Genomic DNA, 71,741 nt, shown 5'->3' with positions numbered 1-71,741 from the left:
ATCTTTTTTTAATATATTGATTATATTGAACTGGGCGTAACCTCCATGATGTCTTGCTGCCGCTGAGTTCAGTCTGAATTTATCTAGAAAACCAACAAAAATACTAAATGTACATTTTAACAAACCTGATGCTGCTTTTAAAACATATTTATTTAATTGCTCTTCTTGCCAACACTTGTTTGAATGGCAATAAAGTAAAAAAATAAAATAAAGAAACATGATGGTGCAGTTTCTCAGACAGGGATTAAAACTAAAGACAAGATTCTGTGTAAATATCTATTGAGAAACAAAACTAAACTTAATCCCTGTTCGAGAAGTCGGCCATATTCTGTTAAACAGCCGCATGATAGCGTTGAACTCAGTTTGCATTCAGGCTCCATGGGAAGAAACAGACTATCAGCTATTTATTCATTGATTTAATTTCCCGCCCACTATATTAGGCGGAGGGAATTTGCCTGGAGGGAGTCTCGATCAACTAACACAGACAGATTTAAACAGCTGTCTGTGCAAATTATGTTCCTCTAAATGGATCTCTGAGGCAATGTGGACCGAAACGTTAAATAAACTGAAGCTGCTCTGAGGGATCCACGAATGACATATGTGAAAAATGCTTTATGTGTTTATTGGCTATAAAGTCAAACCACTTCCAACCTGTCATATTTTACAAATGACCCAAACTCAGTCCATGTTTGACCATAAAACTCTCCTTGATGACTTAGTGCATCCTCACAGAGCTTTAAACTCTGGATTACTGGGACTCTGCTTGGTTTTTCCACCTTTGTACGATTTGTTTGGGCACATTTGAACCACACAGAGACTCTACAGAGGAAGAGGAAGAGGTCCCACCTGCTTTTAGTGATATATATTTAGGTTTGCTCGGACTTTTTGCTACCATTTTAACCAGGTGGGGAGTTCTGGTCCTCTGAAATGAGGCCAACCAGGAAGTAACTTAGAGCTGCATTCTATCAAAAGGCCACCAGGGGGCGACCGTCTCTATACAAGTCAATGGAGAATTCACCAACTTCTCACTTGATTTCTAACCTCAGTAAACGTTTTCAAAATGTGTTTATGGTCTCAATCGCTAGTTTAAAGCCTTCTTCAATGCAGTATGATGTTCATTTGGGACATTTTGGCCTCCCTGATTTTATATGTGACGATAAAGCAGGGTATGCATTAGGGCGTGGCTACGTCCTGATTGACAGGTTGATTGACCAATGCCCTCGAGATCCAGCCCTCGTAACCATAGCAACCTCCCCGCTCCGCCTATGGCTCCGCCTCATGCCCATATAAGTAGAATCCGTGTTTTTATTTTTCCCAGCATGCACCTGAAATTTTCAAGATGGCGCTGCCTAGATCAGAAACTATTGGCTTCCGAGCAGCAGTCCACAAACCAATGGGTGACGTCACGGATGTTACGTCCATTTCTTTTATACAGACTATGATGTGAACCGACTCATCCACCGACTCAGACCAGAACAAACACACCAGAGGGTTGGAAACGCCCTCGGTCTCGTCACAGAATCATCATCATTTCCTTCCATTGCTATGTTTGTTTTGAGTCCTTCAGCATCACACCTGCATTACTGCGAGCCATAGTCTCTGTTTTATGTTTAGCATTTTATTAAAGCAGAGCCTGAAGGTGTCTGTGATCAGGTGGCAGGACAAGAAAAGACAGAATTCATCAGACTAACTAGTGACTCACAGGACAGCACCGTCCCAAACTCACCGTCTAATTAAAACCTTAGACAGGAACAGGTGAAAGCACTGTTTTTATTCATGTTTTTTAACGTACTAAAATAAGGCATCTACCCAATTATGTGTTTGACCCTGCTCCTCTGTTATTCCAAGCTTCATTTTAAAATTCCATTTATCACATTGGAGGCAGAGCCGGGTTTTGGCTGCTGGCTGTGTCACAAACCTTTTACCTCCTTGTCAGCTGGAATGAAGCCCGAGCTCTTCAGGCACGGCTCTTTTTGGTCTTTGGCTTTTTGTTTGGGCCCCAAAAAATGTTGACAGAAAACAAGGAACAAATTTAGCTCCCTCGTGGCGGGAACATCAACACACTGATTTGACCCATTTTGAGACTTTCACAATAATCAGCTTATACTTGAAAAGGGAAAATATGATCACATCAGCACTTCTACACATAATGCATGTGCATAAAAAGAGGAGCCTGAGTGATTATCATATAGAGTTACTGTATAAAATGAACATATGTATTTACTAAAGAAACCTAACGTACTGTAATATGTTAAAGTACTGTTTATTCTTTATACTGTGAGAGTAGCATATTCAACCAAATTCAAGTGTATGATGAATTTGTATATTGACATAATATAAACTTTATCTGTATTGTTTATTTTAGCACAATAAATATACTGCACCTGGTGGTTCACACAGTTCTCAGCATATGATTAAAACACTATAACTCATTATTTATAACCAAATATCAATACACAATAAAAAATATGCAAGAAATAAACTTTTTTAAATAGACTTCATTGCTCACTTTACCTCTGATTTACTTATTCATTGACTCATTATGCCTTTTATGCAGATGTTCTTTATTTTATTACATATTTATACATTTTTTACAACAATCACAGGGACCTGAGTATGGTATTGGGTATTTTGTTCTCTTTCATGTACTGTAGACTCTTTACATAGCTGGAACGATAATAAAAATCCTTGAATCCTAAATGCATCAGCACTTTACTTTAAAGAAGTCTGTGTGCTTAAAAAGGTATTAAATGTGTGTTTGCTTATAAATGTGAACACTGTGATCTATAGAGAACTGCTGAGTGTGTTTTATGGGAGTGACAATATAAACCTGATTCTAATAATGTGATAATTAATATATTATATGTACAGTAAATGGTTATTTTCATTAATTTTCATATCCTTATCCTGAAACTCTGTCCTTGTGTGTTCCAAGTTGGATTCAACAAACTCTTTTAGACTCTTTGTGACTCTCTGGTTTTCAGCTTGATGTTCATGATGAAGCTGAACATCATCATCATCATCATCATCATCATCATCATCGACGCCCCTAAAACGTCTCTGTAAAGCGAAATGCTCCGTGACTAACATGAGAGGCGTCATGTGACCGTCACACAGATGCAGATATTAGAGGACAGAACAGTAGCTGATGTTTCACTGTTACACAACATGATGCTGCACAGACACTGAGGCTGCTGTCAGAGATGAAATCATCCAATATAAAAATCCATAATGATGATTACAAGGTGAACAGAATATTAATTTTGCATTCATTTGGTTTTATTAATACATTTCATTTAGTGTCATGTTAAAATTCCCATTGATGTGTATTTATTCAGTTTTGTTGTGTATGTGTGTGTGTGTGTGTGTGTGTGTGTGTCAGTTTGAGATAATCTGTGTTTTTCTTTTCTTTCATAACAATTATTTCTTAATATTTAATATGTGTAGCCTTGTGTTGAAGTGGAGTGCTTTGGTGTTTTTTATTAAACAGTAGAGGGAGCAGCGGCAGACTGTGGTTCACCTCAGTGACTTTGGTAAGGACGTGCAAGCTCAGCAGAGGTAAACTACATCTCCCTGTCACATCTTTCATTTCGGGTTAATAATGTGTCAAAACCTCTCCAGAACTGCTCTTGTCTCTGCGCTAAAACCCTAAGGAGCCATTTGTGTTTATGAGACAAAGAGAAACAGTCATTGTTCTGTCCAGTAAACGCCAAGAGTAACAGCGATGGTGACAGCACTCATTAGTGAACATGCAAGGTGAAATTTGAGCTTGGGCCATATCATGTCGCCACTATTATATATTAATAAAGTAAGAATAAATATGTGTTATCTGAGTTTGACATACCACAGAAAAGTGTGTTGTTAACCACCCTGCCAAATAATGATTTAATGATTTAAAAAAAATTGCTAAATATATGAAATTAGGCTTCAAAGTTGTGTAAAAATCAGCCTCTTTCTCTGCTCCCAAACACTGTGGGCGTGGCCGCCGAGTCCGCTGAAGCCCCGCCCCCTACCAAGTGTCACCTGTCAATCAAAGTCACCACCTCTACCAGAAACATGGACGCCACGTCTGAGAGCTTTCTGCTGCTAATTCAGTGGCTAGCTCGGCAGCTAGCTTGGTGGCTAACTCAGCTAACTGGCTAACTGTAGACTGTAGTAGTAGTGCTAACTCAGCTAACTGGCTAACTGTAGACTGTAGTAGTAGTAGTGCTAACTCAGCTAACTGGCTAACTGTAGACTGTAGTAGTAGTAGTGCTAACTCAGCTAACTGGCTAACTGTAGACTGTAGTAGTAGTAGTGCTAACTCAGCTAACTGGCTAACTGTAGACTGTAGTAGTAGTAGTGTGTGCTGAATGTATTTATACCTCTACAGCAGCAGGGGCTGGTTTATGCTAATCACTAAATCCTGAACACAGAAATCTTGAAACACAGTTTGTGAAGCCTAGCTCCACAATTCAAATCTAAATGGTTGAAATGCTTTTTACACCTTTTTTAGAAATACATTTATGACCTATTTAATGTGTTTAGAAAAAAAATGTCTGAATTCACTTCACACACGGTCTTTAAGCTGATACTCCAGCTGGCTTTAAACAGCACTGATGTGAGTTATCAGTGATGTTTAAAGTGTTTGTATTCTGCACTATATTTACACACAGTTTAATTTCAAGCCTTAGTATCTGTGTGTTTATGATGCAAATTACAGCTAAATCTAAGTTGAACAGTAGTGAATAGAGATATGAATATTGGACACAGAGGAAAAATATGCTATTGATATTTTGTTACGTCTACTGTTTAGGGGAACACAGGGAGTAACATAGTGAGTTTGCATAACCATAATAAAAAACATCTTGAGCTGAAACATCTTCAAGTTTACTAATATCATATTTATTAACAGAAAATAAGTAAAAGAATGAAATTGGGGGGAAAAATGGAAGCCACTAAAACATCAGTCTCCAAGGGGCAAAATAATAAACACACTAACAAGAAAATAAAGGATCACTTTTACTACAGAATGAAACAGGAAACAATACGAGGCTCCCTGACCGCAGAACGGGAGAAAAAGAGAAGAAAATAAATTAGCAGAGAAAACCCCAAAAGGCTTCCTTAAAGGTTTTCTACAAGCTAATCTGAGCTGCAGCAATGTATCATCAAAAGACACAACGCTTCACTGGTAGCTGGTAGCTGGGAGCACTGGGAGCTACTGGGAGCTACTGGGAGTACTGGTTCTAGGGTTGATATACAGATCCACTGACGAGATGAAGTTCAGGTGTGATGATCCCAGCAGTCAGAGAGGAGCGAGGCAGACCTGAAGCATGGAAACTCTCTTCCAAATCATGTAAAATGAAGTGAAGCAAAGCTGTAATACATACTGAAAAACAGGAACAATTCAGACAGTGGACATTACATTTTGTTAATAAAAAAATTAATGGGTGCTGCATCCATATTCATTCACATTAACACATTATAATTCAATCTAAGTGTTTTCCTTTTGTTAGTCAGAGATGATCTATTCATGACTGGTACAACAGATCTGGTCTCATAAATCCCGTTCATACCTCAAAGAAGATTGAAGAGAACATGTTGGCATTTCATCAATCACTTATACGAGCCTCTTTTTCCCCCCCCAAATATTTTGTTGGCATAGACGCCTTTATTTATCAGTTGACCGACAGGAAACATGGGAGAGAGAGAGAGGGGGGAGGGGGGTGTGTGACATGCAGCAAAGGACCTCCAATTGAGATTCGAACCGGGGTCGGCTGCGTACATGGCACTCTAACCACTGGACCACCACCTGCACGCCTCCCCCCAAATATTTCTATTGAAAGAGAACATAAGATGATTCCAGTCACTGAATTATAATTATATGTTGTTCAATATATACATATATGCATACATACATACACGATACCTACACATACACATACATAGTATACATACATATGAAAAATTCAAATAGAAGAGCACTGTGATTAGCGTGTGGCAGGAAATAATTAAAGTATGATGAAATGAACAAACACCCCCCCCTTACCCAGACTCGACTCATCCTGATCAATACATAATATTGGTTTTGTACGAGCCTCTTGAGAATGAATCTGTTACTACGACTGGTTCTTGAGGTCCAGTGTCATTGTACATACATACAGTATGTAGTCCAAATAATAAAGCATGAATGTACATTTAATATTAATACGTACAGTATAGTTAGTATTCATGCACACATCATGGTGCTGTATAATTTATATGTATTATACACACTATATATATTGTAAGAAGCTGAATAAATGAGTGCAGGAACATAACAAATGCAGATGTTTCCATGCAGGTTGAAAGGGTTCCTGGATGTTTTGATGAATATGGAAATGATTCACAGCATTCACAGTCACCAGATCTTAACTGAGCCGAACCCATGTGGGAGATAAGCTGCGTTCCAGAAACCTCAGAAATTGGATGTTGGGAGTCGAAGTCGGAGCTGGAGTTTACGGCGCACCTGAGTTTGAAGTGTTCCAGTTCAAGAAGTCAGAAAAACAGTTCTAGCCATCATTAATCATTGATAGTAATACCAGTTGATAAAAAAGGCATTTTGCTGTATTCTTTTCATACAATCACCGTAGCAACATGCTCATAGATAGAAGTTGGACAGCTGTGTGTGTACGACTGATTTAATGAGACACAAATAAAACAAAACTGCTAGTAAACAGGAAATCTACAACTTTCACACTGTTGATGCACGAAGCAGCCATACCGGGTTTGAGGTGGAGACTGGTGAAGTACGGAAATCTGACTTCAGGGGTCATGCCAGTTGAAATGTCCGGCTGGGAACTATTGGAGAACAAATGGAGCACGCCATTAGTCAAAACTCTCCAATCAAAAGAATATTTAGTTAGTTCCACACACACCAAGGAACACCGAAGCGGCTCTGGAACAACACCTCACTGGGTTTTACTTTGATCCTTTGCCATTAAGGAGGCTGTTTTAATGGCTGAGAGGATTCTTGAGGCTATTCAGGATGTTCTACTTCTTTCTTTGGCAGGTTCTTTAGTCCTTTTGTAGGGTTATTGGTCACTGAGCAGGTTCTAGAGATCCCTTATGAGGTTGTAGGGGGTTCTTTAAAAGGTTCTACTGGTCCTTTAGGAGGTTTTAGTGGTTATAAGGACATTTAAGGGGTTTTAGTTGTCATTGAAGAGATTATAGGGGTAATTTATGAGGTTGTAGTTGCCATTAAAGACTGCCTACAGGTTGTTTAGGCTGTTTAGTGGTCATTGAAAAGGTTCTGGAAGCCAGTCAGGATGTTCTACTGGTCCTTTGGCTGGTTCTGTAGTCCTTCAGATGGTTTAATGATCGTTGAGAAGATTCAACAGGTCCTTTCAAGAGGATTTAGTCATTGAGGAGGTTCTACATTTCCTTTAAGAGCTACTTAATAAGGTGTTAGAGGTCTTTTAGGAGGTTGTAGCAGTCCTTGACGAGGTTCTTGAGTCCTTTAGGAGGTTCTAGTGGGTCTATAAGGAATTTTCCTGTTGATGGTTGAACACATATGGGAGAATTTAAAGCGACATGTTTTGAACTGTACTCTCCACCTCGTCATCAGAACTGCAAATGATGGAGCATGAGGGTGAAGGTGGGAGTGGGGGTGTATTTATTGTTTTTCTAGTAGTGTGTTGGCAAATGTGTTTTTATTTTTGTCTGTGTTTATGCAGCAATTCATTCAATCCAACATCATTCTCTCCTTTAAGAGACAAACGTGACCTGGACCCTTTACCTTGAGATGTTTTTTGGATGAATAATGTTCATTTCACTAGTATGAGAATCTCTGACAAAGGGTATTGAAGCTGGTCTGAAGGCCACAAAAGGAGGACAACACTTTATTAAATGGTGAAAGGAATTCACTTGTATAGCGCTTTTCTAGTCTTATCGACCTCAAAACACTTTACAAGCTGCCATGCGAGATGATGACCCACTCCACAATGTATCTATGCTCACCCATTCACACACACACACACACACACACACACACACACACACACACACACACACACACACACACACACATACACTGAGGCTGCAGCCATCAGTTTGGGGTTCAGTATCTTGCCCAAGGACACTTAGACGTACAGACTGGAGGAGCCAGAGATAGAACCAAGACCTTCTGATTGGTGGTCAACCTCTTGAGACACAGCTATATATAATAATGAAATTGCTTAGATGGTGGAGTTTCGAATATCTTTGAGCCACTGTGCACAATTAACTGAGCTTTGAACAACATAACTGACATCCACAATCATTGCCAACAAAGATTCTCTGCTGTCTAAAAACTCAAAGTACTTTCTGTTGCCCTCCACCTTCTGTTGTTGCTTTACAAAAGTATAATTCAACCCATTCTCCTCTGCCGTTCCCCCTGTTTCTTCACCATGTCAACTGCCTCCAATAGGAACAAATTCATACACATCACACACAATGCCTCCAAAATGATTGGCCTCCCCACCCCCAACCCCTCAGACCTCAACAGCAAAGCCATTAAACACAGTGCACGCACCGTAGCGCATGACCCGGGGAAGCCCCTCTACCCGTTCTTCACACTGCTTCCATCTGGTTGCAGATACAGATCCCTGGCCCGGAGACAGGCATGATATGACGCATCTGCATCATTAAACAAAGCATCCCGGTAACTGTCAATGTGAATATGGTATGTGTGAAAAATATGGAAGTATCCTCAATCCTGGATGTCTTGCATGTAGATAAGTCGAGGTTTTATATTATATTTAAGGATCTATGTAATTATGTGAGACTTTGTACTTTGTGGTATTTTCTATCATGCATCATCTATCATAACACTTTATTAGGTTTTTATTATATGTGACTTAATTCAGACCTATCATATATTATTTGAAAACCTCAGATATACAGCTCAGTCAGCCTCCGTCTTCACCAAGTCCCAAACAGCTATAAAGCCAATAAAGCTCAATGTGAAATAAAGTGGGTTTTATTTCCATAATGAAATATATAAAAACACTGGCTTTAACTTCAGAGTGGACCAAGGCCAAAACAACAAAGTCTAACCAGAAATAAACCATATTACCAGGAATCAGGAACAAAAGAAACCAAATGACAAACACTTACCTCCCTATCTAGAGCTCAGTATCAGTGCTTGATAAGATAAGATAAGATAAGAAGTGCTTTATTAATCCCTTAGAGGGGGAATTGAATGTTTCCTTCTCACAAAAACAGCCAACTTACAGCAAGGAAACAAACAGACTCAGGCAGTACAAGATAAGTGTTAGTAAGGAACCACATCAATATCAATCAAACAATCCACAACACTCAGCAGTAAACAACTATGTTCCAAGTATTATCTAAACGTCTCCCGTCAATCGATACCTGCAGTCGATCCTTTTTGCACCCAGAGCTGGAGAAGATGACTATTAGTATGGACTTGCTCACAGCCAATCTCCACAAATGTGTTCTTCTCTTTAATGCATCATGTGATTGGGCCAGTGCCACAGCAGGTACAACCCGTCTATGGTGGTGAAGTCGTGGTGAATTTGAGTTTAATGTGCTTAGCAGTTCAGCAGCCAAGATGCCTCCTAAACACTCTAAAGTGAGTCTACGCTACACGCCTGTTACACACGATGAAAGACAGACACCTACATGTGGAACAGGAAGCTGGTATCAGTTTCATTTTAAAGGTCCATTTATGCTCAACGTTAAATACAGATCCAGACGGAGCCTTGTGTTCGTGCTCTGCGTTCATTTCATCCGTATTTCTGCATGTTTCCATAAAGCTTACAAATACGGACCAAACGGAGCAGTACCACCGGAAACCATGGGGGGGCAGTGTTGCTGTCACTACTCTATATGTAGCTCTAGTGCAAGGGAGTCAAACATGTGGCCCGTGGGCCAGAACCGGCCTGCCAAGGGGTCCAATGCGGCCCACTTCCTTCCTTCCTTCCTTCCTTCTTCCTTCCTTCCTTTCTCTCTTTTCCTTCCTTCTTGTCTCCTCTTCCTTTCTCCCTTTTTCCCTTCCTTCCACTTCGGCTGGTTGGAAGAGGACCAAGATGAGGAAATGCCCCTCTGCACAGCACCAACATAGAAGACTTCTTGGTGTGTCGGCCAATCATCGACCAGTCTGGAAATCGATCCACCAATCTGCTAGCAGGTTTCATTTCTTGTCTGAAAGGTGCTATATAAATAAAGTTATCATTATTACTAATATTATGACAGGGCATCGACTGGGATCACTTCCTCCAACATGCTGCTCTGCTCCTCCAACATTTCCATGACTGTTTGTCATTGTCACATGATCCGTCTGATCCCTGAAGCTTTTATTGCCAGCTCAGTGTTTCGTGCTTCATCATCTGTGACAGTTTTCACACACTGCTGTGATTTACACGCTGTTGACAGTTGGTGTGTCATTGTTTACTGAGGGAGGGAACGGCTGTCTGCTCAAATCACACCAGCGTCTCTGCTGTCTGATTTATTATGATATTTCTTTCATAATCGACAAAAAAGCTGCAGGATGTAATCTGCTTTCTACAATTGACGGCTTCTGTTTTTAGAGAATGAAGTCAGCTCAGGTGAATCTGATATTATGTCTTATTTCTTATTTTATTGGATGTCTTGTTTTGGAGCTGCTGCCTTAGTGTCGGTGTTGCTGCTGAATTAACATAATATTATTATTTGAGGAGAAGTCTATCTAACTCTTACCCTAGACCCGAGCTTTTATTTGGTATGCATTTTTAATTTCTCCTAGACGTGTGGGATCAATAGGACCTAATAAATACATAAACTAAGTATTGTCTTTGAACAGCAAGTCGTTTTTGAAATAAATAATATGGAGAATGTTGATTTTACTGTATAACACAATTAATTCACCAGTGTTTTAAGTATTTATTTCCTTACATTTACACTTTCCCTTTGGACAAACTATAGTAAAGTCCCAATGTCCTCAAATGTCCTGATTAGCCTTGTCGTAGCTTGTTGCTATTGCTAAAATAAGTCTCATTTTTATAGCGAATTAAATGTCTGGACATTGGTTGTTGATTGATTTGACCAAGATGCCATCTGGTTTATACACTGATTAATGTAATGAGCTTTTTCACCACCAGATGGCACAAAAAAGTGTGTATGAACGAGGTCAACAGGTCGAGTTAACCCTCCTCTTGTCCTCAGGTCAAGGAAGGATAGAAGGAAGGAAAAGAGGAAGGAGAGAAGGAAGGAAGGAACTAAGGAGGGATCTGTCCTTCCTACCTTCCTTTTTTATTCCTTCCATCTGTCCTTCTTCCCTTTCTTCCTTCTGTTCTTCCTTCCTCCCTCCATATCTTCCATCTGTCCGTCCTTCCTTCTGTCCTTCCTACCTTCCTTTTTTCTTGTCTTTGTTCGTTCCTTCCTTCCTCCGTTTCTTCGATCTATCCTAACTTCTTTCCTTCCTTCTGTCTGTCCCAGAAAGGACAGAAAGAAAGGACAGATGGTAGGGAGAAAGGAAGGAAGGAAAGATGGAAGGAAGAAAGGAAGGAAGGAAAGACAGATGGAAGGAAGGAAGGAAGGAAGGAAGAGAAGACAGGAAAGAAAAACAGAAAGAAAGGAAAAGATGGAAGGAAGAAGGGAGGAAGAGACGACAGGAAGCAAAGCGGGCCGGATTGGACTCCTCGACGGGCCGGTTCTGGCCCGCGGGCCGCATGTTTGACACCCCTGTGTTAGACTGTGATTTTGCTCATTAAAGTAGAACTCGACTGCTGATTGACTGGCCAAGATACCTGCCAACTGTTTTATTTATATTTTTATCATTCACTGATAGTTTCATACTGAATTGTGCTTTTGTTAAAACTAAGTGGCATAAAAATGAGAACAAGTCAAAGTGAAGCAGAATGAAGTAGAAGGTCCAGAAAACCCAAACTGTCCCCATATGAGGACACAGAGTCGCAGAGAAGTGGGAATAAAAATCAACTCTGGACATTAATAATATCTTTTTAGCTTTTTATATCGACTCTCTGAACACATTATCTCCAAAAGGTATCAGTTTAAAAATGTAGAACCTCAGTTGTCAGTTTTTGTTTCCTCAGATTAACATTTTTACTATTTTAACTTTCTCTTTTTTGGCATTATAAAAAGCTTAAAATAAACTGACTACACTGTTCGTTTCATCTGGTGACCTGTAGTCAAAATAAGTTTGATATATGTTTAATATAAAAATCTGTTTTATTCTATGTATTTATTTCCTTTTCTGCTGTTTTCATAGTTGCTTCCTTTCCATTTGTTTTCTTTTCCTCTCTTCTGCTGTTATATTGTTGTTTTTCATGTTAATTCATACACTTAATGTACAATTTATGAGTGCAATTATTTTGTAAAGCAGAATATACTAAAAACTCAATAAAAATAAATAAATAAACAATATTACTCTTCTTATTAAATACTACAAAAGTTAGAATTTCCTCATTTGTTTCTGACCAGATGTCAAAGAGCCAACCGAACATTAGAATAAAGAAGATTACCTTTTGTAGATTATCATCATTTTGAAACATGTGTGGATATAATTTCATCTATTTTGACCTCAGTCAGGCCTTCACCACCTTCTTCACCTTTAATGATTGAAAGGATAAAGGATAAATAGAGGGTTAGGGCCCTCTATTTATCCTCCAGACCTTCTGCCTCGTCCTCCTCACCTGAGACTGTGACGTTATTGGTTGCTCCTGATCCAGTTTACTCAACTTTTATTTGCTCTTTTTATCCCGGCGATGTTGAAGGAAGTCAGCTCATTGTTCTCAGTGAACAGAAGAGTGAGACTTTACATTTTAATTATATGGTTAAAATGTTAGTTTTAGGTGAGATCTATTTATTTTTGTTTATTTGATTTGTCTTAAGATGACTGATATAATATTTCTCAGACACTGACTCAATAAAACAATTAAGTTTATTATTATACTGAAAACACCAGTGTGGTTCTATTTGTGTTTATTTATCCTTTAATTTGATTAATGTCAAATACTGGTAAAACCTGTGTACAAGTCTCAGTCTATTGGTGTGGGGGGGCGGGGGGGTTGTTGACAACTTCCTGAATATTTTTAAATACTGTAAATCACTGCAAATACATTTTAAGTTACTTTGAGCCTTCCAGTGATTGTCTCTGTGTCCCTGCTTCCACTGAGGAGATGTAACTAATATAATATGATATAATATAATGTGACGTGTGTTAGTGCCTGAAGCCGCACAGAAACACTAAATAAAAGAAACATTATGGGAGCAGAGATAAGTGTGCTGATGTAAGTTAAAAATCATTCCTGGCTCCGCTTATAATGTGTCTTCATATTAGAAACCACCCATAAGAAACCAGTCCAGCTGCATTTAAAATAAGCAGGTGGTCACATGTGTCCATCACGGTGTCATGTGACATCAGTATCACTGACTGAAATCACCTTCAGTCAAATGTCAGAGTTGAACTTTGACCTTTTAGCTCAGGTTTGTTTTGAATACGTGCCGAGGGGCAAACGGATTGACGGGTGTTGACCTTTCACCCTGAAATCATTTCCAATCAAAGCGATCTCTACTTACTCAAAATGAGATTCTTTTTAGAGTCAGATAGCAGCCTCCAGCCACAGATCAATGATTTATCAGGAAAATATATATATTAGATGCAGTGCTTCTGCCGGTAGAAGAGAAGTCAATGTCCAATGGATATCTTAACCCTTACATACTGTTCAGGGTCAGATTTGACCCATTTTTTACATTATACACATTTCTTTTAGCCAGACTTGGAAATAAAGTGCACACAAACAAAAAAATAATCAAAAATCACCATACAAACATGTATTCATCATAATCTATAAAATATTATCCTAGACCATAATATAGTGATTGTGAATGTTTTTTAATGAAACCGAAGGATGAATTAAACATTCGAGTTTGACATACCACACAAAAGTGTGTTGTTAACCACGCTGCCAAATTTTAATGATTAAAAGAAATCGCCAAATATATGTAATTAGGCTTCAAAGTTGTGTAAAAATCAGCCTCTTTCTCTGTGACCAGACGCTGTGGGCGTGGCCTCCGAGTCTGCTGAAGCCCCGCCCCCTACCAAGTGTCACCTGTCAATCAAAGTCACCACCTCTACCAGAAACATGGACGCTACGTCTGAGAGCTTTCTGGTGCTAGCTCGGCTACTAGCTCAGCGGCTAACTCGGTGGCTAGCTCGGCTACTAGCTCAGCAGCTAACTCGGTGGCTAGCTCGGCTGCTAACTCAGCTAACTGGCTAACTGTAGACTGTAGTAGTAGTAGTGTGTGCTGAATGTATTTCTACCTCTACAGCAGCAGGGGCGGGTTTATGCTAATCCTAGCTCCACAATTCAAATTTAAATGGTTGAAATGCTTTTTACACCTTTTTTAATAAATACATTTATGACCTATTTAATGTGTTTAGAAGAAAATGTCTGAATTGACTTTACATGGTCTGATGGGGTTAGGGTTCATTTATGAATGTACACTGGTGTAGAGACTAATCATGAGTCAGAATATGGACAGTATGTAAAGGCTTAAGACTTACTTACTCACACCTATCATGGATCCAAGGCTGTTGACCTCCTCTGTCTTTCTTTCTTATGCCTTGGTGTTTCCATCTAAAGTCCTGACTGGTGATGCTGGTATCAGGTTTCTGGAGTAAGTGGCCGATCCATCGCCATCTCCTCTGCCAGAGATCGTCTTTGTTGATGGTATCTGACCGGTGGACGTTCAGGAGCCGCCTCAGGCAGCGGTTGATGGATGTTTGTACTTTGATCGTTGTGGTCTTGGTTGTCCTCCACGCCTCTGATGTGTAGAGCAGTAGAGGTTTGAATGAATGAGGCCAATGAATCTCTTCATATTAGCAATTTCTAACCTTGAGAACACACACGGCGTCCAGTGTGATCTTCAAAACATCATGTTTTATTCATCAAAGGTTTCCATCTATCTGTTCTTCATCAGGGTGTCTGAGGCTGTTTCCTTATAATCAGTCATGTGACTTATATATCACCATAGATGATGAAAAACCCCAACATCCTTTCCTGAATAATCTTTCAAAACATTAGGTCAAATATTAGAAATGCTTTAATTGGTTTAATCTAGTGATGTTATCAGTAAAGCAGAGTACTCCACACAGTATCGAGCCTTTAAAGCAGGGGTGTCGACCTCATTTCCATTCAAGGGCCACAAACAGCCCAATTTGATCTCATGTGGGCCAAACCATTACAAAGATGGAAGGAAGGAAGGGAGGAAGGAAGGACAAAAGGATAGAAGGAAGGAAAAGAAGGAAGGCAGAAAGGAAGGAATGTGAGAATGAAAGATAAGGAGAAGGAAGAAAGGACAGGTGGAAGGAAGGAAAGAATAAAAGTGAGGAAGGAAGAAAGGGAGAAAGGAAAGTGGGCCGAAGTGGGCCCCTCGGCGGGCCGGTTCTGGCCCACGGGCCTCATATTTGACACCCCTGCTTTAAAGCAAAAGTATGGTGTTAAGATCTTTCAATACCTCGCTTCACCTCGTCAATGACCGACCCAAACAGGGCGTTGTTTCGTCACAGTGTGCTTCCCAATCTGCCACGATATCTAAAAACAGAGCTGTGACCCGTGTACTTATACTGCAGCACTTTACTAGTCCTCATCACCACTCAAAGCGCTTTTACACTACATGTCACATTCACACATTCACACACTGATGACAGGAGCTACCACACAGCATACCAACCTGCTCATCAGGAGGAAACCAACATTCATACACATTCATAAAGCAACAGGCGCAATTTGGGGTTAAGTATCTTTGCCTAAGGACACATCAATGTGGACTGGAGGTGCCAGGAATCAAACCACCGATCTTCTAATTGGTGGACAACCGCTCTACTCCTGATCCACAGCCGCCCCCAAGAACATTTATAATCCAACTGATTCATTTTAGACTCAGATTTAATTCACATCTGAATACCAAAAGTTGGAAACATGTTTTTTTGGTCATACATAACAAATGTAAAGTGAATATCTTTGAATTTTGGTCCGTTCATTATATAAAAGAAGGTTTATTTGAAGGTATTACCTTGAGATTGAACAGAACGATGAATCATTTGATGAAGAAAATAATCATTACATTAATGGAAATTGAAAATAATCGTTGTTTGCAGCTCAAAAAAGATTCCTCATGTTTTCTTCATTCATTTCTGTTTCTGTGTGGAGTGTTTTTTTCTCAGATGCCCTGATGAAGGAAAGATAACCAAAAGCTACGAGTACAAGTCATTTCTTCCTCTTTCTTTAAACCTTTAAACCTTTAGCTTTGGTTTCCTTGTCTGCTGATAACAATTTTCATTACGTGTCCTTTTTTTCTCTTTCAAGATTGCACACTGGAAGGAAAGAGGACAGTTATGTTCAGGGATAAAATCAGAAGATGCTTTTACTGTACAGGTGCATGTGTAGAAATGTTGTTTTCTGCCTGCTAATGCACTCCTGTGATTCTTATTCTGGTGGAATAGAAACCGATGGGAGCGGTGCAGAGTTGTTATTCTTTTCATACTATTCTGTCTCTCAGCGAACGCTCACAGAGGACTGCTTTGGTTAATTGCCTTGTGTTGCTAGTCCCAGTGTCTCCTCAGTACACAGAGCAGAGCACAGAGCAGCCTGTAATGTGTGGTTGTTATTATTGATTGTACGACCGGACCTGACCAAGGACAAGATACGTCACTCGAGGACAGACGTTTTCTATCCTCCCACAGACCTGCTTATTCATGACACCTGCCTGCTTTCACCCACTCACCCTCACACAGGAGGCAGGAGGCCACTGTCTGTTTCCTCTTTCCTACCAAAAGTTAATGTTAGTTTCTTTCTCACAATTGTCCTCTGACCATTTAGACTACGTTCAGACTGCAAGCCAAAATCCGATATTTAGCCAATCTAGATGGGAACCAAGCAAATCTCATTTGGACAGATGTGTCTGAGTCTGAACAGCTCCAAACACTCAAACGGTTTTGACTGTCTGTGACGTCTCTCCACGTCTCTACGCTACGTCACTCTATGAGACACCAGACCTGTGCTTATTCCAGTTGCTGTTGCTAGGTGATATCACTGGAGGACGTAAACATCAGTCCACGGGCAGAGGACCAAACCATATTCTTAATCTTTGGGGAGATGAGTCCGTTCAAGAGAAGCTGGAGGAGCAGTCTGAACAGAGCCAAATCCCATTTGGACACTTGCTAATAACAGTGTGGACAGTCAGGCCTAAAAATCAGATTTGAATCAGATTTGTCTGCAGTCTGAACGCAGCCTAAGAAGCTGCCGGGTTGATTGTGGCTCGTAATGATGAACCTACAGAGAATTATCGGCAACTCTGCAGTTGCTCCCCGGCTTTACAGAGTTTCACCTCATTGTTTAACTGTCCGGCTGCAACTTTACTGTTTTGAGGGTTGTTCCTACTGCGGGACCTTCAGGGTAATTTTACAGAGCTCTGACCGTTGGTGTGTCTCCACAGCAGGAACCGCCCTAAAGGATAATCTACCCTAACTTTTACAGGGGCAAAAGGCCTCGGGGTAGATATTCCATGTGGCCCTGAAAAACTCCTGGGTGGGGTGTGTGGTTGACTCGGTGCTGATTGGGTAAACTCAAAGCGGGATGTGACGTCAACAGAAAGCGTCAAAATGAGTGGAGCTTTTAAAACCCAGCAGAAGAAGAGTAGTAGATGGACAAGAAGCCGTGCGATAAGTGGTGGTTGCAAGCCCTGTCCAGTGGGTCTTATATAGGTCCTACTTTGCAGGACTTTGGTATTTTTTTTTGGGGGGGGGTTGCTGGTTTTGTCCAGTTTTGTGGTACTATGGCAACTTCTCCAAGGCGGAGAAAGAAAAACTGATCTGCGGAGAACCTGAAAAACTGTGTAACGGTGTACCGAGGACTGAAAAGACAAAGCTGCTCACTGCTAACACTAACTTTATTCAGGTTTCTGCTGTTTACTCAACTTAGCTGATGTATAAAAACTAGTCTTGGCCTTATTTCAGAAAGCATCGGCTTTACTCCCAGAGCCTCAAACTTCTGCAAAGTGCTGTGTGTGTGTTATGATATGCTGTGAATTGGACAGAATTATGTTGCAGTTCATAATCTGAAGGCTCTTTGTTGCCTTCACACTCCTGCTAGTGTGTGTACTGCCTGCTCTTTATGTGTGTGTACCTTATATGACTCTTTGTATTCATGCGATGTAATGCTCACCAGACTAATTGGTTATTCTCAGTGCAGTCAGGAGGAGACAGATACACAGAGAGGGTGATAAAGAGCTGCAGCCGCTTGATGAGACCAACACAGTCCACCAGGAAAACAACAAACACAGCGAGACACTGCAGGGTCCGACCTGGCTGATAACACAAACACACACACACACCCCCACACCATGGTCACTTTTGGGGACATTACATAGACTTACATTCATTTTCTTGCAGTCTACCTCAACCATCACCATTACCTGGCTAACCCTAACCTTAACCACTGACCCAAAAGTCAGCGTTTGTCCCCAATTAACTGGTGTCTGAAATGTGTCCCCAACAGTAGCTTATAAGAGACCACACACACACACACACACACACACACACACACACACACAAAGGAGCATGCCCAGTGGAGTTAGGAGTCACAAAGGAGCAGACAGAGTTTTATTGTTGATGCTTTTGCTGAAAGACATGTCAGAACTCCTTTACCTCTTCTTCCTCTAAGTACCTGTGCTCACATATACATATATACACACAGACACACACACACACACACACACACACATATACACATTCACAAGCACACACACACACGCTCTTCAACCCTGAGGCTATAATCAGGGAAATGTTCTAGCAAATTTGTTGTGCAATAGCAACCCCAAAGGAGGCTGAGTAATGATGCGCTGTAACACACACACACACACGGACACACACACACACACACACACACACACACACACACACAGGTCCTCATGCAAAAACATTTTCTTCTCCTGAACCTCGCTGACTTTTCTCTGTGACTCTCTGAAACTCTTTGTGCCTATGGCAGAGGTCCAAATAACCGGCAAGATAAACTCAAAGGTTAGGGAATCAAAACTGGTCACTCACAGGAAGACACTCTAGGACAGGGGTGGCAAACATGCGGCCCGTGGGCCAGAACCGGCCCACCGAGAGGTCCAATCTTCCTTCATTCCTTCCTTCCGATCTTCTTTTCCTTCCTCCTTCCTTCAATCCTTCCTTCCTTCCTTCCTTCCTTCCTTCCTTCCTTCCGATCTTTCTTTCCTTCCTTCCTTCCTTCCTTCCTTCCTTCCTTCCTTCCTTCCTTCCTTCCTTCTTGTCTTCTCTTCTCTTCCTTCCATCTGTCCTTCCTCCCTTTCTTCCTTCCATCTTACCTTCCTGTATTCTCTTCCTTCTCCTCCTTCTTTTCCTTCCGTCCTTCCTTCCTTCCTCCCTCCCTCCCTCCCTCCCTCCCTCCTTCCTTCCTTCCTTCCTTCCTTCCTTTTAATGATCCGGCCCACATGAGATCAAATTGGGCTGCAAGTGGCCCTTGAATGAAAATGAGTTTGACACCTCTGCTCTAGGAAATGAAACGCTGGAACTCAAAGGACAAGACAATTAGACACAGGTGAAACACATTAGGGCGGGAAAGCAATCACACAGGCGGGAAACTTGACAGGAAGACAGGGGTAAGACGAGGACTTCAAAATAAAACAGGAAGTGGCACATCAAGAACAGAAAATCAATTCAAACCCTAACAACAGTCTGAGGTACTAGTACTTTACTGTAGTACAGTTTGAGGTACTAGTACTTTACTGTAGTACAGTTTGAGGTATTTGTACCTTACTGTAGTACAGTTTGAGGTACTTGTACTTTACTGTAGTACAGTTAGAGGTACTAGTACTTTACTGTAGTACAGTTTGAGGTACTAGTACTTTACTGTAGTACAGTTTGAGGTATTTGTACCTTACTGTAGTACAGTTACAGGTACTAGTACTTTACTGTAGTACAGTTTGAGGTACTAGTACTTTACTGTAGTACAGTTACAGGTACTAGTACTTTACTGTAGTACAGTTTGAGGTACTTGTACCTTACTGTAGTACAATTTGAGGTACTAGTACTTTACTGTAGTACAGTTAGAGGTACTTGTACTTTACTGTAGTACAGTTTGAGGTACTTGTACCTTACTGTAATACAGTTAGAGGTACTAGTACTTTACTGTAGTACAGTTTGAGGTACTAGTACTTTACTGTAGCACAGTTTGAGGTTCCTTTTTTCTTTCTTTCTTTCTTTCTTTCTTTCTTTCTCTTTATTCTTTCCTTCCTCCTAACAGACCCTGACAGTGGCTGTTTCTCACACACACTGGTGAAATGTCTCACATGTAGTTGGATTCCTGCTTGGTCTTATTTATTTATAAAAATATAAGTTTAATGGGATGACGTCTCATTTGCAACCTATCTCACTTCAGAGGACATAGCCAATCAGATATCTTAAATATGTCAGGAATGTGTCGACAGTGTTTTTTGGGTCATCTGTAGTATATTATTGTAGGTTATGGAAAAATGATATATTTGCAGCTAGCCACTTCTCATGTTCCCAGAGAGTGAAAAGAAGAATCAGACACCAGCAGACACATTTATCAGTATCACAGGAGCCGAAACAATCAGAAAAATATGCAAATAAAGAGTGAATGCTTTGACGAAACACATCTCCATGACTAACGTGAGAGGTGTCACGTGACCATCGGAGATATTAGAGGGGAGAATATTGCAGCCTACAGTCGGTGATGTTTCACTGTCAGCTGTAACACAACATGATGCTGCACAGAGAAACACCCTGAAGCTGCTGTTTGCAACCATTACTGACATTAACATCATCACACCAGCAGACTGGCAGCCGGGACGACGACGATGATGATGATGATGATGATGATATGCTGTTTGTCTCAAAGAGGACCCGTCATATATTTTGTGATTATCCTGTTATTTATATCCTGTTCTGATGCTGGATGTTAAATGATGGTCAGAGCTCCAAAACTTGAGTCTTCTGATGAGTTTTTTTTTTTTAATGCTGACAGCTCGTTGCACATGCTCATAAACATTGCATTGCTAAAGTGGTTGCTAAGGTGGTTGCTAAGGTGTCTCATATCTCAGATGTGATTCAGCTCCAACATGTACGGATGTGATTTGAAAAGTTAAACATTTGGAGTAAAGAAAAGGAGAAAAAGAAGTGAAATCCTGCTGCTATAGTTAGTTTATGTAGAAGCTTCCTGCATAAAGGACCAGTAGAAGATAAATCATAGTTTTTAACCGGAAATCATGCAAAGATATTCTAGTAGAGGCCACAGAATATAAGTATAGAGATGAGAATGTAAAGAAAAGCTTTCTGCTAACAAGGCCAAACCATCCAGCTCTCTATCTAAGAGAAAATAGTTCAAATAAATTATACCAGAAAATGTCAGAATTACTCTCCACAGACTGAAACCATGACCATGACCAAGACACTTTTAAACTAACTAACATCACCGTGTTTTTAATAGTTTTTGAACAACAGCAGAGGAATTATGCATATGAGACTCTGATACACACACAATAGATCAGCTCATTGTTCCAAACATGAGGAAACATATAGACAATCACATAGTTTGCAGCGATATGTGAAGGTGTGGAAAACATAAATATGATATGATACAACTTTTACTGTCAGTTTACTAAAATTCATTTTGCGTCCTCAGGCTGTTCCATTACACACAGATTAAGCATGCAGTTACACATATGACACTTTTCATATATATACAAAACACATCAAACAGTCATGACAGTCATACATATTACATTATATCAGATCTCTGCTGATTGTAGTTTAGATTTAGGTTAAAGACTTCTGCTCACACAGCTTGAATCGCAGCCAGTGCAGCCTATCAGAGATCTGCTACATAAAGCACACAACAAAGGCCACACACACACACACACACACACACACACACACACACACACACGCACGCACACACACACACAGCCCTGGGATCTGATGAGAGGAGATCTCAGTCGTTGGGTTCAACACTATATTACTTTGCTGTCCTCCGGCCCAATTCCAATCGGACCCAGCTGCTGATAAAGTGGCTGCGATATCACCCGAAATCCCTCGATCCCATACACACACACACACACGCACACACACACACACGCGCACACACACACGCACACACACACATATATATAAATACACAGACTAGCCTTTTACTTCTAAATCACACAATGAAATAATTCCCCACTGGAGGATTTAAAGATGGCAGAGATAGTCGCTCGGATGGGTCGTCCCGCTGCCGCTGTCGTCTCTGGTGGAGGCAGCGTTGACGGCTGGAGGTTGGAGCGATGCTAAGAGGGATGAAGAAAGCTGGTGCAGGGAGATATAGGAGCGGAGGGTGGAGCAGAGGATGCTGGAGAGCTGCAGGGTGGGAGGATGTTGGAGCACATACATACAGTGTGCATGGTGGATGTATGGAAGAAGTGAGTGAGTTACACGCTCCCGCTGCATGTGTTAAGACGTTTGGGTCACGTGTGTCGAGTCCCAAAGGCCTTAAAAATGTTTCATGTCCTCTTCATATTTCTCCATGATAATCACATATAGTTAAAGTCAAACCGACTCAGGATCCACTGACTGAGTCTTGTGACACATTAGCTGTCAGGTCAACTTAACGCTACATTTATTTTATACAGTATTAACTTTATTTCTGGGGTTAATGTTACTGAGTCTGCTGCCTGCATCAGTTGCAATGATAAGCTGGTGTATCGGTATTAACATTATTCATTAACCGTCCTGTCGTCCTCCTGGGTCGAACTGACCCCGTCTCTCTTTTGACTGTTCCTTCCTTCCTTCCTTCTTTCCTTCCTCCCTCTTTCTTTAATTTTTCCTTCGTTCTTCCCCTCCTTCCATACTTCTTTCCTCACTTCCTTCCATCCTTCCTTGCTTGTTTCCTTTCTTCCTCGCTCCCTCTTTTCCTTCCTCCTTCCTTCCTTCCTCCCTCCCTCCTTACTCTTTTCCTTCCTTCCTTTCCTTCCTCGTTTCCTTCCTTCCTTCCGTCCTCCCTCCTTTCCTTCCTTCCTCCCTTCTCTCTTTCCTTCCTCCCTCCCTCCCTACTCCTTTCCTTCCTTACTTCCTTCCTTCCTTCTCTCCTTCTCTCCTTCCGTCCTTCTTTCTTGACCTGAGGACAACAGGAGGGTTAAAGTGACACAGATACATTATATCACCTATTGGCTGTGATGGTGATCCCACGTATATGATGTGTGTGTAAGTCAGAGCCACCTTTCACCCTACTGTCAGACTATTATCACTGTGAAGTGAATGGCAGTGGATAAAGTTTGGATTTTAGGAAGTGACAGAGATCAACAGAAACAAAACTATATACAACGTCAAATCAAATCTCATGTCTAGTTTGAACTCTGGGCTCCATTATCTGACCTGAGTCAGTAGATCTCAGAGCTCTACTGGGTTTATATTCTATTAACATGTCATTCATGTATTCTGGACCTAAACCATTCAGTGATTTGTAGACCAGTAGCAGAACTTTAACTGGGAGCCAGACAAGTAAAGTTTTAAAATATTTGGAATGCTAATTAGGACATCCAGTTTGTTTTTGATGCTTATTCGTGCATCGTTTACATGATTTCCCTATATTTAAAATCTATTCTATAGCTGACTGGGAGCCAGTGTAAAGACTTTAGAGCTGGAGTAATGTGCTCTGATCTCTTTGTTCTGGTTAAAACTCGAGCTGCAGCGTTCTGAATGAGCTGCAGCTGTTTGATGCTTTTTGTGGGTGTAAGTCAGAGCCACCTTTCATCCTACTGTCAGACTATTATCACTGCTAGTTTTTTGCAAAGTGAATGGCAGTGGATAAAGTTTGGATTTTAGGAAGTGACAGAGATCAACAGAAACAAAACCATATACAACGTCAAATCAAATCTCTCCAAAGCAAAGAGAAATTCCTATGAAAGTAATGTTAAAGTATATCATATGTTTAGTGGATGACTCCAGTGATTAGACAGTAGGATTAGAACAACAGTCAGCTTTTTACTGACAAAGTCACTCCTTGTATTGTTGTTTTTCCAATGAGCTCAACAGGAAACACTAAGAGGGAATCTGACGCTACAAAGACTGTAAATGTGTCAGATATCACTGATATAATAACTCACACTGATGAAGCTCAAAAGAAGCTGATCAGAGACTTTAGATGCACTTTTGCACAAAATAACTGAACACACTGGATTTTGGTCCCTCATCACTTTCCTCAAAAGCACATTTGAAGAAGATATTTTATTAGCCAGCATGTGTCACGGCAGTCTGTATGATTGGACACACAAGTTCAGACACAAACCAAGAACTCAGAGGTGGTGGTGATAAACCGGTTTATTGCCAAGAAACAGGTGGGAACAGATGCACAGGGCGATGGAGATGGACCAAAAACCGGTTGGTGGGGAATCCAGAGGAAGCAGGGACAGATATGCTGCGAGGGAGGCTGGCGGGCTGGTGGAGCAGAGAGAGGTTTCCAGGGAGACCACGACAGAGCAGGTGAGTTGATTGGTCCAGGAGCTGAAGACAGGGAAACAACAATCAATTAATGCTATGAAAACACTGAAGAAGAGACAAGAGACAAGAGACAAGAGACAAGAGACAAGAGACAAGAGACAAGAGACAAGAGACAAGGCACTATACCACTGTGGGTAAGCAGACGATCTGGCGACGAGTGGAGGACTGAACCAGGATTTATGGATGAGGTGAGTAGATGCAGACGAGGCTCCATTGATTTCAGGTGTGCAGGTAAGTGTTCCAGCTCCGCCCAGCTCCAGACCAACCTCCAATCAGAACACACACACACACACACAAGACAGACACACCCAACACCGAAAAGGAGGGGGAAACTGGGGGAAATGGAAAACACGCAGGAAATCCTGACAGCATGAAAAGGAGGAATGATTTCAGTGAAGGAAACCTCTTTCAGTCTTCATATAAGCACCTGACTGCTGACATGAAAAATTGTGAACCTATCCTTTAATGTTGAATTATCATCAGATCATCATTTGAACTAATGAGTTGATAAATGGGATTTCAGTGTCTGATCTTTGTGTGTGTATGTGCTGGTTTTCCCAGACTCAGGTTTAAATATCCCCAAATTAAAGTCAGAGACAAGCACTTTAACCTCATATTCATTCTTTTATTTCATATGTAGTTTGTTGCAGAGCAAAGTCAACACAGCAACAATGTGCATCCTTTCATATACACATGAATACTGTATGACTTGTTTATACACTATGCCAAACATTTGGGGGTAAATCAATTCTCATGTTTGAGTCTCACAGTGGATAAAGCAAAAATCCGTTAAAGGAAGTAAAATTCCTAGTATCATCGAATACAGTATGGCCAGCAGGTAAAACCAGATAGACCATGTCCCCCTTTTCCAGCTGAAGAACCAGTGAATTAGAAACATTTTCCCAGCCATTTGCATTGTGGTTATGAATGCTCAACACTTTCTTGTCATTTTGATGGAGAAAAACACGAGTGCTTACAACACCCCGGTTATCCAGTGTAGTGAATGAGAAGTAGTAGGCTCCTTTGACTGGGGCTGTGAAGACACCTGCAACAGAGGAGAAAATGAGTGAAGCTTTTTCCTGCTGTTGAACTACCTCTTCTCTGAGTTCAGTACGCTGTTGCTTCTCAATACTTTGGTCAGGCTGCTGTAAAGACGCTTTTCCACTACACAGTTCCAGCACGACTCGACTCGCCTCGACTCGGTTTTTTTTGCGTTTCCACTAGGGATAGTACCTGGTACCTGCTACTTTTTTACTACCTGCTCTGCTGAGGTTCCAAGCGAGCCGGGCCGATACTAAATGTGATGTCATCAGACTGCCGGCCTCTGATTGGTCAGAAGAGTCGTCGCTGGTAGAGTCATGAGCCGTCCCACACAAGAATCAAAGCCGGCATTTTTAAATACCGGCAACAGCGTTACAGCGATTCAGTTTCTCTTCTCTTGCTTTGTGTGAGACAGAAAGACACATACAGCAGCAAGTACACCATCACCTCCATGTCCTCCATTGTTTATGTGTTTGTGTCGCATATAAAATGAAGTCACGGCAGTTTCGCGGAGCCGTTTCTATGACGACCCCGCCCACGTTGAGTAGGTACCTTTTTGTAATGGAAAAGGTCGTTCCTGGAACCGTGCCGAGGCGAGGCTAGTTGTGCTGGAACTGTGTTGTGGAAAAGCGGCATAAGTGGGTTTGTCTAATCTGAAGGAATTGTTGTTCAGTGCTCTTGCTTTGTTAATATCACATTACTCAGTGACTGTATAGTCTGGCATCTAGACGAAACGAAGAAGAAGAAGAAGAAGAAGACAACGACAACAGCTCTGGCAAAAAAAAAGATAAAAATAGTACTTTTAATCAACAAATCTTTAACCCCCTGTAAATGCCATGCTAGTCAGCTAATGAACATTAGCCCCGCTAGTCTGCTAATAAACGTTAGCCCCGCTAGTCTGCTAATAAGCGTTAGCCCCGCTAGCCGGCTAAAAAACATTAGCCCCGCCTCCAGTTCGCTGACGTAATCGGTTCTTGCTTTAGACCAGCAAAGAGTTGGTGCTTGCTCTGGCTCCGTTCTGAGGCTCGGGGCTGGAGCTTTGGTGGTGGAAAAGCAAAGAAGCGGTGCTTAGCTGGGCTCTGAACTAGCTCCAGCTCCAACTCGGTGGAAAAGGGGTACATGAGAACCTTATCAGTCACCAAATGAAATGTAATTACATAACACAAAATTACACACATGACTCAATGCTGGCAAAGAACCAACAGCCTGGCTCAAACCCTCTGAGAGGACACAGAGAAACTCCATTAAAAGTGTTATGATGTACTGTAAAAGGTCAAATGGTTGAAATCTTAAAAGGGCCAATTCAAAGAGAAATGTCTCCTCCTCAGAAAGTGTGCAGCTGGAGCCATAGTGGAGAAAAAAGGTCATTACAAAAGATGGAGTGAAAGCTGTAACAATGAATACATATTAAAATGAGTTCATTACATTATAATAGTTCATTTGTGTGTGTAGCAGAAAGAGGTGAGTACCTGTAGTTTGACTGTAGCCCTGACCAAAGTTGGTGAAGACTTTACTGAACTTAAGTGTGATGTCAGTATTGAAGGGTCCAATCTGTCCGTCGTCAGTGAGACCAAGAGAGAACGCCACCTTTGGTTGGTCTGTGTGGATGTGAGAAGATTCACATAGAGGAAAAAAATAGCTCCACTTATAAACAGTTGATGAACTAATTGTATTGTGGCTTCATAGAAACTGATGTTACTCTGATCCTGTTGCATTATGACTTTGTGAACGGAGCATGGAGCTTGTGTGAGACGGCAGTACAAGCAGGCTGATTACTGGATGAAGTTACTCTTTAATAATGATAGAAACAGTTTACCTGCAATCTGTCTCTTGAGCTCCTCCACCTCGTTTTCACCGGCGTTCATTCTGGCCTCCAACACTGTCAACACATTTAACATTCATATTATTGTGAAGTATGTTTATGGTCAGCAGGTTTCAAGTTGTTAACAATATTATTTTATAAAATATAAATATCTACCTGCATTCTTGTATTCACTGATTGTCAGTCTGGCCTGTATGGCTGGAATAAAAGCAGTAAATTACTAAAAGTAATGTCTATGTGAACATTGCATGAATGTGTTGATCACTGTGGGAATGAACCTGTATTTTCCTGCTCCAGCTTCCTCAGCTCCACACTGTGTTCTTAATAATGATATAATCAGTTTACCTGCACTCTGTCTCTTGAGCTCCTCCACCTCGTTTTCACTGGCGTTCATTCTGGCCTCCAACACTGTCAACACATTTAACATTCATATTATTGTGAAGTATGTTTATGGTCAGCAGGTTTCAAGTTGTTAACATGATCACTATGGAGACTGACCTTTGTTCTTATCTTCCAATGATGTTACTCTGTCTAGAAGATCTGCAACAGAAGGCAAAATGAATAATCAGATTCCTAAAAAAAGAAAAGTGTTTACATGTTATTGATTGTCGTAGCTTACCTGTGTTCTCTCTCTGGAGCTCTTTGACCACATTTTCCAAAACTGTGAATACATTTAAAGTTTTTCAGTAAAAGCTTTGTTTTGAATCTTAGATATTAATATCAGTAAACATGTTAAAGAAGTTTGACAAGAAAAATAACCAGAAACATGAATTAATTTCATATTATTTTATAAAATATAAATATCTACCTGCATTCTTCCATTCACTGGCTGTCAGTCTGGTCTGTATGGCTGGAATAAAAGCAGTAAATGACTAAAAGTAATGTCTATGTGAACATTGCATGAATGTGTTGATCACTATGTAAATGAACCTGTATTCTCCTGCTCCAGATTCTCCATCTTGCTCTTGGTGTTCGTCAGCTCCACACTGTGTTGGATGGCCATGTCTCTCAGCTCCTTCAGCTCAGCCCAGATGTCAGGGGTGATGTTGGTCTGATCACTGGTTGATTTGACACCCAGGATCTCAGACTGAACCTCCGTCTGAGTGATGTCATTCCCTGTCAGCCCTCCACTCTCACCCTGAGCCCTCGTCCAGTACAGACAGAGCAGCAAAGCCAGAAAAGCTGCAGCACGCCTCATTGTGAAATATCACCTCTTTAGACAGCAAGATGCAGTCTGACACCACTCGTTCAGTTCCCGTCTTTATATCCATGTAAAACAGGTCACTGAACTGCTGTATGAGAATTAAACAGCTGTCTTTGATAACGAATGCAAAAATAACACCAAAGATCGTTCAACACTAAATGCAAACAAGAAGTTAGAACGATGTTCTTTCAAAACCATTGGCTGTGAAAATTTGTAGAGTGAACAGATGATAAAAGCAAAGTCAGTCATTTAGTTTTCATGTGTTTGTTTTTCCAGAGAGACTCTGCTGCTCTGTTTAAAGCTCCACAGAGTGTTACTGTAGGAGTTTGTGTTTAACTCTTACATACTGTTCATTTTCTGACTCATAATGAGTCCATACACCAATTCACATTCATAAATTCCCCGTCAGTCATTAATAAATGTTTGATCAAAACATTCACCATCACTATTTTATAGTCCAGAAGAACATTTTATAGAATATGAAGAAAACAAGAATTGTTTTTTTATATAAACACAAAAAAAATGTGTATCAGTTGAAGAAAAATGTAAAAAATGATTGATTTTAGTTCATACTGTGGGTGGCATTAGGAAAAGTCCAGCTAAAAAGACGTGTATAAGCTGTTTTTACAGCTCTTAAATGGAAAAATGGGGCAAATTTGAACAGTATGTAAGGGTTAACAAAAGTCCATACCATTGACATACCACAGACAAGTGTGTTGTTAACCACCCTGCCAAATTTCAATGATTAAAAAAGTCGCCACCGTTACCGTACTCTTCCGCTTATCCGGGGTCGGGACGCGGGGGTAGCAGCCTGAGCAGAGAAGCCCAGACTTCCCTCTCCCCAGCCACTTCGTCCAGCTCTTCCCGGGGGATCCCGAGGCGTTCCCAGGCCAGCCGAGAGACATAGTCTCTCCAGCGTGTCCTGGGTCTTCCCCGGGGTCTCCTACCGGTGGGACATGCCCTGAACACCTCACCAGGGAGGCGTCCAGGATTCATCCTGATTAGATGCCCGAGCCTCCTCATCTGGCTCCTCTCAACGTGGAGGAGCAGTGGGTCTACTCCGAGCTCCCTCCGGATAACTGAGCTTCTCACCCTATCTCTGAGGGAGAGCCCAGCCAGCCTACGGCGGAAGCTCATTTTGGCCGCTTGTACCCACTTGTGTGATCTTGTTCTTTGGGTCACTACCCAAAGCTCATGACCAGAGGTGAGGGTAGGAACCAAGATCGACTGGTAAATCCAGAGCTTTGCCTTTCGGCTCAGCTCTCTCTTCACCATGACGGATCCGTGCAGAGTCCGCATTACTGCAGACGCCGCACCGATCCGCCTGTCGATCTCCCGCTCCATCCTTCCCGCACTCTTGAACAAGACCCCGAGGTACTTAAACTCCTCCACTTGGGGCAGGATCTCATCCCCGACCCGGAGAGTGCACTCCACCCTTTTCTGGTTGAGGACCATGGACTCGGATTTGGAGGTGCTGATTCTCATCCCGGCCGCTTCACACTTGGCTGCGAACCAATCCAGTGAGAGTTGGAGGTCACGGTCCGATGAAGCCAACAGGACCACATCATCCGCAAAAAGCAGTGACCCAATCCTGAGGTCACCACACCGGACCCCCTCTACACCCTGGCTGCGCCTAGAAATCCTGTCCATAAAAATTATGAACAAGATCGGTGACAAAGAGCAGCCCTGGCGGAGTCCAACCCTCACCAGAAACAAGTCCAACTTATTACCGACAATGCGAATCATTATATCACCTATTGGCTGTGATGGTGATCCCACGTATATGATGTGTGTGTAAGGCAAGGCAGTTTTATTTATATAGCGGATTTCATACACAATGGCAACTCAATGTGCTTTACATAAAACAGAAACAATAAAACATACAATTAACCCCCCCCCCCGACACACACACACACACACACAATAGAAACAAAGTACAGAAAAATAGAAAGACATACATAAAATGCTAGAATTGAACATTAAATATAAGATTGCAGCATAAAATTATAAATTAGATTTAAAATCATTAAATGTAAATGTAAAGTGCGTTAAAAGATCTCAATTATAAGCACAGGAGAAGAGGAATGTTTTTAACCTGGATTTAAAAATGATTTCAGTTCTGCTGGTAGTTTGTTCCAATTGTGTGCAGCATAACAGCTAAAAGCTGCTTCACCAAAGGGTCCGCAGATATGGCCATTCTTTCACTCGACGCTGAAAAGGCATTGAGTGGCCATATCTGCTAGAAGTACTTAGACGTTTTGGATTTGGTGACTATTTTTGTAAATGGGTGGACATTCTGTTTTCTGATTCTACTGCAGAAATTTGCACTAATTACATAACCTCACATCCATTCGGATTGTTTCGTGGCACAAGACAGGGCTCTCCGCTTTCACCGCTGCTTTTTGTGTTAGCGTTGGAGCCATTGGCGATAACAATCCGAACTCATCCCATGATATGTGGTATCAACACGGGAGGCCTGGAACATCGAATTGCATTGTTTGCAGATGACGCTATAATATTTCTTTCGGATTTGAGAAAATCAATACCATCCCTTTTGGAGCTGTTGAGTGAATTTGGTGTCTTCTCTCGGTTTAAGGTCAACAAAGATAAATCTTCAATTATGATCTTAAATGAAAAAGAGAGAAAGAATCCTTTGATACCTCACCCTTTCATAAATGCAGTAGACTATTTTAATTATTTGGGTATCAAAATAACCCCAAAGATAGTTAACATTAGTTCAACAAATTATGAACCCATGTTAGCCTCAGTTTCAGAAAGCTTTACAAGATGGATGACCTAACCTCTCGCTCTACTGGGTAGGATTAATGTGATAAAAATGACAATTTTGCCTAAGTTTTTATATTTGTTCCAATCAATCCCTTTAGCTCTGCCACCCTCATTCTTTTCTAAAATCAGGAAGCTGATGTCAAATTTTATTTGGAGTAACAGGAAGCCGAGACTTAGATTATCTCTTTTATATTTGCCGTACGACAGGGGTGGATTACAATTGCCTAATTTCCAATGGTATTACTGGGCGGCCCAACTGAGGGCCACCATGTTCTGGTTTTCAGAGGAAATAGATTTGCCCTGGCTACATGTTGAGCTTTTGGCCTCGAGTGAATTGACCCTCAACCCTCGACCCTCAAGTTTTTTATACTCTTTTTTACCTTAAAAACCCTGTTGAAAAAAACAGTCAATCCCTTTGTGAAAAACACTATTGGGGTCTGGTATGAGGTACACAAATATCTAGATGACTTGCCAGTGTTATCTTGTTTTTCTCTGATCTGGGGCAATGACCTTTTTAGCCCTGCCAAAAATGATTTGGGATTTAAAAGTTGGCTAAAAAAGGGTGTAACTAAGCTTTTGGACCTTTATAAAGACAATACTTTGTCATCATTTGACGATCTAAAGGCAAAGTTCAATTTCCCAAACAAACACTTCTTTAAGTACTTGCAGCTTAGGAGTTTTATTTTGTCTCGCCTAAATCACTCAGTGCAACAACCTCAATTTTCCATACTAGAATCATTTTCTATGCAGAACTGTTTCGGTAAGGGGCGGGTTGCCCAAATATATAAAATGTTGGTAAATAACAATAAAAATAATTCGGAGAGAAGGAGACAGGACTGGATACAAGATTTAAACGAAGAAATATCACAGGAAGAATGGGGCACTATATGCTCCGAGGCCCAATCACAAACCATCAATACCCGATTGCGCCTGATCCAATACAAATGGATAATGAGATTATACACTACCCCTGTAAAATTGAACAGATTTAACCCTCAGATTCCAGATCTTTGTTTCAAGTGCAGTGAATACCAAGGTACCTTGTTCCATTGTTTATGGGAATGTTACGAAATTCAGAAATTTTGGAGACATACATTTGGGTGATACATTATATCTCACAGATTACCTCTACTTTGATCCCTCTGAACCCCAAATTGTGTGTTTTGGGTGTATATCCTGTTAATTGCATTTTGACTAGCAGGGAGTTTAAGATGGTAGATTTGGGTCTTCTTCAGGCCAGACGTTCAATTGCTATGTGCTGGAAGAATGTTAAAGGTCCTACCCTCTGCCTTTGGCTGAGAAATCTAACATCAACTCTGGCTCTGGAAAGACTCACCCATATTATCAGGAGGAAGACGTCTGCATTTAATGACATTTGGGAAAGATTTTTGAATTTTGTCAAACATGGAGATATTGATGATGCTTTGTAAATGAGAGTGTATATGTGAGGTGGAATGATGTGTTAGTTTGATACAATATGGGGATAAAAGTAAATGTCCAATGAGTTATGCTGCCTGTTTGTATGGGGAAGTTCATATGTTTTGTTGAGTGGATGTTGTCATATGTCTACATGGTTGTTATAATGATGTGTCTTAATGCAAAACTCTAATAAAGACATGTTTAAAAAAAAGAAAAGAAAAAAAAAGCTGCTTCACCATGTTTAGTTTGAACTCTGGGCTTCATTATCTGACCTGAGTCAGTAGATCTCAGAGCTCTGGGCTCAACTATCTGACCTGAGTCAGTAGATCTCAGAGCTCTACTGGGTTTATATTCTACTAACATGTCATTCATGTATTCTGGACCTAAACCATTCAGTGATTTGTAGACTAGTAGCAGAACTTTAAAATCTATTCTATAACTGACTGGGAGCCAGCCAAGTAAAGTTTTAAAATATTTGGAATGCTAATTAGGACATCCAGTTTGTTTTTGATGCTTATCCGTGCATCGTTTACATGATTTCATATATTTAAAATCTATTCTCTAGCTGACTGGGAGCCAGTGTAAAGACTTTAGAACTGGAGTAATGTGCTCTGATCTCTTTGTTCTGGTTCAAACACGAGCTGCAGCGTTCTGAATGAGCTGCAGCTGTTTAATGCTTTTTGTGGGTGTAAGTCAGAGCCACCTTTCATCCTACTGTCAGACTATTATCACTGCTAGTTTTTTGCAAAGTGAATGGCAGTGGATAAAGTTTGGATTTTAGGAAGTGACAGAGAACAGAAACAAAACTATATACAACATCAAATCAAATCTCTCCAAAGCAAAGAGAAATTCCTATGAAAGTAATGTTAAAGTATATCATATGTTTAGTGGATGACTCCAGTGATTAGACAGTAGGATTAGAACAACAGTCAGCTTTTTACTGACAAAGTCACTCCTTGTATTGTTGTTTTTCCAATGAGCTCAACAGGAAACACTAAGAGGGAATCTGATGCTACAAAGACTGTAAATGTGTCAGATATCACTGATATGACTAACTCACACTGATGAAGCTCAATAGAAGCTGATCAGATACTTTAAATGCATTTTTGCCCAAAATAACTGTGAACACACTGGATTTTGGTCCCTCATCACTTTCATCAAAAGCACATTTGAAGAAGATATTTTATTAGCCAGCATGAAAAGGAGGAATGATTTCAGTGAAGGAAACCTCTTTCAGTCTTCATATAAGCACCTGACTGCTGACATGAACAATTGTGAACCTATCCTTTAATGCTGAATTATCATCAGATCATCATTTGAACTAATGAATTGATAAATGGGATTCCAGTGTCTGATCTTTTTGTGTGTGTGTGTGTGTGTGTTGGTTTTCCCAGACTCAGGTTTAAATATCCCCAAATTAAAGTCAGAGAGAAGAACTTTAACCTCATATTCATTCTTTTATTTCATATGTAATTTGTTGCAGAGCAAAGTCAATACAGCAACAATGTGCATCCTTTCATATACACATGAATACTGTAGGACTTGTTTATACACTATGCCAAACATTTGGGGGTAAATCAATTCTCATGTTTGAGTCTCACAGTGGAAAAAGCAGAAATCCATTAAAGGTAGTAATATCATCAGTATCATCGTATACAGTATGGGCAGCAAGTAAAACCAGGTAGACCATGTCCCCCTTTTCCAGCTGAAGAACCAGTGAATTAGAAACATTTTCCCAGCCATTTGCATTGTAATTAAAACTGGTCAACACTCTCTTGTCATTGTGATAGAGATAAACACAAGTGTTTACACTAGACCGCATATCCAGTGTATTGACTGAGAAGTAGTAGGTTCCTCTGACTGGGGCTGTGAAGAGACCTGCAACAGAGGAAAAAATGAGTGAAGCTTTTTCCTGCTGTTGAACTACCTCTTCTCTGAGCTCAGTACACTGTTGCTTCTCAATACTTTGGTCAGGCTGCTGTAAGTGGGTTTGTCTAATCTGAAGGAATAGTTGTTCAGTGCATTGTTAACATCACATTACTCAGAGACTGTATAGTCTGTAAAAGTTGAGAGCTCTCAGTTACACATTCAGTGAGTCAGTTTGCATCCCAAAGAGAAATGTCTCCTCCTCAGAAAGTGTGCAGCTGGAGCCATAGTGGCGAAAAAAAGTCATTACAAAAGATGGAGTGAAAGCTGTACAATGAATACATATTAAAATAAGTTCATTACGTCATAATAGTTCATTTGTGTGTGTAGCAGAAAGAGGTGAGTACCTGTAGTTGGACTGTAGGCCTGACCAAAGTTGGTGAAGACTTTACTGAACTTAAGTGTGATGTCAGTATCGAAGGGTCCAATTTGACCTTTGTCAGTGAGACCAAGTGAGAACGCCACCTTTGGTTGGTCTGTGTGGATGTGAGAAGATTCACATAGAGGAAAAAAATAGCTCCACTTATAAAAAGTTGATGAACAAATTGTATTGTGGCTTCATAGAAATTGATGTTACTCTGATCCTGTTGCATTATGACTGTTTGAACGGAGCATGGAGCTTGTGTGAGACGGCAGTACAAGCAGGCTGATTACTGGACGAAGTTACTCTTTAATAATGATAGAAGCAGTTTACCTGCAATCTGTCTCTTGAGCTCCTCCACCTCGTTTTCACTGGCGTTCATTCTGGTCATCATATCTGTGAACACATTCAACATTTTTATTTTAAAGGAGATAATCTACCTAACTTGTCTCGTACTCTTCCACTTATCCGGGGTCGGGTCGCGGGGGCAGCAGCCTAAGCAGAGAAGCCCAGACTTCCCTCTCCCCAGCCACTTCGTCTAGTTCTTCCCGGGGGATCCCGAGGCGTTCTCAGGCCAGCCGAGAGACATAGTCTCTCCAGCGTGTCCTGGGTCTTCCTCAGAGTCTCCTACCGGTGGGACGTGCCCTGAACACCTCATCAGGGAGGCGTCCGGGAGGCATCCTGATTAGATGCCTGAGCCTCCTCATCTGGCTCCTCTCGATGCGGAAGAGCAGCGTGTCTACTCCGAGCTCCTCCCGGATAACTGAGCTTCTCACCCTATCTCTAAGGGAGAGCCCAGCCAGCCTACGGAGGAAGCTCAATTCGGCCGCTTGTACCCGCAATTTTGTTCTTTCGGTCACTACCCAAAGCTCATGACCAGAGGTGAGGGTAGGAACCAAGATCGACTGGTAAATCGAGAGCTTCGCCTTTCGGCTCAGCTCTCTCTTCACCACGACGGATCTGTGCAGAGTCCGCATTACTGCAGACGCCGCACCGATCCGCCTGTCGATCTCACGCTCCATCCTTCCCTCACTCATGAAGAAGACCCCGAGGTACTTGAACTCCTCCACTTGGGGCAGGATCTTATCCCCGACCCGGAGAGTGCACTCCACCCTTTCCGGTTGAGGACCATGGCCTCAGATTTGGAACTGATTCTCATCCCGGCCACTTCACACTCGGTGGGGAACCGATCCAGTGAGAGTTGGAGGTCACGGTCCGATGAAGCCAACAGGACCACATCATCCGCAAAAAGATAACTTTGTACATAACTGTGTAGCTAATAAACTAGCAGCTGTGTACTTTGCAGCTTACTGTTGTTCTTAATAATGATATAATCAGTTTACCTGCACTCTGTCTCTTGAGCTCCTCCACCTCGTTTTCACTGGCGTTCATTCTGGCCTCCAACACTGTCAACACATTTAACATTCATATTATTGTGAAGTATGTTCATGGTCAGCAGGTTTCAAGTTGTTAACATGATCACTATGGAGACTGACCTTTGTTCTTATCTTCCAATGATGTTACTCGGTCTAGAAGATCTGCAACAGAAGGCAAAATGAATAATCAGATTCATAAAAAAAGAAAAGTGTTTACATGTTATTGATTGTCGTAGCTTACCTGTGTTCTCTCTCTGGAGCTCTTCGACCACATTTTCCAAAACTGTGAATACATTTAAAGTTTTTCAGTAAAAGCTTTATTTTGAATCTTATATATGAATATCAACATGGTAAAAAAGTTTGACAAGAAAAATAATCAGAAACATGAATTAATTTTATATTATTTTATAAAATATAAATATCTACCGGCATTCTTGCATTCACTGGCTGTCAGTCTGGTCTGTATGGCTGGAATAAAAGCAGTAAATGACTAAAAGTAATGTCTATGTGAACATTGCATGAATGTGTTGATCACTATGTGAATGAACCTGTATTCTCCTGCTCCAGCTTCTCCATCTTGCTCTTGCTGTTCATAAGCTCCACACTGTGTTGGATGGCCATGTCTCTCAGCTCCTTCAGCTCAGCCCAGATGTCAGGAGTGATGTTGGTCTGATCACTGGTTGATTTGACACCCAGGATCTCAGACTGAATCTCCGTCTGAGTGATATCATTCCCTGTCAGCCCTCCACTCTCACCCTGAGCCCTCGTCCAGTACAGACAGAGCAGCAAAGCCAGAAAAGCTGCAGCACGCCTCATTGTGAAATATCACCTCTTTAGACAGCAAGATGCAGTCTGACACCACTCGTTCAGTTCCCGTCTTTATATCCATGTAAAACAGGTCACTGAACTGCTGTATGAGAATTAAACAGCTGTCTTTGATAACGAATGCAAAAATAACACCAAAGATCGTTCAACACTAAAAGCAAACAAGAAGTTAGAACGATGTTCTTTCAAAACCATTGGCTGTGAAAGTTTGTAGAGTGAACAGATGATAAGAGCAAAGTCAGTCATTTAGTTTTCATGTGTTTGTTTTTCCAGAGAGACTCTGCTGCTCTGTTTAAAGCTCCACAGAGTGTTACTGTAGGAGTTTGTGTTTAACTCTTACATACTGTTCATTTTCTGACCCATAATGAGTCCATACACCAATTCATATTCATAAATTCCCCGTCAGTCATTAATAAATGTTTGATCAAAACATTCACCATCACTATTTTATAGTCCAGAAGAACATTTTATAGAATATGAAGAAAACAAGAATTGTTTTTTTTATATAAACACAGGTCCATTTTGTACATTTTCAAAAAAAAAGTGTATCAGTTGAAGAAAAATGTAAAAAATGATTCATTTTAGTTCATACTGTGGGTGGCATTAGGAACAGTCCAGCTAAAAAGACGTGTATGAGCTGTTTCTACAGCTCTTAAATGGAAAAATGGGGCAAATTTGAACAGTATGTAAGGGTAAACAAAAGTCCATACCATTGACATACCACAGAAAATTATGTTGTTAACCACCCTGCCAAATTTCAATGATTAAAAAAATGGCCACCGTTACCGTTACCGTACTCTACCTCTTATCCGGGGTCGGGTCGCAGGGGCAGCAGCCTGAGAAGGGAAGCCCAGACTTCCCTCTCCCCAGCTACTTTGTCCAGCTCTTCCCGGGGGATCCCGAGGCGTTCTCAGGCCAGCCGAGAGACATAGTCTCTCCAGCGTGTCCTGGGTCTCCCCCGGGGTCTTCTACTGGTGGGACGGGCCCTGAACACCTCACCTGGGAGGCCTCCGGGAGGCATCCTAATTAGATGCCCGAGCCACCTCATCTGGCTCCTCTCGATGCGGAGGAGCAGCGGGTCTACTCCGAGCTCCCTCCGGATAGCTGAGCTTCTCACCCTATCTCTAAGGGAGAGCCCAGCCAGCCTACGGAGGAAACTCATTTCGGCCGCTAGTACCCGCTTGTGTGATCTTGTTCTTTGGGTCACTACCCAAAGCTCATGACCATAGGTGAGGGTAGGAACCAAGATCGACTGGTAAATCCAGAGCTTTGCCTTTTGGCTCAGCTCTCTCTTCGCCACAACGGATCTGTGCAGAGTCCGCATTACTGCAGACGTCGCACCGATCCGCCTGTCGATCTCCCGCTCCATCCTTCCCTCACTCGTGAACAAGACCCTGAGGTACTTGAACTCCTCCACTTGGGGCAGGATCTCATCCCCGACCCGGAGAGTGCACTCCACCCTTTTCCGGTTGAGGACCATGGCCTCAGATTTAGAGGTGCTGATTCTCATCCCGGCCACTTCACACTCGGCTGCGAACCAATCCAGTGAGAGTTGGAGGTCAACAGGACCACATTATCTGCAAAAAGCAGTGACCCAATCCTGAGGTCACCAAACCAGACCCCCTCAACACCCTGGCTGCGCCTAGAAATCCTGTCCATAAAAATTATGAACACAATCGGTGACAAAGGGCAGCCCTGGCGGAGTCCAACCCTCACCGGAAACAAGTCCGACTTATTGCCGGCAATGCGAACCATTATATCACCTATTGGCTGTGATGGTGATCACACGTATATGATGTGTGTGTAAGGCAAGGCAGTTTTATTTATATAGCGGATTTCATACACAATGGCAACTCAATGTGCTTTACATAAAACAGAAACAATAAAACATACAATTAACCCCCCCCCCCGACACACACACACACACACAATAGAAACAAAGTACAGAAAAATAGAAAGACATACATAAAATGCTAGAATTGAACATTAAATATAAGATTGCAGCATAAAATTATAAATTAGATTTAAAATCATTAAATGTAAATGTAAAGTGCTTTAAAAGAGCTCAATTATAAGCACAGGAGAAGAGGAATGTTTTTAACCTGGATTTAAAAATGATTTCAGTTCTGCTGGTAGTTTGTTCCAATTGTGTGCAGCATAACAGCTAAAAGCTGCTTCACCAAAGGGTCCGCAGATATGGCCATTCTTTCACTCGACGCTGAAAAGGCATTGAGTGGCCATATCTGCTAGAAGTACTTAGACGTTTTGGATTTGGTGACTATTTTTGTAAATGGGTGGACATTCTGTTTTCTGATTCTACTGCAGAAATTTGCACTAATTACATAACCTCACATCCATTCGGATTGTCTCGTGGCACAAGACAGGGCTCTCCGCTTTCACCGCTGCTTTTTGTGTTAGCGTTGGAGCCATTGGCGATAGCAATCCGAACTCATCCCATGATATGTGGTATCAACACTGGAGGCCTGGAACATCGAATTGCATTGTTTGCAGATGACGCTATAATATTTCTTTCAGATTTGAGAAAATCAATACCATCCCTTTTGGAGCTGTTGAGTGAATTTGGTGTCTTCTCTGAGTTTAAGGTCAACAAAGATAAATCTTCAATTATGTTCTTAAATGAAAAAGAGAGAAAGAATCCTTTGATACCTCACCCTTTCATAAATGCAGTAGACTATTTTAATTATTTGGGTATCAAAATAACCCCAAAGATAGTTAACATTAGTTCAACAAATTATGAACCCATGTTAGCCTCAGTTTCAGAAAGCTTTACAAGATGGATGACCTAACCTCTCTCTCTACTGGGTAGGATTAATGTGATAAAAATGACAATTTTGCCTAAGTTTTTATATTTGTTCCAATCAATCCCTTTAGCTCCGCCACTCTCATTCTTTTCTAAAATCAGGAAGCTGATGTCAAATTTTATTTGGAGTAACAGGAAGCCGAGACTTAGATTATCTCTTTTATATTTGCCGTACGACAGGGGTGGATTACAATTGCCTAATTTCCAATGGTATTACTGGGCGGCCCAACTGAGGGCCACCATGTTCTGGTTTTCAGAGGAAATAGATTTGCCCTGGCTACATGTTGAGCTTTTGGCCTCGAGTGAATTGACCCTCAACCCTCGACCCTCAAGTTTTTTATACTCTTTTTTACCTTAAAAACCCTGTTGAAAAAAACAGTCAATCCCTTTGTGAAAAACACTATTGGGGTCTGGTATGAGGTACACAAATATCTAGATGACTTGCCAGTGACTTTGCCCTGCCAAAAATGATTTGGGATTTAAAAGTTGGCTAAAAAAGGGTGTAACTAAGCTTTTGGACCTTTATAAAGACAATACTTTGTCATCATTTGACGATCTAAAGGCAAAGTTCAATTTCCCAAACAAACACTTCTTTAAGTACTTGCAGCTTAGGAGTTTTATTTTGTCTCGCCTAAATCACTCAGTGTAACAACCTCAATTTTCCATACTAGAATCATTTTCTATGCAGAACTGTTTCGGTAAGGGGCGGGTTGCCCAAATATATAAAATGTTGGTAAATAACAATAAAAATAATTCGGAGAGAAGGAGACAGGACTGGATACAAGATTTAAACGAAGAAATATCACAGGAAGAATGGGGCACTATATGCTCCGAGGCCCAATCACAAACCATCAATACCCGATTGCGCCTGATCCAATACAAATGGATAATGAGATTATACACTACCCCTGTAAAATTGAACAGATTTAACCCTCAGATTCCAGATATTTGTTTCAAGTGCAGTGAATACCAAGGTACCTTGTTCCATTGTTTATGGGAATGTTACGAAATTCAGAAATTTTGGAGACATACATTTGGGTGATACATTATATCTCACAGATTACCTCTACTTTGATCCCTCTGAACCCCAAATTGTGTGTTTTGGGTGTATATCCTGTTAATTGCATTTTGACTAGCAGGGAGTTTAAGATGGTAGATTTGGGTCTTCTTCAGGCCAGACGTTCAATTGCTATGTGCTGGAAGAATGTTAAAGGTCCTACCCTCTGCCTTTGGCTGAGAAATCTAACATCAACTCTGGCTCTGGAAAGACTCACCCATATTATCAGGAGGAAGACGTCTGCATTTAATGACATTTGGGAAAGATTTTTGAATTTTGTCAAACATGGAGATATTGATGATGCTTTGTAAATGAGAGTGTATATGTGAGGTGGAATGATGTGTTAGTTTGATACAATATGGGGATAAAAGTAAATGTCCAATGAGTTATGCTGCCTGTTTGTATGGGGAAGTTCATATGTTTTGTTGAGTGGATGTTGTCATATGTCTACATGGTTGTTATAATGATGTGTCTTAATGCAAAACTCTAATAAAGACATGTTTAAAAAAAAGAAAAGAAAAAAAAAGCTGCTTCACCATGTTTAGTTTGAACTCTGGGCTTCATTATCTGACCTGAGTCAGTAGATCTCAGAGCTCTGGGCTCAACTATCTGACCTGAGTCAGTAGATCTCAGAGCTCTACTGGGTTTATATTCTACTAACATGTCATTCATGTATTCTGGACCTAAACCATTCAGTGATTTGTAGACTAGTAGCAGAACTTTAAAATCTATTCTATAACTGACTGGGAGCCAGCCAAGTAAAGTTTTAAAATATTTGGAATGCTAATTAGGACATCCAGTTTGTTTTTGATGCTTATCCGTGCATCGTTTACATGATTTCATATATTTAAAATCTATTCTCTAGCTGACTGGGAGCCAGTGTAAAGACTTTAGAACTGGAGTAATGTGCTCTGATCTCTTTGTTCTGGTTCAAACTCGAGCTGCAGCGTTCTGAATGAGCTGCAGCTGTTTAATGCTTTTTGTGAGTGTAAGTCAGAGCCACCTTTCATCCTACTGTCAGACTATTATCACTGCTAGTTTTTTGCAAAGTGAATGGCAGTGGATAAAGTTTGGATTTTAGGAAGTGACAGAGAACACAAACAAAACTATATACAACATCAAATCAAATCTCTCCAAAGCAAAGAGAAATTCCTATGAAAGTAATGTTAAAGTATATCATATGTTCAGTGGATGACTCCAGTGATTAGACAGTAGGATTAGAACAACAGTCAGCTTTTTACTGACAAAGTCACTCCTTGTATTGTTGTTTTTCCAATGAGCTCAACAGGAAACACTAAGAGGGAATCTGATGCTAAACAGACTGTAAATGTGTCAGATATCACTGATATGACTAACTCACACTGCTGAAGCTCAATAGAAGCTGATCAGAGACTTTAAATGCACTTTTGCACAAAATAACTGAACACACTGGATTTTGGTCCCTCATCACTTTCCTCAAAAGCACATTTGAAGAAGATATTTTATCAGCCAGCATGTGTCACGGCAGTCTGTATGATTGGACCCACAAGTTCAGACACAAACCCACCTCAGAGGTGGTGGTGATAAACCAGTTTATTGCCAAGAAACAGGTGGGAACAGATGCACAGGGCGATGGAGATGGACCAGAAACCGGTTGGTGGGGAATCCAGAGGAAGCAGGGACAGATATGCTGGGAGGGAGGCTGGCGGGCTGGTGGAGCAGAGAGAGGTTTCCAGGGACACCATGACGGAGCAGGTGAGTTGATTGGTCCAGGAGCTGAAGACAGGGAAACAACAATCAATAAATGCTATGAAAACACTGAAGAAGAGACAAGAGACAAGGCACTATACCACTGTGGGTAAGCAGACGATCTGGTGACGAGTGGAGGACTGAACCAGGATTTATGGACGAGGTGAGTAGATGCAGACGAGGCTCCATTGATTTCAGGTGTGCAGGTAAGTGTTCCAGCTCCGCCCAGCTCCAGACCAACCTCCAGTCCGAACACACACACACAAGACAGACACACCCAACACCGAAAAGGAGGGGGAAACTGGGGGAAATGGAAAACACGCAGGAAATCCTGACAGCATGAAAAGGAAGAATGATTTCAGTGAAGGAAACCTCTTTCAGTCTTCATATAAGCACCTGACTACTGACATAAAAAATTGGGAACCTATCCTTTAATGCTGAATTATCATCAGATCATCATTTGAACTAATGAGTTGATAAATGGGATTTCAGTGTCTGATCTTTTTGTGTGTATGTGTTGGTTTTCCCAGACTCAGGTTTAAATATCCCCAAATTAAAGTCAGAGACAAGCACTTTAACCTCATATTCATTATTTTATTTCATATGTAGTTTGTTGCAGAGCAAAGTCAACACAGCAACAATGTGCATCCTTTCATATACACATGAATACTGTATGACTTGTTTATACACTATGCCAAACATTTGGGGGAAAATAATTCTCATGTTTGAGTCTCACAGTGGAAAAAGCAGAAATCCGTTAAAGGTAGTATAATCATTAGTATCATCGTATACAGTATGGCCAGTAGGTAAAACCAGGTAGACCACATCCCCCTTTTCCAGCTGAAGAACCATTGAATTAGAAACACTTTCCGAGCCATTTGCATTGCGATTATGACTGCTCAACACTTTCTTGTCATTGTGATGGAGATAAACACGAGTGTTTACACCAGACCGGGTATCCACTGTAGTGAATGAGAAGTAGTAGGCTCCTCTGACTGGGGCTGTGAAGACACCTGCAACAGAGGAGAAAATGAGTGAAGCTTTTTCCTGCTGTTGAACTACCTCTTCTCTGAGCTCAGTACGCTGTTGCTTCTCAATACTTTGGTCATGTTGCTGTAAAGACGTTTTTCCACTACACAGTTCCAGCACGACTCGACTCGTTTTTTTTTGCGTTTACACTAGGGATAGTATCTGGTACCTGCTACTTTTTTAGTACCTGATCTGCTGAGGTTCCAAGCGAGCCGAGCCGATACTAAATGTGACGTTGACAGACTGCCGGCCTCTGATTGGTCAGAAGAGTTGTCGCTGGAAGAGTCATGAGCCGTCCCACACAAGAATCAAACCCGCCATTTTTAAATACCGGCAACAGCGTTACAGTGATTGGTTTCTCTTCTCTTGCTTTGTGTGTGACAGAAAGCCACATACAGCAGCATACACCATCGCCTCCATGTCCTCCATTGGTTATGTGTTTGTGTCGCATATAAAATGAAGTCACGGCAGTTTCGCGGAGCTGCTGCTATGACGACCCCGCCCACGTTGAGTAGGTACCTTTTTGTAATGGAAGAGGTCGTTCCTGGAACCGTGTCGAGTCGAGTCGAGTCGTGCTGGAACTGTGTTGTGGAAAAGCGCCATAAGTGGGTTTGTCTAATCTGAAGGAATTGTTGTTCAGTGCTCTTGCTTTGTTAATATCACATTACTCAGAGACTGTATAGTCTGACATCTAGCTGAAACGAAGAAGAAGAAGAAGACAACGATGATAGCTCTGGCAAAAAATGATAAAAATAGTACTTTTAATCAACAAATCTTTAACCCTCTGTAAATGCCATGCTAGTTAGCTAATGAACGTTAGCCCCGCTAGTCTGCTAATAAACGTTAGCCCCGCTAGCCGGCTAATAAACGTAAGCCCCACTAGCCCGCTAATAAACATTAGCCCCGCCCCCAGTCCGCTGACGTAATCGGTTCTCGCTTTAGACCAGCAAAGAGTTGGTGCTTGCTGTGGCTCCCATTCTGAGGCTCGGGGCTGGAGCTGTGGCGGTGGAAAAGCAGAGAACCGGTGCTTAGTTAGGCTCTGAACCAGCTCCAGCTCCAACTCGGTGGAAAAGGGGTACATGAGAACCTTATCAGTCACCAAATGAAATGTAATTACATAACACAAAATCACACACATGACTATTGAGTCATGTGTGTGATTTTGTGTTATGTTGGCAAAGAACCAACAGCCTGGCTCAAACCCTCTGAGTGGACATTAAAAGTGTTGTACTGTAAAAGGTCAAATGGGTGAAATCTTAAAAGGGCCAATTCAAAGAGAAATGTCTCCTCCTCAGAAAGTGTGCAGCCGGAGCCATAGTGGAGAAAAAAAGTCATTACAAAAGATGGAGTGAAAGCTGTAACAATGAATACATGTTAAAATGAGTTCATTACATTATAATAGTTCATTTGTGTGTGTAGCAGAAAGAGGTGAGTACCTGTAGTTGGACTGTAGACCTGACCAAAGTTGGTGAAGACTTTACTGTACTTAAGTGTGATGTCAGTATTGAAGGGTCCAATCTGTCCGTCGTCAGTGAGACCAAGAGAGAATGCCACCTTTGGTTGGTCTGTGTGGATGTAAGAAGATTCACATAGAGGAAAAAAATAGCTCCACTTATAAACAGTTGATGAACACATTGTATTGTGGCTTCATAGAAACTGATGTTACTCTGATCCAGTTGCGTTATGACTTTTTGAATGGAGCATGGAGCTTGTGTGAGACGGCAGTACAAGCAGGCTGATTACTGGATGAAGTTTCTCTTTAATAATGATATAAGCAGTTTACCTGCACTCTGTCTCTTGAGCTCCTCCACCTCGTTTTCACTGACGTTCATTCTGGTCATCATATCTGTGAACACATTCAACATTCATATTTTAACCCTCCTGTTGTCCTTGAGTCAAGGAAGGAAGGGAGGGAGGAAAAAGGAAGGAAAGGAGGGAGGGATGAAGGATGGAAGGGTCCTCCCTTCCATCCTTCCTCCCTCCCTTAACCAGAAGGAAGGAAGAAAGGAGGAAGGAAGAAAGGAGGAAGGAAGGGAGGAAGAAGGAAGGTAGGAATGAAACAAGGAAGGAGGGAGGGAGAAAGGAAAAGAGGAAGGGAGGAAGGAAGGAAGGAAGGAAAGAAGGAAATAGAAAAGAAAGAAGGAAGGAAGGAAAGAAGGTGGGAGGGAGGAAAGAGAGAGGATGGGAGGAAAGAAGGAAGGACAGATGGAAGGAAGGAAGGACAGAAGGAAGGAAGGAAAGAGAGAAGAAGGGAAGGAAGGACAGATGGAAGGAAGGAAGGAAGGACATATGGTAAAAAGGAAAGAAGGAAAGAAGGAACAGTCAAAACAGACGGAGGACGACAGGAAGGTTAAAGGAGATAATCTACATAACTGTGTAGCTAATAAACTAGCAGCTGTGTACTTTGCAGCTTACTGTTGTTCTTAATAATGATATAATCAGTTTACCTGCACTCTGTCTCTTGAGCTCCTCCACCTCGTTTTCACTGGCGTTCATTCTGGCCTCCAACACTGTCAACACATTTAACATTCATATTATTGTGAAGTATGTTTATGGTCAGCAGGTTTCAAGTTGTTAACATGATCACTATGGAGACTGACCTTTGTTCTTATCTTCCAATGATGTTACTCTGTCTAGAAGATCTGCAACAGAAGGCAAAATGAATAATCAGATTCATAAAAAAAGAAAAGTGTTTACATGTTATTGATTGTCGTAGCTTACCTGTGTTCTCTCTCTGGAGCTCTTTGACCACATTTTCCAAAACTGTGAATACATTTAAAGTTTTTCAGTAAAACCTTTGTTTTGAATCGTAGATATGAATATCAGTAAACATGTTAAAGAAAAATAATCAGAAACATGAATTAATTTTATATTATTTCATGAAATATAAATATCTACCTGCATTCTTCCATTCACTGGCTGTCAGTCTGGCCTGTATGGCTGGAATAAAAGCAGTAAATGACTAAAAGTAATGTCTATGTGAACATTGCATGAATGTGTTGATCACTATGTGAATGAACCTGTATTCTCCTGCTCCAGATTCTCCATCTTGCTCTTGCTGTTCCTCAGCTCCACACTGTGTTGGATGGCCATGTCTCTCAGCTCCTTCAGCTCAGCCCAGATGTCAGGGGTGATGTTGGTCTGATCACTGGTTGATTTGACACCCAGGATCTCAGACTGAATCTCCGTCTGAGTGATATCATTCCCTGTCAGCCCTCCACTCTCACCCTGAGCCCTCGTCCAGTACAGACAGAGCAGCAACGCCAGAAAAGCTGCAGCACGCCTCATTGTGAAATATCACCTCTTTAGACAGCAAGATGCAGTCTGACACCACTCGTTCAGTTCCCGTCTTTATATCCATGTAAAACAGGTCACTGAACTGCTGTATGAGAATTAAACAGCTGTCTTTGATAACGAATGCAAAAATAGCACCAAAGATCGTTCAACACTAAAAGCAAACAAGTTAGAATGATGTTCTTTCAAAACCATTGGCTGTGAAAGTTTGTAGAGTGAACAGATGATAAAAGCAAAGTCAGTCTTTTAATTTTCATGTGTTTGTTTTTCCAGAGAGATTCTGCTGCTCTGTTTAAAGCTCCACAGAGTGTTACTGTAGGAGTTTGTGTTTAACTCTTACATACTGGTCATTTTCTGACTCATAATGAGTCCATACACCAATTCACATTCATAAATTCCCCGTCAGTCATTAATAAATGTTTGATCAAAACATTCACCATCACTATTTTATAGTCCAGAAGAACATTTTATAGAATATGAAGAAAACAAGAATTGTTTTTTTATATAAACACAGGTCCATTTTGTTTCAGTTGAAGAAAAATGTAAAAAATGATTCATTTTAGTTCATACTGTGGGTGGCATTAGGAAAAGTCCAGCTAAAAAGACATGTGTATAAGTTTTTTTTACAGCTCTTGAATGGAAAAATGGGGCAAATTTGAACAGTATGTAAGGGTTAACAAAAGTCCATACCATTGACATACCACAGAAAAGTGTGTTGTTAACCACCCTGCCAAATTTCAATGATTAAAAAAGTCGCCACCGTTACCGTACTCTTCTGCTTATCCTGGTCGGGTCTAGGGGGCAGCAGCCTGAGCAGAGAAGCCCAGACTTCCCTCTCCCCAGCCACGTCGTCCAGCTCTTCCGGGGGATCCGGAGGTGTTCCCAGGCCAGCCGAGAGACATAGTCTCTCCAGCGTGTCCTGGGTCTTCCTCGGGGTCTCCTACCGGTGGGACGTGCCCTGAACACCTCACCAGGGAGGCGTCCAGGAGGCATCCTAATTAGATGCCCGAGCCTCCTCATCTGGCTCCTCTCAACTGTAAATGTCTGTGCAAAGGTTTTGAAAAGGTTTCACAAAACTACATAAACGACAAACTCACTTCATCATGAGAACCTTATCAGTCACCACATGAAATGTAATTACATAACACAAAATCACACACGACTCAATGCTGGCAAAGAACCAACGGCCTGGCTCAAACCCTCTGAGAGGACACAGAGAAACTCCATTAAAAGTGTTATGATGTACTGTAAAAGGTCAAATGGGTTAAATCTTAAAAGGGCCAATTCAAAGAGAAATGTCTCCTCCTCAGAAAGTGTGCAGCTGGAGCCATAGTGGAGAAAAAAAGTCATTACAAAAGATGGAGTGAAAGCTGTAACAATGAATGCATATTAAAACATCTAACAAACAAATTAAAATTAGCTAATTACATTATAATAGTTCATTTGTGTGTGTAGCAGAAAGAGGTGAGTACCTGTAGTTGGACTGTAGACCTGACCAAAGTTGGTGAAGACTTTATTGAACTTAAGTGTGATGGCAGTATTGAAGGGTCCAATTAGTCCGTTGTCAGTGAGACCAAGAGAGAGACCAAAGACCACCTTTGGTTGGTCTGTGTGGATGTAAGAAGATTCACATAGAGACAAAAAATAGCTCCACTTATAAACAGTTGATGAACACATTGTATTGTGGCTTCATAGAAACTGATGTTACTCTGATCCTGCTGCATTATGACTTTTTGAACGGAGCATGGAGCTTGTGTGAGACGGCAGTACAAGCAGGCTGATTACTGGACGAAGTTACTCTTTAATAATGACAGAAACAGTTTACCTGCAATCTGTCTCTTGAACTCCTCCACCTCGTTTTCACTGGCGTTCATTCTGGTCATCATATCTGTGAACACATTCAACATTTTTATTTTACAGGAGATAATCTACCTAACTCATCTGTCCTCTTCCGCTTATCCGGGGTTGGGTCGCAGGGGCAGCAGCCTAAGCAGGGAAGCCCAGACTTCCCTCTCCCCAGCCACTTAGTCCAGCTCTTCCCGGGGGATCCCGAGGCGTTCCCAGGACATGTCCTGGGTCTTCCTTGGGGTCTCCTACCGGTGGGACGTGCCCTGATCACCTCAGCAGGGAGGCGTCCGGGAGGCATCCTGAATAGATGCCCGAGCCTCCTCATCTGGCTCCTCTTGAAGCGGAGGAGCAGCGAGTCTACTCCGAGCTCCCTCTGGATAACTGAGCTTCTCGCCCTATCTCTAAGTCACTCTTCCCTCACTCGTGAACAAGACCCCGAGGTACTTGAACTCCTCCACTTGGGGCAGGATCTCATCCCCGACCCGGAGAGTGCACTCCACCCTTTTCCGGTTGAGGACCATGGACTCGGATTTGGAGGTGCTGATTCTCATCCTGGCCGCTTCACACTCGGCTGTGAACCAATCCAGTGAGAGTTGGAGGTCACGGTCTGATGAAGCCAACAGGACCACATCATCCGCAAAAAGCAGTGACCCAATCCTGAGGTCACCAAACCGGACCCCCTCAACGCCCTGGCTGCGCCTAGAAATCCTGTCCATAAAATTATGAACAGGATCGGTGACAAAGGGCAGCCCTGGTGGTGTCCAACCCTCACCGGAAACAAGTCTGACTTATTACCGGCAATGTGGACCATTATATCACCTATTGGCTGTGATGGTGATCCCACGTATATGATGTGTGTGTAATGCAAGGCAGTTTTATTTATATAGCGGATTTCATACACAATGGCAACTCAATGTGCTTTACATAAAACAGAAACATTAAAACATACAATTAACACCCCCCCCCCCCACCCCCCACAATAAGAACAAAGTACAGAAAAATAGAAAGACATGAAGATTCATAACATAAAATCTATTCTATAGTTGACTGGGAGCCAGCCAAGTAAAGTTTAAAAATATTTGGAATGCTAATTAGGACATCCAGTTTGTTTTTGATGCTTATTCGTGCATCGTTTACATGATTTCATACATTTAAAATCTATTCTCTAGCTGACTGGGAGTCAGTGTAAAGACTTGAGAACTGGAGTAATGTGCTCTGATCTCTTTGTTCTGGTTAAAACTCGAGCTGCAGCGTTCTGAATGAGCTGCAGCTGTTTAATGCTTTTTGTGGGTGTAAGTCAGAGCCACCTTTCATCCTACTGTCAGACTATTATCACTGCTAGTTTTTGCAAAGTGAATGGCAGTGGATAAAGTTTGGATTTTAGGAAGTGACAGAGAACAGAAACAAAACTATATACAACGTCAAATCAAATCTCTCCAAAGCAAAGAGAAATTCCTATGAAAGTAATGTTAAAGTATATCATATGTTTAGTGGATGACTCCAGTGATTAGACAGTAGGATTAGAACAACAGTCAGCTTTTTACTGACAAAGTCACTCCTTGTATTGTTGTTTTTCCCAATGAGCTCAACAGGAAACACTAAGAGGGAATCTGACGCTACAAAGACTGTAAATGTGTCAGATATCACTGATATGACTAACTCACACTGATGAAGCTCAATAGAAGCTGATCAGAGACTTTAAATGCACGTTTGCACAAAATAAGTGAACACACTGGGTTTTGGTCCCTCATCACTTTCATCAAAAGCACATTTGAAGAAGATATTTTAGTAGCCAGCATGAAAAGGAGGAATGATTTCAGTGAAGGAAACCTCTTTCAGTCTTCATATAAGCACCTGACTGCTGACATGAAAATATGTGAAACTATCCTTTAATGCTGAATTATCATCAGATCATCATTTGAACTAATGAGTTGATAAATGGGATTTCAGTGTCTGATCTTTGTGTGTGTATGTGTTGGTTTTCCCAGACTCAGGTTTAAATATCCCCAAATTAAAGTCAGAGACAAGCACTTTAACCTCATATTCATTCTTTTATTTCATATGTAGTTTGTTGCAGAGCAAAGTCAACACAGCAACAATGTGCATCCTTTCATATACACATGAATACTGTATGACTTGCGTATACACTATGCCAAACATTTGGGTAAATCAATTCTCATGTTTGAGTCTCACAGTGGAAAAAGCAGAAATCCGTTAAAGGTAGTATAAGCATGACTATCATCGAATGCAGTATGGTCAGCAGGTAAAACCATGTAGACCACATCCCCCTTTTCCAGCCGAAGAACCAGTGAATTAGAAACACTTTCCGCGCCATCTACATTGTGAATATAACTGGTCAACACTTTCTTGTCATTGTGATAGAGAAAAACACGAGTGTTTACACCAGACCGGTTATCCAGTAGAGTTAATGAGAAGTAGTAGGCTCCTCTGACTGGGGCTGTGAAGAGACCTGCAACAGAGGAGAAAATCAGTGAAGCTTTTTCCTGCTGTTGAACTACGTCTTCTCTGAGCTCAGTACGCTGTTGCTTCTCAATACTTTGGTCAGGCTGCTGTGAGTGGGTTTGTCTAATCTGAAGGAATAGTTGTTTAGTGCTTTGTTAACATCACATTACTCAAAGACTGTATAGTCTGTAAAAGTTGAGAGCTCTCAGTTACACATTCATTGAGTCAGTTTGCATCCCATAAGGTTTATAAAAAGTGATATAACAGAGATATAAGTGAGCACCTTAAAACAGAGCAAAAACTTCTCGAAGTCTTTGCAGAACAAATCATTCTCGTGTTTTGTAAACTCTGTAAATGTCTGTGCAAAGGTTTTGAAAAAGTTTCACAAAACTGCATAAACGACAAACTCACTTCATCATGAGAACCCTATCAGTCATCACATGAAATGTAATTGCATAACATAAAATCACACACATGACTCAATGCTGGCAAAGAACCAACAGCCTAGCTCAAACCCTCTGAGAGGACACAGAGAAACTCCATTAAAAGTGTTATGATGTATTGTTAAAGGTCAAATAGGTGAAATCTTAAAAAGGCCAATTCAAAGAGAAATGTCTCCTCCTCAGAAAGTGTGCAGCTGGAGCCATAGTGGAGAAAAAAAGTCATTACAAAAGATGGAGTGAAAGCTGTAACAACGAACACATGTTAAAACATCTAACAAACAAATTAAAATGAGTTCATTACATTATAATAGTTCATTTGTGTGTGTAGCAGAAAGAGGTGAGTACCTGTAGTTGGACTGTAGCCCTGACCAAAGTTGGTGACGACTTTACTGAACTTAAGTGTGATGTCAGTATTGAAGGGTCCAATACGTCCGTTGTCAGTGAGACCAAGAGAGAACGCCACCTTTGGTTGGTCTGTGTGGATGTAAGAAGATTCACATAGAGACAAAAAATAGCTCCACTTACAAACAGTTGATGAACAAATTGTATTGTGGCTTCATAGAAACTGATGTTACTCTGATCCTGTTGCATTATGACTTTTTGAACGGAGCATGAAGCTTGTGTGAGACAGCAGTACAAGCAGGCTGATTACTGGACGAAGTTACTCTTTAATAATGACAGAAACAGTTTACCTGCAATCTGTCTCTTGAGCTCCTTCACCTCGTTTTCACTGGCGTTCATTCTGGTCATCATATCTGTGAACACATTCAACATTTTTATTTTAAAGGAGATAATCTACGTAACTCATCTCGTCTTGTCCTCTTCCGCTTATCCAGGGTTGGGTCGCAGGGGCAGCAGCCTAAGCAGCCACTTCGTCCAGCTCTTCCCGGGGGATCCCGAGGCGTTCCCAGGCCAGCCGAGAGACATAGTCTCTCCAGCATGTCCTGGGTCTTCCTTGGGGTCTCCAACCGGTGGGACGTGACCTGAACACCTCACCAGGGAGGCGTCCGGGAGGCATCCTGATTAGATGCCCGAGCCTCCTCATCTGGCTCCTCTCGACGCGGAAGAGCAGCGGGTCTACTCCGAGCTCCCTCCGGATAACTGAGCTTCTCACCCTATCTCTAAGGGAGAGCCCAGCCAGCCTACGGAGGAAGCTCATTTCAGCCGCTTGTACTCGCAATCTTGTTCTTTAGGTCACGACCCAAAGCTCATGACCAGAGGTGAGGGTAGGAACCAAGATCGACTGGTAAATCCAGAGCTTTGCCTTTCGACTCAGATCTCTCTTCACAACGATGGATCTGTGCAGAGTCCGCATTACTGCAGACGCCGCACAGATCCGCCTGTCGATCTCCCGCTCCATCCTTCCCTCATTTGTGAACAAGACTCCGAGGTACTTGAACTCCTCCACTTGGGGCAGGATCTCATCCCCGACCCGGAGAGTGCACTCCACCCTTTTCCGGTTGACGACCATGGCCTCGGATTTGGAGGTGCTGATTCTCATCCCGGCCGCTTCACACTCGGCTGCAAACCGATCCAGTGAGAGTTGGAGGTCACGGTCTGATGAAGCCAACAGGACCACATCATCCGCAAAAAGATAACTGTGTAGCTAATAAACTAGCAGCTGTGTATTTTGCAGCTTTCTGTTCTTAATAATGATATAATCAGTTTACCTGCACTCTGTCTCTTGAGCTCCTCCACCTCGTTTTCACTGGCGTTCATTCTGGCCTCCAACACTGTCAACACATTTAACATTCATATTATTGTGAAGTATGTTTATGGTTAGCAGGTTTCAAGTTGTTAACATGATCACTATGGAGACTGACCTTTGTTCTGATCTTCCAATGATGTTACTCTGTCTAGAAGATCTGCAACAGAAGGCAAAATGAATAATCAGATTCATAAAAAAAGAAAAGTGTTTACATGTTATTGATTGTCGTAGCTTACCTGTGTTCTCTCTCTGGAGCTCTTTGACCACATTTTCCAAAACTGTGAATACATTTAAAGTTTTTCGGTAAAAGCTTTATTTTGAATCTTAGATATGAATATCAGTAAACATGTTCAAGAAGTTTGACATGAAAAATAATCAGAAACATGAATTAATTTTATATTATTTTATAAAATATAAATATCTACCTGCATTCTTCCATTCACTGGCTGTCAGTCTGGTCTGTATGGCTGGAATAAAAGCAGTAAATTACTAAAAGTAATGTCAATGTGAAAATTGCATGAATGTGTTGATCACTATGTGAATGAACCTGTATTCTCCTGCTCCAGCTTCCTCAGCTCCACACTGTGTTCTTAATAATGATATAATCAGTTTACCTGCACTCTCCATCTTGAGCTCCTCCACCTCGTTTTCACTGGCGTTCATTCTGGCCTCCAACACTGTCAACACATTTAACATTCATATTATTGTGAAATATGTTTATGGTCAACAGGTTTCAAGTTGTTAACATGATCACTATGGAGACTGACCTTTGTTCTTATCTTCCAATGATGTTACTCTGTCTAGAAGATCTGCAACAGAAGGCAAAATGAATAATCAGATTCATAAAAAAAGAAAAGTTTTTACATGTTATTGATTGTCGTAGCTTACCTGTGTTCTCTCTCTGGAGCTCTTTGACCACATTTTCCAAAACTGTGAATACATTTAAAGTTTTTCGGTAAAAGCTTTATTTTGAATCTTAAATATGAATATCAGTAAACATTTTAAGGAAGATTGACAAGAAAAATAGAGAATTAGAATTAGGATAGAATAGAAGAAAATCAGAAACATGAATTAATTTCATATTATTGTATAAAATATAAATATCTACCTGCATTCTTGTATTCACTGGCTGTCAGTCTGGCCTGTATGGCTGGAATAAAAGCAGTAAATGACTAAAAGTAATGTCTATGTGAACATTGCATGAATGTGTTGATCACTATGTGAATGAACCTGTATTCTCCTGCTCCAGCTTCTCCATCTTGCTCTTGGTGTTCGTCAGCTCCACACTGTGTTGGATGGCCATGTCTCTCAGCTCCTTCAGCTCAGCCCAGATGTCAGGGGTGATGTTGGTCTGATCACTGGTTGATTTGACACCCACCCCTCCACTCTCACCCCGAGCCCTTGTCCAGTACAGACAGAGCAACAACACCAGAAAAGCTGCAGCACGCCTCATTGTGAAATATCACCTCTTTAGACAGCAAGATGCAGTCTGACACCACTCACTCAGTTCCCGTCTTTATATCCATGTAAAACAGGTCACTGAACTGCTGTATGAGAATTAAACAGCTGTCTTTGATAACGAATGCAAAAATAACACCAAAGATCCTTCAACACTAAAAGCAAACATGTTAGAATGATGTTCTTTCAAAACCATTGGCTGTGAAAGTTTGTAGAGTGAACAGATGATAAGAGCAAAGTCAGTCATTTAGTTTTCATGTGTTTGTTTTTCCAGAGAGACTCTGCTGCTCTGTTTAAAGCTCCACAGAGTGTTACTGTAGGACTTTGTGTTGAACTCTTACATACTGTTCATTTTCTGACTCATAATGAGTCTATACACCAATTCACATTCATAAATTCCCCGTCAGTCATTAATAAATGTTTGATCAAAACATTCACCATCACTATTTTATAGTCCAGAAGAACATTTTATAGAATATGAAGAAAACAAGAATTGTTTTTTTAATATAAACACAGGTCCATTTTGTACCTTTTCAAAAAAAAAGTGTATCAGTTAAAGAAAAATGTAAAAGATGATTCATTTTAGTTCATACTGTGGGTGGCATTAGGAAAAGTCCAGCTAAAAAGAAATGTGTATAAGCTGTTTTTACAGCTCTTAAATGGAAAAATGGGGCAAATTTGAACATTATGTAAGGTTTAACAGGCAGGGGTGGATATGCCATTGGGAGTTTCGGTGGGCCGATCAATAATGGGCCAATGGCTGCCCGTTTTTTATTTTTTATTTGTTCACTTAGTTTTTGCTGCCATGGTAACTCTCCCGGACCAGGGACAGAGACTTGCACCGCCCACACATGTTCTGGTGGAGTCCCACCCATGCATGGTCAAGACCCACTCCCCCACCCCTCGTCCAATCACCTTTCATGACAAGCAGTCATGATAAGAGAGCGAGTGAGAGAAACAAAGCGAGGATTACAAAATGGAAAATGAGGGTAAAAAAACAAAAAGGTGGAGCTGAAGAACGGAGAAAAAAAAAGAAAAGCTTTTGCTGCTAGGAGCAAAAAACTGTCAGAAAGGTTGAGGAAGACTCTCCACCATGTGGAAGTGATGATACAGTCTTAAGCAGGTGTGATACTGCCAGCATGGTGTGGATAAACAGTCATTAAATGTTCATAACAGTTACTAAACTGTCTATGAACTTTACTTAATATAATAAATAGCAAACTCTGCATAGTGTGGTGTGTTACAACTAGGCCTAAATCTAGTTATCTAAAGTATTGGAAAACAATCATATTCATATACTATCCTGATTAATTGATTAGTTGCTTTTATTAACCACTATTTTCATCAAAGGATGCCACATAATTACAAATCTGCAAGTTTACCACTCAACTCACATGGTGCAATGTGATGTGGTTTGAGCATGTAGATCTGCTAGTTTCACAATTTTTGATCATTTCTACCTATAATGACTTCCCCCAAATCAGGTCACCAGAATTAAAGTGTTTTAAGTGTCAACATGAACCGTTCTTTGTGCCCACAGTCAAATGTGTTCATGAAGGACATTGATCTAACAACATAACACATATGTAGCCTATGATGCTTTACATATTTGTTTCAGTCAGTGTTTATGGTTTATTGCTCATTATACAGTTAAAACTAATTCAAGCCGGGCGCGCAGGTGGTCGAGTGGTTAGAACGCATGCCACATACGCAGCCGACCCCAGTTCGAATCCCGATCGGAGGTCCTTTGCTGCATGTCACCCCCCTCTCTCTCCCATGTTTCCTGTCGATCTACTGATTAATAAAGGCGTCTATGCCAACAAAATCTTTAAAAAAAAAAAACTAATTCAAGCCTATTCAAGTCTCCAGAATATAAGGGATATTGTTCAGTATACTACTGTCATTGTCAAGTTATGTCATCTTCAACCACAACTTTGCCCAAACTTGACAAACTGCTTTGTTGACTTTAAAAGGGATGCAAGGGACAACTCAACTCCATTCCATAGTTTTATTTTTTATTTTCCTTGAAGGTGGGTTTGGTTTTGTCGGTTAACAGGTCAGAACAGATAATGGATGGATCAGGGTAGGGTGGAGTAGGTTGATAATCTACGATAACAGAAAATGTGAATTAGTTTCTTAGTTTCAAATCAATCAATAAACATTTTCTTCAAAAGATTTCTAAATAAATGTAAATGTACAAATGTAAGTAATAATTCAAATTAACTTAAGTCTCATTTGTTACATTAACTGAAAGTATTACAGTACATTTTTCAATCATTTAACTACTCCATAAAAAATATATATAGGCAATAAAGTAAATCACTTAAATCATGATACAACCAATTCAACTTAATTTACTTTGCCTACAAATTTCACGAAATATCCACAATTAAAATTTGATTTCCCCTACCAGTTGCATCCTTCGGTCAACCAACAGTTGCGGTCGTGTGTGAGGTGAGAGAGCCTGACTGAAAGTGCAGACAAACATTTCAAACCTCCTGGGTGTGCAGGTGAATGTGGTCCACTTCCTGTTCCTGTTCCTGATTATTTTGGTATTTTGGCTCTGGGGTCGCCCTCTGCAGGTTTGGAGGGATAGGGTTCTTTTTTCCTTTTTCTTTTCCTTCTCAGTTGACACAACAGTCATTAAGGGCTTCTGTGTTTAAATGTACATCAATGCGAGTTGGCACAGTATCTGCGTGCGGATTGTAGTGGACCGGTCTGGACCAAAAAGTCAAGGGCTGAATTTTTGTTAAAGTCTGTGTAAAGTAAGAATAAATATGTGTTGTGAGTTTGACATACCACAGAAAAGTGTGTTGTTAACCACCCTGCCAAATTTGAATGATTAAAAAAAATCACCAAATATATGAAATTAGGCTTCAAAGTTGTGTAAAAATCAGCCTCTTTCTCTGCTCCCAAACGCTGTGGGCGTGGCCTCCGAGTCCTCTGAAGCCCCGCCCCCTACCAAGTGTCACCTGTCAATCAAAGTCACCACCTCTACCAGAAACATGGACGCTACGTCTGAGAGCTTTCTGTGGCTAGCTCAGCTACTAGCTCAGCGGCTAACTTGGCGGCTAGCTCAGCTACATTACATGATTTCCAGTTAAAACTCCTTATTTATCTTCTACAGGTTCTTTCTGCAGCGCCTCAGTTCAGCCTCTGTCTGAAACAGACCGTTTTAGCTCCTGTTTCATCCACTGTCTGACATCAAAACAGGATATAAATAACAGAAAGCCACAAAAAGCACAATAAATCCCCTTTAATGAAACATTTTCTTGCAACCCCCTAGCTGGTGGATACACTACTTCACACTGGACCCAAATCATGATGTTTATGTGTTTGTATGATACTGGGTTGCATCTAAAAAAAACTATAAAGACTATGAGAGACGAGTAGATTTTAGGAACAACAGATTTCAAAGTAGCATCATGGGAGACCTCAGCAGTGCAACGTCAGATTGAGCTGCTGATTTATCCACAAAGTTGGACGTACACGCTGTTCCCTCCGTGTGATACCAGAGACTCTGCATGCCACACGGCAGCACGATAATTATCTCTCTAAACAACAAAGCGCTTCCAGAGTCAGACGTTGCTCCGACTTTTGCAATAAAAAAAACACGCTGTGACAGAACGCGGGGCGAGCCGTGTTTTCTCAGGCTCCTCATTAAATATTCAGCGACACAAGTTAAAAGATAACATCGTCCTCATGCGTGTGTCAAGTCCTAAAAAATGAAAAATATCTTCCCAAAGTTGATCAGGTACAGTTAGGAGCTGCTGTTCTCTTTCAGACCCATTTCCACACCAGATTTGTTCACATTGACTCAAACAGTCTCCATTAAAAGTCACGTGAATCAGCTGTTAGCAGATTACTGTGATACTGAAGAAAAGTTAAACATGTGATGATTCCCAAGCAGCTTCCTGAGGGGGGGTTTATGGAGGTTTAATGACGGTGAGATCAGAGAAAATGATCTCCTCAGGAAATTAAAGTCATACTGGATGATATTAACCCTCCTGTTGTCCTCGAGTCAAGGAAGGGAGGAAGGAAGAAGGAAGGAAAGGAGGCAGGAAGAAAGGAAGAAGGAAGGAAAGGAGGCAGGAAAGGAAAGAAGGAAGGAAGAACAGAGGAAATAAGGAAGGTAGGAGAGAGGGAGGGAGAAAGGAAAAGAAGGAAGGGAGGAAGGAAGGAAAAGTAGGGGGAAGGGAAGAAAAGAAGGAGGGAGGGAGAGAGGAAGAAAGGACAGAAAAGAAGGAGGGAGGGAGGGAGGAAGAAAGGGGATGGAGGAAGAAAAAAGGAAGGGAGGAAAGAGAGAGGAAGGAAATAAAGAGAGAAGGAGGGAGGAAGGAAGGAACAAAGGAACAGTCAAAAAAGATAGGGTCAATTTGACCCGGGAGGACGACAGGAAGGGTTAATGTCCTCTCTTTCACTTGTCTTGTATTTTTTGTGTGATAGTCACTGCGAGTACACAGAGAAATGCTCCATAAATCTGACTTTTAAGCAGACAGCATGGAGGGTTTCACTCTGTGACCAGAATTTTGAGTCTTTGCATAAAAAGGAGCTTCTCAGTTTTTACATTTGTGTCACAAACATGCTGGTTAGAGCTGAACTACAGACAAATAAACATGTTTCTGTCTTTATTTCTCTCAGTTTTATCTTCTCTGGAAACTTCTGCATTGATAGTTGTATGTGTCCACTGTCAAGCAACACAAGAACAGTGTTTAAATATACCATTAAAAAGTAAATGATAGTATATCTGGACTGGAGACTCTGATATGTGCTGTAAGTTGAGAGCGTCGCTGCACAGCTTCAGATGGTCCTTCATGAGATGGGAACCGTTTATTGCTCAGCTGCAGTTGTGTTTGGGTTCTCCTCTCGGTGGGTGGCTTCCCGCAGGAGTCCGAGCAGCGCGAAGGATTCAGCAGGGAGCACAAACAAACTACCAGCGCACCAGAACCCAGCAGACACATAAATGAGATATTGAATATACAGGATGAAGTGAACAGGCGAACCCACAGAGAGAAACAATTGCAGTATATTGATGTGAGAGGAGAGCAAGGAAACAACTGCAGGGGGTGAATAAGGAAAGATTAATTGGACAGAAGCATCATAATATGATTGTTTTGTGTGGTGGGACACACATGATGTATGTATCCGACCAAATATATCATATAGTGTATATAATGTATGAATAATGCAGTGTGTATCTGTTATTTACAGTCTATCACAGGGTCAGAAAACAACCAACCTCAAAAACCCACTATAGGCTCATCTTAAAAACACAATAACAATGCAAAGTAAAATATCAAAATAAACATTAATATAATACAAACATTGCAAAATAAAATAAAGCAAAACAGCAGTAATAATTATATGATTAAAAAAAAACCCACACTCACAAACATTACAATATCGGGATTATTTACTAGAAGCTTTTTGTATATGGGCAAATTTCTATTCCATAATTGGGTTCAACTCAAGCTGGCTAGCTGGCTGTAGCTTCATATTTTAGCTTACAGAGACAGAGAGAGAGAGAGAGAGAGAGAGAGAGAGAGAGAGAGAGAGAGGGGGGGGGGGAGTCAGAGAGAGAGTCAGAGAGAGAGTAAGAGAGAGAGAGAGAGAAATCTAGAGTAAATCAGTATTATCAGTGAGCACATTTATTTTTCAGGTGCTTTTTAATGCTCTATTCTTATATTCTTGTATTGTACAGTATTTCTGTATTTCTCTCTCTTTCTATTTTTCTGTACTTTTTTTTCTTTTTTTTACATTTTTTAAAATTTGATTTTTTAAAAATGTTTTATTTATTTTTATTTTATTTTATTTTACTTTTTGAATTTTTTATTTTTATTTTTTTATTCATTTATTATAATAATTATTATTTATTATTACTGGGGTGAGGGGTGGAGGGTGGTAATTGTATGTTTTATTTTTATTTCTCAAATTGCATGTTTTTATGTTTTTTTATTTCCAATTCTTATTGTTAAATGTTTGTTGTATTTAAAGCACATTGAGTTTCCATTGTGTATGAAATGCTCTGTATAAATATAAAGCTGCCTTGCCTTACATCTAGAAGTTGCCACAGTTCTTCTATAAGTGAGGGAAACTAAAAGAGGTTTTGAAAACATACATATATACACATTTACTCAAAAAAAACATAAGACAATTGTTCTCCATGTCTCTGGCTGCTCAAACAAACGAGAGAAGAAGAGTGAGCGAGCACAGGAAGATCAGAAGTCAACTCAGGGCCATTTTCCCAGAGAAGCCTGAGACTCAGAGGACAGCAGCAGCAGCAGCAGCAGCTCTGGGCCTCGCTGATGTCCCCGTGTGACTTACAGCGAGTGATGGTCGGCTAATGAGGCTCTCTGACCCCCAGCCCGGCTGCAGGGGAGGTCTGTCTCCTCCCCCGCTTCCTCTGCTGCTTTATTGATGCTATCAGACTCTTTCAGACACAATGAAATGTGCATCTACACTCAATACACTCTGACACAGCCTCATGCAGGGTTACACACACACACACACACACACACACACACACACACACATAAAGAAACATGGGCACCAGCTCCTCTGCATTTAGCCTCTGGTTACTTTGGAATCGAAGAGAGGATGTTTTATATTTTTAAAGCAAAAAGTCTGCAAGTGGAAGGAGATATTTCAGTCGCCCCTGACTCTGGAAGTCTGGTTCAGTTTTAATCAATGATTTTGGTGCATTTTCATTTCTTTTCCAGGCTTTGTATGCTAATTAATGAACTCTTCTTAATTTTTAACCTGTCTCCAACTTACTCAGTGTCAACTTCAGACCTTTGCAATGACAACTTCTTAAACTCTAAAGTCAGCATCAAACACTGTTACCGTGGCGCCAAGACAAACTCTGATAATCCACCATGAAACAGGAAGTTGCTCTAACTGTAACAATCCTGGCCTGAAGACATCAATGCTTACATATTGTCTTGTAGTCATAGCGCCACCTACAGGAAGTCAGTATCATGTGACATGGTGTGTTCTTCACGTCATATACGACACCATGACGTATGATTAGTGGCTGGTCTTGATGCCACATAGTAGACGCAGGAAGTCGCTGCATCTATTATGTGGAAAAGCACATGATGATTCAGATTTTGACAGTTTTGTTAGCCACGTCAGATAATTGTGTATGCTGTGCAGTTTTAGCATCATGGGTGGTTGTAATTCAACACCAATCATTATTGCAACTGACTTTGATAGAATAATTCTTTGTCACAGAAAAACATGCATAACGAGCAACTGCTGGTAAACCATTGTTTAATTTAATCTTGTTTTGAGACTTTTCATTTTTGTACACATCACTAGCCTATTCTTATAACCATTAACTCTGCTAGTCATCCACGTCTTCTGTTGTAAAATCATGTCCGATGCTTTTATTTTCAAATCTCTTAAAGGTTACTCATTTTAATGTTGTTATGGCCTGTTAGAGCGAAATCAACCCTTCTCGAACTTTCTCTTAGATGCATACTTGTCAATCTATACACAGCTTCTAATGCAGAAACATCTCTATTGTGCAAATAAATACTTCCTAGATTTTTTATATTTTTTATCTCTGCATTTGCTTTAACATTTCCTTCTTTAAATGCTTCTCTCTGTGCATTTTGTAACAATAATCCCATTTTCTTCTCAGTTTTACTAATATAAGAAATTATATACACTATGCATGCTTACGCATCAACAACATACTGGATATCTTTGTTAGCATTCCAACATTTAAAAAAAGGTTTGCTTTAATTATTGAATGATTAATATTAATAATAAATGTTATTTCTAGAGCACCTTTTATACAAGGGATGAGGCTCAATGAGAAAAAATTAAAATACAATAAAGCAGTAAATAAAACAATAACCATCTTTACCTGAACAGAGCGCTATCATTCATAAAACATTATTGATTAACAGTGATGACGTCATCCTGCTGATTACTTCTGATACAGGCACACTGTCAAATCATGTATCTGATCATTTCATTTTGAGGATTTGTTGTCTCCTTTTTCTGCACATTCAGGTTTTTATTTACAAATAAATCTCATTAAGAGATGCCAGAACTGATAATCTATGAAAGATAAAGCTCTTTGTCGTAAAAGATGGAGATAAACTTTATTCACAGAATTTAAAGGTTCACTGATAACATTTGAAATAGTTTAAGACGTTTTTATGTAACGCTGCAAAATTAATTATCATAAAAAGGTTTCACATATTTATCAAGGCAATATAGACGATTTCATGTTAATATATACAGAGGACTATTATCTATTACTATTATCAGAGGAAGGATTAATGTCTACTCCATCAACATTTGATATTTATATAAATTAAGAGAATAATTCTGTATATATATAGATATTAAATGCTTGAAGGTGAACTTGTGATTTTTTGATAAATAAATAAAGCTGACTTAACTGTTTAAAGTTAAGTCAGAGTCAAGTTAAGTCATTTGCAGATAAGAGAGTTATGTGAGCGGGGGTTGGGGGGGGGGGGGGGGGGGTTGAAATCATCTTGGGACAAAGTTCAGTGTTTTGGTGACTGAAGTTTTTACAAAAGGAAAAAAAAAGAGGTAAATTGAGCGGCAGTGTTGATGTAGAGAGGCAGATTAACTGTCAGGTAAAGGAAAGCTGCGAGCGGTGTTACCTCTCACTGCTGCTGGGGCTCCATGACTTTTAATCCCCTTAATCTCAGCACTTCCCACTGGAGTCATTTCAAACTGGGTTTTGATCTTGTGGGCACATACGTGTGTATGTACGTGTGTGTGTACGTGTGTGTGTGTGAGCTGCCTTGTATGCATGCAAATGTGAGTAAAGATTATACAGAAAAGAAGATATGAAACAGAATCACGCTGGCAATGTTGCGGTTTACCTAAACGAGGTGAGACAGTTACTTCCTGTACTTCTTTTCTTTTAACTACTTTCTGTTGTGTCTCCCAGTGCTAAAGCTAAAGAGAACATGAAGGATGCTCAGCTACACTTCCCACAGGTGAGACAAACGAAAACTGACAACCACACACACACACACACACACACACACACACACACACACGTACGAAGCAGGAATTCTTTCATCTTGAGACATTTCTATCAGAGATCCCCAGAGGCCATTTCAGCCACTTGTTAAAGTTAAATGGTTCTTCATCAAACCTACTTTCCTCTCCGCTCTCTTTCTCTCTCTCTCTCTCTAATATTGTATCAGTGAACATTTGCAGCACACACAACCATCTGTTACAATCAGAGAAGAGGGGAATCAAATGCAGAACACGGACATAAGGAGTTAGATTAAAAGGAATGGGATTTATTGCAGAGGTTGGAAGGTGGGAGATGGGAGGAATGATGTCTGGAGATTTGGAGAGGGGAATAAAAGGGAATGAGAGGCGATGGAGGGAGCTGGAGTGCTGCTGCTGCTGGAGAGAAGCAGAGCTGGAGGGCAAGTTGGTGAGCAGACAGGAACACAGTGATCCACACTAACTAAAACAACAATGGGGATGAAGAGTGGATGAAGAATGCAGGTAGATGTACTACAGAGGAGATGAGCTGATTGAAGGCAGGTGTGCAGGTAGATCAGGTGAGAGTGAGTGGGCCACACCCAGATCACACACACACACACACACATTCATTTCCTTTCTTTTGATCAGTTCTTACAAATTATTTTTACTTTTTATATGATCAAAACCGTATTAATGAAGTTAAAGAACATTTGAGATTGAATTCTTTCATTGCTTTCCATTGTAAATGTATTGTAAGTGGCATTATAGAGCTTAATTAAAATGTACAAATAATTAAAATAGAGTTGCAACTAATCATTATCATTATTATTTATGATCATACGTGTGTGTGTGTGTGTGCTGCCTCCATGCATGCATATGGGCGTAAGGTCTGAGATTATACTGAAAAGAAGATAAGTTCCTATAAGTATGTGTGTGTGTGTGTGTGTGTGTGTGTGTGTGTGTGTGTGTGTGTGTGTGTGTGTGTGTGTGTGATGAGCTGCAGGTGTTCATTCCGATTGGCTCAGGTGTTAGGTCACTTTTTTACCCGTGAATTTCTACTTAGAAATGTAGAAATCCCCCCCCCCCCCAAAAAAAAAAAAGTTTTTCAAAGTGTCTTTAAATGTCTCCTTCTGTCTCACCAACAGTTCAAACCTCAAATATTCAGTTTTAAAATGATTAAAAAAACAAACAAACAAAAATACTAAACTCAGTTGTGACAATATTGGGCATTTATTGATTGAAAACAGCTAAAATAATATACTGATAATCAACGATTTAGTAATTGATTTGACTTCTTGTCTCAGATTACATATTTAGAAGAAAGTTAAACGGTTCAACTTTAATTTAAAACATTTTAAATATAAATTGTATGTGATATAATAGAACTTACTTAAAATAAACAAATATTAAATCTGTGGCTGTAGCTAACCATGACTTTAATAATCAATAAGTATGACCATTATCTTCTTCATTCATCGTTAAATGTTCAAAAAAATCAGAAAACAAAAACAATGTTCATCACAATACTCCAGAAACCAAGCGGTCATCATCACATGCTGATCAACAGTTCAAAACCACTCAAATATTCAGTTTACAAAAGATTAAAAAAACGGACAATAGTATCACAAATATCACATTTTAGATGCTGGAAACAGATATTTTTGGAAAATTAAATGAATTAGAAATCTCTCTATTGACATGAATGATCACTTGACAACAGGTTTCTGAATTCATCACACATTTTGAATAAAGTGATGTGATGAGATATTTTAAACCATTACAGGATATCAAAAGCTGATCAGTCCTCTATTAAAAACCTACAAAGCAGTTAAACTTTCATTCTCACATATTTTAGAAGTGTAAATATATTGTTTATGACACAGTAGAGTAATTTATGACTTTGGGTCAGATAACTTGGTGACTGAGTCTGAGGCGGCTCTCACATCTTCTGCTGTAAAGAGAAGAGATGTGTTTGTGTTTGTGTGTGAGGAAGCCATGCATGAGAGCAGAGAGCCGAGCAGCTGAACAGCTTCTGCAGCAGCGTGAGGGGAACAGAGAAGGCTTTTTAACGTTATTGTGGGTCACATGCCACAATGACCAATGGCAGCTCAAAGCTAGATCAATGGGGCGGAGCTACACCTGTTCACTCACAGTCTATGGGTCTGTTGTAAACCGCATCCTTTCCTACTACTCTACTAACTCTGACGTCATGTGAAGTATGTAGTGTGTTTAACTGTGTAGTGATTTAGAGTATGTGAGAAGTTCCTGGATGGTTTACATCAAGAGCTGACTACTCACACTCACATTACCCAAGATGCAACGCTACTACTCACACTCACATTACCCAAGATGCAACGCTACTACTCACACTCACATTACCCAAGATGCAACGCTACTACTCACACTCACATTACCCAAGATGCAACGCTACTACTCACACTCACATTACCCAAGATGCAACGCTACTACTCACACTCACATTACCCAAGATGCAACGCTACTACTCACACTCACATTACACAAGATGCAACGCTACTACTCACACTCACATTACCCAAGATGCAACGCTACTACTCACACTCACATTACCCAAGATGCAACGCTACTACTCACACTCACATTACCCAAGATGCAACGCTACTACTCACACTCACATTACCCAAGATGCAACGCTATTACTCACACTCACATTACCCAAGATGCAACGCTACTACTCACGCTCACATTACCCAAGATGCAACGCAACTTCTAGAAAAAAAACCCAAAATACAAACGTCACAAATCAAGTTAGCTACAGCGAGGGTATGTTCACTTCCAGTTTTCAAAATAAAAGCACCAATTCTATCGTTATGGTTTTCTTAACCTTCCTGTCGTCCTCCCGGGTCAAATTGACCCTGTCTGTTTTGACTGTTCCTTCCTTCATCCCTCCCTCCTTCTTTCTTTCCTTCCTTCCTTCCTCCCTTCCTCATTCCCTCCGTCCTTCCTTCTTTCCTTTCCTCCCTTGCTTCCTTCGTCCTTTCCTTTCTTTCCATTCCTTCTTTCCTTTTCTTCCTCCCTTCCTTGTTTCCTTCCCTCCTTCCTCCCTCCCTCCCTTCCTTGACTTGAGGACAACAGGAGGGTTAATAATAAAAGGCAACGAGTGTGAAAATGACAGGAAGTGCGTTACTCGCTACGGCTAACTTGAGCGGCTCCGAATTCTCAGGAACAAAACTTTAAACAAGTGTTATTTGGACAAATCGTGTAGTTTAGTACAGTGTAAACGGTCTGCTTACTATCTGGTCCTTTAGTGTGTAGTATAGAAGTATGTAGTATGCGGTTTCGAACACAGCCAATGTTGAGTTTGAGCCCCACAAATGAAACGTATTCATCAGTGAAGTTCCAGTCGTACTTCTCTATATACACAGTACTAAATAAAATGAGACAGACTCTCAGGGGCAGACTTTCCCTCCTGCAGAGAACACAGAGACACTGAGGAGCCAAACCAGTCAGACCAGAACCCAAACCCAGCATACAGAGGTTCAGTGAATGTGGTGTTGAAGGTGTGGAGGTGGATCAGTGTGTCAGAGGAGACTTTGTAGAGGGTCAGAGAGCCAGCAGGACAGTCCACATACACTGCTACTCTGTTAGAGACAGAGGAGGAGGGGATGGATGTTATTCTGTTATTGTGCCAGACAGAGTAACCATCATCAGAGCAGAACAGACTCCAGGACTGATCATTCCCTCCAAACCTGCAGTCATCACTGTCTCCTTTCCTGCTGATTCCTCTGTAACTCACTGAAACATGAACCTTTCCTCTCCACTCGACCTCCCAGTAACAGTGACCAGTGAGACTATCTTTACACAGCAGCTGAGGCCTGCAGTCGAATCTGTCTGGGTGATCAGGGTAGGACTGAACCTCCTCCACATGTGTCACCTTCCTGTTGTTGTCAGACAGTTTGAGCTCTCTGTTCGCTGTGTTTGGATCCAGTGTGAGTTCACAGGAATCTGATGGAGAGAACAAGACACAATACAGCTGATCAGTTATTGATCTATCTGGTGATGATGTCACCTTCATCCTCAGTAAGATGTGACTGAGTGATGTCACAGTTTGGAGTTTGCTTTGGTTTCATGAATGATATGAAAAACACACTTACACTTCTTCAGACCTGGTTTCAACCATTGGACTCCAGCAGGCTGCAGGCTGAAAGGAGGAGGGGGGTCAGAGCAGCACGTTCTCTTTCAGCATGCAAACAGGGACATTACATGGCTTCGCTCTAGTCTGAAATTTTAATATTTATTTGGAACGTGTGGTTGGGCTTTCATAGACTGTCATCCAATCTGAATTCAGTATCCCAATCCTTCTGAAAACCCTCAATGTCGCTAATAAGGTTTATCTTTCAACAAATGTTTCTAGCTCTTCCTCCTCTATCACACATTGTCTGTCCATACCTGAGAGTGTCCAGTCTCCAGTGTGGATCCTCCAGTACAGCAGACAGGATCTTCTCTCCTGAGTCTCCTGGATGATTGCAGCTCAGGTCCAGCTCTTTCAGATGGGAGGGGTTGGAGCTCAGAGCTGAGGCCAGAGAAGCACAGCCTTCCTCTGTGATCAGACATCCTGACAGCCTGCAGACACACAAAACAACATACACTCTGAGGACTGCTGTGTGTGATCTTTACCTGCAACTACTCGAAGAACCCCCCAGTGAATATGTGGCTGTTTAGGTACAACAGCTTTTAGACACATTTAGAATTTATTTATGATATATACTACTTACTATTGTAAAACTGGTTTGATAAATCATATTATCAGAGCCAATTCTACATAGGTTTAATGTTTATCCTTTAGATTTTAAATGGTCATCTGTTGAAAAGGTTGATGGCTCCTGACCTGAGAGTTTCCAGTGTACAGTGTGGACTCTCCAGTCCAACAGAAAGCTGCTTCACTCCTGAATCCTGCAGGTTGTTGTTACTCAGGTCCAGATCTCTCAGACTAGAGGACTGGGAGCTGAGAACTGAGGACAGAGCTGCACAGCTTCTCTCTGAGAGGTTACACAAACTCAGCCTGGAGAGGAAACGAAAGAGGGAATAAAAGTATGAGATTGTTTATTTTTCAAAATAATAGAGTATTTAAATAATGATGAACAAATCCAACAATCTGTTAACTTACAGAGCTTTGTTGGAGGCTTTGACCACTGGCAGCAGCCTCAGAAGAGCCTCCTCTGAAGCAGAGTATTTCTTCAGGTCAAACACGTCCAGATCTTTTCCCGATGACAGTAAGATGAAGACCAGAGCTGACCACTGAGCAGGAGACAGTTTATCTGTGGAGAGACTTCCTGATCTCAGGTACTGTTGGATCTCCTCCACTAGAGAACGATCATTCAGTTCATTCAGACAGTGGAACAGATTGATGATTCTCTCTGCAGACAGATTCTCGCTGATCTTCTTCTTGATGTGGTCAACTGTTTCCTGATTGGTTTGTGAGCTACTTCCTGTCGGTGTCAGCAGACCTCGTAGGAGAGACTGATTGGTCTGCAGTGAAAGACCCAGAAGGAAGCGGAGGAATAAGTCCAGGTGTCCATTTGGACTCTGCAAGGCCTCGTCTACAGCTCTCTGGTAGAAGAGATCAGATTTGTTTCTTGATGTTTTAGACTTCTGGGATTTTGTTTGTTTTCCTGTCAGCAGATTGACTCCAGACTTGATGAATGTCAGATGGACATGAAGAGCAGCCAGAAACTCCTGAACACTCAGATGGACGAAGCAGAACACCTTGTCCTGGTACAGCCCTCTCTCCTCTTTAAAGACCTGTGTGAACACTCCTGAGCACACTGAGGCTTCTCTGATATCGATGCCACACTCTGTCAGGTCTGATTCATAGAAGATCAGGTTGCCTTTCTGCAGCTGCTCAAAAGCCAGTTTTGCCAGAGACTCAATCATCTGCCTGCTCTGTGGATTCCAGTGTGGATCTGTCTCAGCTCCTCCATCATACTTGATGTTCTTCACTTTGGACTGAACCACCAGGAAGTGGATGTACATCTCAGTCAGGGTCTTGGGCAGCTCTCCTCCCTCTCTGCTTTTCAACACATCCTCCAGAACTGTAGCAGTGATCCAGCAGAAGACTGGGATGTGGCACATGATGTGGAGGCTTCGTGATGTCTTGATGTGGGAGATGATGGTTCTGGCCTGTTTCTCGTCTATCAATCTCCTGCTGAAGTACTCCTCCTTCTGTGGGTCAGTGAACCCTCTGATCTCTGTCATCATGCCAACACACTCAGGAGGGATCTGATTGGCTGCTGCAGGTCGTGTGGTTATCCAGACGCGAGCAGAGGGAAGCAGTTTCCCCCTGATGAGGTTTGTCAGCAGCACATCCACTGAGGTGGACTCTGTAACATCAGTCAGGATCTTATTGTTGAGGAAGTCCAGAGGAAGTCGACACTCATCCAGACCGTCAAAGATGAACACAACCTGGAACTCTTCAAACCTGCAGATTCCTGCTTCTTTGGTTTCAGTAAAGAAGTGATGAACAAGTTCCACCAAGCTGTACTTTTTCTCTTTCACCACATTCAGCTCTCTGAAAGTGAATGGAAATGTGAAGTGTATGTCCTGGTTGGCTTTGTCTTCAGCCCAGTCCAGAGTGAACTTCTGTGTTAAGACTGTTTTCCCAATGCCAGCCACTCCCTTTGTCATCACTGTTCTGATTGGTTCATCTCTTCCAGGTGAGGCTTTAAAGATGTCTTCTTGTCTGATTGTTGTTTCTGGTCTGTCTGGTTTCCTGGATGCTGTTTCAATCTGTCTGACCTCATGTTCATCATTGACCTCTGCAGTCCCTCCCTCTGTGATGTAGAGCGGTGTGTGGATCTGATTCAGAAGGGTTGGGTTTCCTGCTTTAGCGATCCCCTCAAACACACACTGGAACTTCTCCTTCAGGTTAGACTTGAGTTTATTTCGACCCTCTGCAGCACGAGTTCCTGAATGAACAAACAACAAATAAGATCAACCAATAAAGTATAAAGCAAAATGAAATTCCCCTAAAGAATGAGTATATTAATATATATCCCCCTTTCAGTAAAACCAACATGCAGGGTTGGGGAGTAACGGATTACATGTAACGGCGTTACGTACTTAAAATACAAAATACGAGTTACTGTATTCTGTTATAGTTACAGTTTTAATTGGTGTATTCAGAATAGAGTTACTTTCTTAAAAAAGATTACTGATTACTTTACTGCACCATGCAGGTTGCACTGTGCGCATGCAGGTGACATTATGAACACGCAAATACTGCAAATCAATGCAAGAGCAGTTTCCACATAACACCACGGAGGAACGACCAAGAGGAGGAGGACAAAAATGCCTGTTTGACATGAAAATACAGAGTACATTTTACCTACACACCTGAGGCCTGTACTACGAAGCTGGATTAACATACCCGGGATATCTCTCCGTTACCTGGGTTGACTTATCCAGACATTCGCAGTCTAGGATAAACGGTACTACGAAACTGGTTATCAACTCGGTAAATCAACCCAGGGTTTTCCAATCTGGATCTCTGCGCGCTCACATAAAGGGGAGATGTTTGCAGCGTCTGACCAATCACAAACATGCAGAAACCCTGCAGCG

At 41.1% G+C, this 71,741-nt stretch overlaps 3 protein-coding genes across 7 annotated transcripts; all 3 read right to left on the bottom strand.

Moving 5' to 3' along the window:
- Positions 1–25,148: 25,148 nt before the first annotated feature.
- On the bottom strand, positions 25,149–47,319 carry LOC128380144 (heavy metal-binding protein HIP-like). 3 transcript variants are annotated; one of them, XM_053339848.1, is made up of 12 exons: positions 46,961–47,319; positions 46,839–46,880; positions 46,662–46,703; positions 46,541–46,582; positions 46,388–46,450; positions 36,601–36,642; positions 36,448–36,510; positions 35,438–35,500; positions 27,906–27,947; positions 27,753–27,815; positions 27,055–27,183; positions 25,149–25,589 (listed from the first exon to the last, which is right to left on the bottom strand). In XM_053339848.1, the coding sequence occupies exons 1-12, from the start codon at positions 47,226–47,228 to the stop codon at positions 25,309–25,311; spliced, it is 1,140 nt and encodes a 379-aa protein (XP_053195823.1). In that variant the 5' UTR covers positions 47,229–47,319; the 3' UTR covers positions 25,149–25,308. The 3 variants fall into 3 exon arrangements, with proteins under 3 accessions (XP_053195823.1, XP_053195824.1, XP_053195825.1); XM_053339849.1 differs by lacking the exons at positions 27,753–27,815; positions 27,906–27,947; positions 36,601–36,642 and adding an exon at positions 45,724–45,786 and having other exon boundaries at positions 46,961–47,318; XM_053339850.1 differs by lacking the exons at positions 25,149–25,589; positions 27,055–27,183; positions 27,753–27,815; ... (2 more) ...; positions 36,448–36,510; positions 36,601–36,642 and adding exons at positions 43,510–43,924; positions 45,377–45,505; positions 45,724–45,786 and having other exon boundaries at positions 46,961–47,304.
- Positions 47,320–51,113: 3,794 nt separating this feature from the next.
- LOC128380156 (complement C1q-like protein 2) lies at positions 51,114–55,329 on the bottom strand. Of its 3 annotated transcripts, XM_053339866.1 has the most exons (8): positions 54,927–55,329; positions 54,122–54,163; positions 53,933–53,974; positions 53,812–53,853; positions 53,659–53,721; positions 52,681–52,743; positions 52,334–52,462; positions 51,114–51,552 (listed from the first exon to the last, which is right to left on the bottom strand). In XM_053339866.1, the coding sequence occupies exons 1-8, from the start codon at positions 55,147–55,149 to the stop codon at positions 51,272–51,274; spliced, it is 885 nt and encodes a 294-aa protein (XP_053195841.1). In that variant the 5' UTR covers positions 55,150–55,329; the 3' UTR covers positions 51,114–51,271. The 3 variants fall into 3 exon arrangements, with proteins under 3 accessions (XP_053195841.1, XP_053195842.1, XP_053195843.1); XM_053339867.1 differs by lacking the exons at positions 53,659–53,721; positions 53,812–53,853; positions 53,933–53,974; positions 54,122–54,163 and adding exons at positions 54,464–54,505; positions 54,585–54,626; positions 54,805–54,846; XM_053339868.1 differs by lacking the exon at positions 53,659–53,721.
- Positions 55,330–67,551: 12,222 nt separating this feature from the next.
- LOC128379934 (stonustoxin subunit beta-like) lies at positions 67,552–70,379 on the bottom strand. The gene is made up of 4 exons (XM_053339572.1): positions 70,363–70,379; positions 69,013–69,186; positions 68,582–68,747; positions 67,552–68,121 (listed from the first exon to the last, which is right to left on the bottom strand). The coding sequence occupies exons 1-4, from the start codon at positions 70,377–70,379 to the stop codon at positions 67,552–67,554; spliced, it is 927 nt and encodes a 308-aa protein (XP_053195547.1).
- Positions 70,380–71,741: the final 1,362 nt, after the last annotated feature.

The sequence above is a fragment of the Scomber japonicus genome, chromosome 19 (genome assembly GCF_027409825.1).
Source record: "Scomber japonicus isolate fScoJap1 chromosome 19, fScoJap1.pri, whole genome shotgun sequence".
Lineage (NCBI taxonomy): Eukaryota > Metazoa > Chordata > Actinopteri > Scombriformes > Scombridae > Scomber > Scomber japonicus.
This window is presented reverse-complemented; position numbering and strand designations above follow the sequence as displayed.

What these genes read in the sequence shown, in the direction of transcription:
- LOC128380144 (XM_053339848.1), bottom strand. Translation starts at nt 47,228, where the DNA reads ATGAGGCGTGCTGCAGCTTTTCTGGCGTTGCTGCTCTGTCTGTACTGG. An exon ending in CAGTGAATGGAAGAATGCAG is followed by an intron (nt 46,704 to 46,838) that starts GTAGATATTTAT and finishes ATGTATTCACAG; the next exon opens with TTTTGGAAAATGTGGTCAAA. An exon ending in GCTCAAGAGACAGATTGCAG is followed by an intron (nt 27,948 to 35,437) that starts GTAAACTGCTTC and finishes CTTCTGTTGCAG; the next exon opens with ATCTTCTAGACAGAGTAACA.
- LOC128380156 (XM_053339866.1), bottom strand. Translation starts at nt 55,149, where the DNA reads ATGAGGCGTGCTGCAGCTTTTCTGGTGTTGTTGCTCTGTCTGTACTGG. An exon ending in GCTCCAGAGAGAGAACACAG is followed by an intron (nt 53,854 to 53,932) that starts GTAAGCTACGAC and finishes CTTCTGTTGCAG; the next exon opens with ATCTTCTAGACAGAGTAACA. An exon ending in GGGCTACAGTCCAACTACAG is followed by an intron (nt 51,553 to 52,333) that starts GTACTCACCTCT and finishes CCTCTGTTGCAG; the next exon opens with GTCTCTTCACAGCCCCAGTC.
- LOC128379934 (XM_053339572.1), bottom strand. An exon ending in TGTACACTGGAAACTCTCAG is followed by an intron (nt 68,748 to 69,012) that starts GTCAGGAGCCAT and finishes GTGTGTCTGCAG; the next exon opens with GCTGTCAGGATGTCTGATCA. An exon ending in ATCCACACTGGAGACTGGAC is followed by an intron (nt 68,122 to 68,581) that starts ACTCTCAGGTAT and finishes TCAGATTCCTGT; the next exon opens with GAACTCACACTGGATCCAAA.